General features: G+C 41.2%; 1 pseudogene; it reads left to right on the top strand.

The window, feature by feature from the left end:
• The first annotated feature begins 42,191 nt into the window (after positions 1 to 42,191).
• On the top strand, positions 42,192 to 42,303 carry LOC124523747 (uncharacterized; annotated as a pseudogene).
• The last annotated feature ends 29,786 nt before the right edge of the window (positions 42,304 to 72,089 follow it).

Raw genomic sequence — 72,089 nt, 5'->3', positions numbered from 1 at the left:
AGATTTGAACTTTACCCAAGGAGATATACAAATAGTAAATAAACATATGAAAAGATGTTCAACATCATTAGTCACTGAGGAAATATGAATTACAACTCCAGGGTGATAGAGAATCACACACCTGTTAGAATAACTAAAATTAAGATACTGAAGATATCAAGTGGTGAAAAGAGCAACTAGAACTGCCTCACTGCTTAAGGGAGTGAAAAGTAATCAGCCACTTTGGAAAACAGTTTGGCAGTTTTCTTGCATGTTAATTTGTGACCCCTCAATCCTACACCTGAGTATTTACCATAGAGAAATGACAAGTATGTTCACACAAAAACCTCCTCATGAATGTTTATGGCAGCTTTGCTCATAATTGCTCCAAATTGGAAGCGGTTCAACGCCCTTCAGTGAGTGAATGAGTAAACAAACTAGGATATCCATACAGTGGAATACAGTGCTGCAATAAACAAACTATTGATAAATGCAACAATTTGGATCAGTCTCAAAGGCACTGTGCTTAAGTGACAGGAACCAGTCTCAAAGGTTACATACTATATCATTTCACTTATACGTCATTCTTTTCTTAATTTTTTATTGCAGTTAACATCCAGCATTATATTAGTTTCAGGTGTACAGTACAATGATTCAACAATGATTTCCATTACTCAGCCCTCATCATGGTAAGTGCACTCTAAATCCCCTTCATCTACTTCATCCATCCCTCTACCCACCTCCCTTCCAGCAACCACCAGTTTGTTTTCCATACTTAAGAGTCTGGGTTTTTTAATCTCTTTTTTTTTTGTTTGCTCATTTGTTTTGTTTCTTGAATTCCACATCTTAGTGAAATCATATGATATTTGTCTTTGTCCGACTTATTTCACTTAGCATTTTCCTTCTAGGTCCATCCATGTTGTTGCAAATGGCAAGATCTCATTCTTTTTCATGTCTGAGTAATATTCCAGTGTGTATATGTGTGTGTGTGTGTGTGTGTGTGTGTGTGTGTGTGTGTGTATCTACTTTATCCATTCCTCTATTGATGGACACTTGCTTTGCCTCCTCACATGACATTCTTGAAGAGACCGAATGTGAAGGAAAACAGATCAATGGTTGTCATCGGTTAGGATCAGGAATAAGATGTGACAACACAGGGGTTGCTGAAAGGAGTTTTAGGGATGATGAAGTTGTTCTGTATTCATATTATTGTGATTGTAAGAATTAATATGTGTTTTAGAATTTCTAAAATTTTACAGCAAAAAGGCAATTTTATGGTAAATTAATTTTTAAGTAAAATACAGAAGTAAAACAACTTTCTTGATTCTCAAGAACTCTGGAGACAGACTTACCTGGAATTTGATCTAGCTTTGCTACCTAGTGCCTGGGATAATTTGGAGTTACTGTTTAAAGTCAGTTTTCTCATTTGTAAAATGGAGATAAGAACACAGGGCACCTGGGTGGCTCAGTCATTTGAGCGTCCAGCTCTTGATTTCGGCTCGGGTCATAATCCCAAAGTCATGGGATTGAGCCCCTGCTTGTGATTCTCTCTCTCTTTTCCTCTGACCCTCTCCCCCACATGTGCTCTCTCACTCTCTTTATCTACCTGTCTCTCTCTCTTAAAAATAAATGAAAAAAAGAAAAAAAAGCACAATATCTGTCACATGGTAGGAAAAATTCAATGAGAATACCCACATGGCACTTAGCACAGTTCTTACTACATGGTGAAACTAACATTCAACTGATGTTTCTGTTGCTATTTCTGTGCTCTCTACTACTATCTTATTGAAGAGAACAATGCCAATAAAAACAATATAAGTCTGGTATTTTAACCCTTAAAATGTTAATATCAGGACATTTTGAGAAGTAGCAACATGGAGGCAGCACTGTGATATTTTATCCTGAAATCATATCCCAGGGCTGGGCGGGGCACAGGTTGTTCATCAGTGCCCTCAACAAACAGAGGCCACTGTTCCACAGTACCCCAGTGTAACTGATCGAGCTCCATCTAGAATCTCTGATCCTGCCGTTCACGCATTGGTTAACCTTGGAAGCAGGTTCAAAATAATAGATTAAGAGAAAGCCTTTTGAGAGGTCCTGTGCATCTTCACTCTAAGGATGGTTTCCAAAAACTAATAAGAATTACCATTGCTCGTGTGTGTGTGTGTGTGTGTGTGCACGTGCACACAAGCATGGCAGTCTTCCAAATTTCTCTGCCAGTATCTCACAGCCACAGAAGGCTAGGTTTTAAGCATTTGGATTTCCAGTTCTTATCTTCCAGAGTTTAGCATTGAGAGCCCAGGACAGCCTCATATGTAAGTGCCTGATGTCACTGATCATCTATAACTGATAGAGCTGGGATTCCTGATTGAGTATGTCCAATCGCTTAAGTTAATAGAGAAGCTTTATCATGTGCCTCTAATCTTTGCCATCTGACTTGAAGTCCTGTTCCCTCCCTCACACTCTGAGCTGGCAAATTTCCCTCCACCTGCAATCTCCTGGACTAGAGTATCTCTCCAGGAGGCAGCAGAGGCTCAACTCCTGGGCCGTCTTGTTACCTTCTAATCAACTCTAATAGCCCTCCATGCTCGCCACTTGAGAATCATATTAAACAGGGCTTCCTGGTGTGTATGTTAGGGTTTGTTTAGAAACATCTGTGATGGGCAGGCCGGGAAGAGGCATTGCCAGCTATAGAGAAAGAAGTTGCTCAGCCTGGACGAGTCCTCCATCTTTCCCTCTGGTCTCAATTTTCACAACCGAGATGGTTGGATCAGATTGTTTCTAAGGTCTATCCATTTTAATATGCCAGGACTCTAGTTCACAAACAAGTTTTTGTTGTTTAAAAAAAACTCCTTGCCGTCTGAAATACACATTGATTCTGCACTCTTCATGTTTTTTCTCCCCAAATAATGTTCACATTTAAATTGAGTCAGGAGTACTATAATCTTTGTTGCATGATTCAGTCTGGCTCCAAAGAAATTAGCTCCTGAACTATCAACAAATAAACATTGATTCGTGGTTACTGTTCAATGCAGATTTGACACTAACCATAAACTGAGGAGTTTGGGGAATACATTTTTTTTTGTAGCAGAAGTGGTTGAAAATGGATTAGATTAGTTCAAGTGCTTGTATTCTCTAGTAGGAGGCAGGGGTGGAAAAATTGGTAGCAGCAGTGATTGAAGGGTTAGGAAAGAAGGAAGGGGATTTACTAACCTCATGTGGCAGCACAATCACAATTACGCAAACCTTCTTCCTTCATGCTTAGACCAGAACATGTTAGCCATTTACCTTCTAGATTCACTCCTGAGCCAGAGGAGCGTGCAGACTGAGACAGCATCCTCAAATTAGAAAGAAGCATCTGAGTGACCTTGACATTGTTTCATGTACAGCTCCTGGCACCCAGGCATCAAGGAGGAAGATAGGATGATAAGGACAAAGACTAGATTGGCCTACTGGGTCCAGTACATTTTCTTCAGAGCCAAGCTTCACAATTCTATATTCACGAGTGGACACGTTTCTCAGACTATGCTTGCACAATGGTGAGATAAATCCTTGCCATCACCTCATTGCTCAGTTAAGAAGGCTGGAGGACCAGGGGTGCCTGGGTGGCTCAGTCGGTTGAGCGTCCGACCTCAGCTCAGGTCATGATCTCTCAGTTCGTGAGTTCGAGCCCCATGTTGGGCTCTGTGCAGACAGCTCAGGGCCTGGAGCCTGCTTCGGATTCTGTGTCTCCCTCTCTCTCTGCTCCTCCCCTGCTCACACTCTGTCTCTCTCTCTCAAAAATAAATAAAGATTAAAACAAATTAAAAAAAAAAAGGCTGGAGGGCCAGTGTAGTATAAGGAACACCAGACCTGTTGTTGGAAGACAGGGGGTTGGGTCTTGCTCTGTTCTTTATCAATTATATGACCCTGGGAAGTCATTTAACCTCTATTATTCATTCCTGGATTATTTGAGGAGGTATATATTGAATTCCTGCTATGCCATTCATAAGCAACAAGACTACAATGAGACATTCTTTCTGTTTTTATCAATCTCAGAACCCTAATTATCACTTATACGAGTTGGCATTTGTTGAATTCAATCTGTGTGTCAGGCTATCTGCATTCTATATAAATTATGACACTTAAATCCTAAGAGAGTTATTTTTTTATATATATAATTTATTACCAAATTGGTTTCCACACAACACATAGTGCTCATCCCAACAGGTGCCCGCCTTAGTGCCCATCACCCACTTTCCCCTCTCTAAGAGAGTTATTTTTATCCCCATTTTGCAGAAGGAAACTGACGCTCAGGTAAGTTAGGTAATTTATTCAAGAACACGGAACAAGTGGTACAAGTAGGACATTCAGTCCAGAGCATTAGAATTTAACTATGGTACTACACAGTCTCTTTCATTTTGTATTATTTTATTTTATTTTATTTTATTTTATTTTATTTTATTTTATTTTATTTTATTTCACAGTATCTTTTAATTGGCTAATCTGCAAATGTAGATAATACTATTTAATTAAATATATTTCGTAAGGTTTTGTGAAAGTTTTTAGAAAACTCTGTGTGATTACAATGCATTCAATTGTATAAGAGGTCAATCAATGAAGTGGCTCAGGGGTGAATACTATCCTGCTCTATCTTTAGTAAATGGCATGGCTGTAGGCAGGTCACTTTAACTTTTTGAGTTTTAAATGTATCAACTGACAAAATGGAGGAAATTGTTGTCAGTCTTCCTTGAAGTTTGTGACGAGGATCAGAAAAAATTGAGAATGTGAAATGCTGTGGATAAAAAGAGCTGGGAGAATTTAAGCTCTATATCAACATACCGTGAACATTTTGTATTTTGATAAACCAGAGGGACACCAATGTGGAATCTCAGAATGTTCTATATTATAATCCCATGCTTAGTAACCACTGAGTATCTGACTCTTGTCTTCCAAGAGGTGACGTTAAACCGAAAAAGGCAATGACTTAATTGTCTCAGAATGTTAAGAGTTCCCACATGTCTTATGAACTTTGGAATGCATTCTGGGTCCTACCATCCAGGTACTCTGATTTGTAGACCCTAGCCTGGGCCACAGAAGTCTAACCCTTTAATAGACATGCTGCCCGGGTTAACTGATTCAGAGAAAACTCAAACTATCCTTTGAATCTCCCACCTTGTTCAAGACCTTCCCTTTACAGGTTGGACACAAAGATGCCTGGCTTCTAAGGAAACACTCTTCATAAAACACTCTCTTGGAAGTGAATTCGCTCATTCAACAAGTGTTCAGTGAGTGTATACTATGTGCCGGGAATTGTCCCTGGGGCTGGGGTATTGCACCCATGGAGCTGATGTTCTAATAGAGGAGGCAGGCAGTAACATGCTAAACACATCAACGAATGATATGGTGGGCTTGGTGCGCAGGAAAGGCCGATCTATGAAAGGAACTGAAGCAGGGTAAGAAGGTAGAGTGTTACAGGAGGGGCCCGTCTTTCTCATAACTTTACCATAGCTTTACCTGATGCCTGGTTGAGTTCTGGCCACACCTTAAATTGCCACTGAGGACACTCAGGAACTGATGATTTTTCTGGGGTGTCAGAACATAGCAGGGTGGCTCCAGTGGTGAAGTCACAGAGCTCACGTATGATGTTTGAAAACAGACATGACAAGGGTGCCTGGGTGGCTCAGTTGGTTGAGTGTCTGACTTCAACTCAGGTCATGATCTCAAGGTGCTTGAGTTTTAACCTGTCTTTGAGTTCTGTGCTGACAGCTCAGAGCCTGGAGCCTGCTTCAGATTCTGTGTCTTCCTCTCTCTCTGCCTCTCCCTGACTCATGCTCTGTCTCTCAAAAATAAATAAACATTAAAAATTAAAAAAAAAAAGGAATATACAGTGTGCCTGGGTGGCTCAGTTGGTTAAGCATCTGACTTCGGCTCAGGTCATGATCTTGCAGTCCAGAAGTTTGAGCCCCTCATCAGGATCTGTGCTGATAGCTCAGAGCCTGGAGCCTGCTTCGGATTCTGTGTCTCCCTTTCTGCCCCTCCCCAGTTCACACTCTGTCTCTCTCTTCCTTAAAAATAAATAAACATTTAAAAATTTTTAAAAAAGAAAAGAAAACAGACATGACAGAAGGGAGAGAGAGAGAGAGGCTCTACAGGAAGTGAGAGAACAGAACCCTGGGAAGAGGAAATAGCAGATGCAAAAGATCTGAGGCCAAAGTATGCTTGGCATATCCAGAGGACAGCACAGGGGCTGGGGGCTGATGTGTAGGAAGTAAGGGGTACATGCCCTCTTTATTCTCAAAAACACAACTCTGCACCTGCTTCCAGCTCCCCAATTTCTTAGCCTCACATTTAAAGCCTTTTACGATCCGGCTCCAAACTCCACTTTGATCTTTTCTCAACTTCTCTTTAACATGAACACTCAGGTCCAGCTGACCTCCCCTGGCTTTGCATGGCCTCCCTTCCTCGGGGTTCACCCTGACCTCTGGGATCCCCAACTTTCTCTAAGATAGTGGTTCTCAGCTGCGGGGAGTTTTGCCCCCCCCCCCCCCGCAGGCTTAGTTGGCAATGTCTCCAGACGTTTTTGGTTGTTGCAGTTGGGAAGTTCTACTGGCATTCAGTGGGTAGAGACCAGGGATGCTGCTGAACATCCCTACGTGGCACAGGACAGCTCCCACAAAGAATTATCTGGACCAACATGTCAGTAATGCTGAGGTGGGAAGACGCTGCTCTAAGGCATCATTCACTCTTCAAAGTCAGAGCCTCCAGTTTGCAGCTTCCCTAAACCTCACACCTCATTCTACACGATTCTCTGAATTCTGTGGCCCTTACAAACTGCCTTTCATCATTATATCTATTGTGACATGATTATGTGCACAGGGTTTTGGAATTATACAGCATGGATTTTGTTCTCAGTTCTATCTATATGATCTTAGGTATACTACTTAACTTTTCTGATATACTGTTACCTTACCTGTAAAACAGGACAAATCACACTTTGGAGAGGATTAAATGAGTTAATGTGTATAAATCTCTTACCACAGTGCCTGATGCAGGGCATAATAAATATTAGTTATTATCATGATAACAATTATTTGATTTCCTTAACTGGTTTGTATGACGCTTGGAGCCATTGATTATACCTTATAGTTATATACCTTATACTTCCTTGTATCCCCAGGGCCATGTGAATTAGAGTTGTTTACCAGAACTTTCTTGGTGATGGTGAGGTATGGAGTAAGTCTTCAGTATCTTTCCTAACGACGGCCTCTTAAAACTGGGAGTGGAAAGTAAGTGCATCTCCCTTTGAGAAAATAAACAGCTTACTAAAGTCGGTGAATAAAGTCTTTCAGCTTACCAAATACTGATTCTTGATCCAGGACAAATCCATCACCAGCGCTGCACCTGAGTTTTAGGGGACAGCTTTCCTCTTTTCTGTGTTAAGATAAAAAAGAAAAAGAAATGGTCAGAATGGAAAGTTAAGCACAGGCTGAACCTGATAAGAAACAGGACTGTGTGGGGCATTGATGGACGCAGGAGTAAAGAGAAGTGATAAATGAACTGAAGACAGACTGAGAGCTGTTCATTTAAAGGAATCCTGTGCCCCCACACCTTTTTTTTTTTTTAAAACAGTCCACTGGTATAATTTCAGTGGAGTCTTGGTTGTAAATACATCTCTTTCTCTCTCACCTCTACTCCTGAGTAACTAGCTGATTTTCCAACTTGCAATCCAGAGATCAGAGCAGTAAAACAAGACAAACGGAGGCTAACATATTGTGCAAGCAAATATTCACTACTTCGCTCCCCACCAGTTTATCTTTTATTTATCTATTTGAAATGTTTCTTTATTTTTGAGAGAGAGAGATAGAAACTGAGCTGGGTAGGGACAGAGAGAGAAGGAGACAGAATCCCAAGCCCCGAGCCCCATGTGGGGCTTAAACTCATGAGTGGGAGACCCGAGTCAAAAGCAAGAGTCAGATCCTTAACCAACTAAGCCACCCAGGTTCCCCCCCCTCCCCAATTTATCTTTTAGGTAAGTCAAGATGTTTAGCCATAAAGCTCTCTGACATTGGGAAATACAGAGCCCCAGATGGAAGTAGAGGGCTGTGACTTTCCCCTCCTACTCACCGCTAACAGGGGACCTCCAAGAGGCATCAGAAAGGGGCGGGCTTTTATTTTTTCTTATTTGGCAGAAACAAGGTTGAAGGGGGTGCTGGAGACAGGAAAAGGCCTCTGTGGGTCCCTGAACGTAGCCGCTCTTTTTCAGTTTTGAGGACATCTCTCTCTCTTCCCACCTTGGGACTTCCCACCCACCTCCTGGCTCTCTCTCTTCTATCCAAAGCCTGCTCACCCTTCAGTCACAGTTTAAATGTCTCTTCCTCAGGGAGGTCTTCCCTCACTGCCCTTGCCTGGCTCTTTTCCTCTCATTCAATATCCCAGCACCCTCTACTTCTCCTTTATGATGCTTATCACAGTTTAATAAATGTAAATCCTATTGTCCTCTACACTGTAAACTCCAATAAGAGCAGGAACCAAGACTGTCGCCTTCCTTACTCAATTTCCTGCATTCACAACAGTGCCTGGAACATGGTAGTCTCACAGTAAACGTTTATTGAATGGATCCTTGAAGTAGATATTAAAAGACTTGGGTTTTAGACCCAACTGTATCATTGACTTGCTATGCGACCTTGAGCAAATGTTTTCTTCTCTGAAGTAGTTTACAGCTACAAACGTTTTATGTGCCTGCTTCTATTTAGTCCTCACCACAGCCCGAGAGCAGATGAGTACTATTTGTTATCCACATCTCGTAGATGAGAAAACTAAGACTCAGAGGTTAAAGACTGGGTCCAAGTTCCCACGGTATTCAAATCACACGATAGCGATGCCTCAGTTTCCCTGCCTATAATGCTAAGGCGTTAAGCTAGGTAAATTCTGAGATCCCTTCAAAGTCCTATTTTGTAGAAGTTTGAAACTCTAATATTAAACTGGAACTAGTAAAATAGAATGGCTACAGTGGGGATGGATATAGAAAGATCAGCTTAAAAATTTGATTCTATTGATGTAGGTCTAGGAACACGAGGGCCGGGGGGACAGGGCCAGCAGAAAGAAGGTCCGCTCATAAGAAGTGATGTGTCTATTCTCATTCCAACTTATCCAAAAAGTTAAATGACTCCAGCAAGCTTTAGCAGTTGGCATAGCACTTGGCTTTATAAGATTTGACAAAGATCAGGCAGGAGTCAATAGTTTGCCAGAAGCTAAATGATACATTCCAAATACTGCATCTCATTTATAGTCACTCTTTCTCACTCTCTTGCCTCCCCACCCGTGTTTTTTTGTCTCCTTGTTCTGGAATTTCTTGCTATCTGACAGCAAAGCAAATGAGCTCTGCCCAGTGAAGAGTGAAAGCACAACTCCTGTACCGTGCTTTGCTCACTGCCTCTGTTTAATCGTGCATGACTTCCCGAGTAATTGGAGATGTTGGAGGTGAAGTGAGGAATGTGCAGATTCTCCAGCTCTCTTGATGGTCTCCATCTGGCTTTGAGGATCCAGAGATACTGTCGTAAGCAAGGACAGTAATGCTATTGAGGGGCAAGGTGAGAATGAGCCATGGGGAAAGTGGGTGGGCAGGGCTTCCCCTGGATTTCTAGGTCCGGCATCACTGGCAGTGCAGAATGTATGTGCTGACCAAGCTGCTGATGCAGTGGATTCCTTCAAAGCTCTGTCACCAACTCCGGTGACCTTGGCAAATTCACTCTTCTGGGCTCAGTGCTTCTCCATCTATAAAGAAAAGATAATGGAACATTACGGGGGTGCAGAGGCTTAATTATTGTTTGCAGAGGGCTTGGATATTCTTGGATGAATGGCGCAATCAAGGTGCTCTGCAAAATATTATCATTTTGCATGTCAGTTAGCAGGATGGCTTACACCTGTCACTGCATACGGGGTGAGTCTTAATAGAGGAAGTGCTGCAGATATAAAGAGGAAGAAATAAGGGGCTGGAGACTGGCTAATGCATGGAGATAACAGCTTTTCAGTCCAGTTGACCATCATTCCAAGTTCTTATTATTCCTAGTGTTAGCTACTATAGCACATTAAAGATGGCCACAAATTCGTTGATTGTCTTTTTATCAAGAAGCGTTCCCTCTTCTCTTGAACCTGGGCTGGACTTGGAGTATGTGGAAGTGACATCAAGGCAAGTGTAGTCTTGGCAGCCAGAGACCGGTAGCACTTGTCCTGGTCTCAGGGAGCCTGAGAGTTCCAACTTGCCTGCTGGAGAGTCCGAGTAAACGCATCCTGTGACTCTATGGAGAGTGGTCACCAAGGAGCAGGGTATGTGAGGAAAGCTTTCATGGAACTTCTTGGAGCTCTAGATCAGTTCATCTGCCTGCTGAACATCCCCAGGCAACCCAGTTGTTGCCGCATGGAACATAAGAATCATTCAGTTAAGCCCTACTCGAATGTCTGATCCACAAAATCATGAAATATAATAAAATGGGGATTTGGATATGAATCCATGTGTGAATGAGTCTGGAGCTTATGGTCTTTCCATGACAATACCCACTTTCCTTAGCCCATCTTTCCTGAGGGCCTGCCCTGGTACATGAGGTATTGATTTAATACTGTGTTTTTTGGGCTGAATACTGCCCAAATTCCATTCTTATGCAAGCACAGAAGGATATGTTATCATTCAGCAGTCAATAATTGGAAGTAGCTCTCAGATATTTATTGCCAGATTATTTTTAGCTGAGAGCAAGATGTGATCATCTCTAAGAATGATCACTAACATTTATTGAACAATTCTCTGTGCCAGGCTCCGTGCTTTACCTCTAAATCCTCACCATGATTTGTGAGATGTGTACTGTTATCTCTCTTCCTTTTACAGATTACATCCAAAATCACCTAGCTGGCTCACCAAGATTAGATTAGACCCATGCAGGTCCTATTCTGACCAGTTCCCAGGGTAGGTGGATCCATGAGTTCGCCGCATGATAAGCAGACCTACTGGTCTAAGCTGGTGCTATGTAGGGGGCTGATTCCAGTAGATCCTGGGCAGGCTGCTGCATGTGCTGCCCAGGTCAGTCATTTGCTTCCTGTAGGGTCAAACTGCCAACACCCTGAGAAGCATGGTGCTCGAGGATCAGAAACTCAGCTCTTGGCCCCCTCTACTGATTCCCAGATTGGTCATTGTGGAGGGGAGGAGGGTGGTTGGTGTGTGCTGAGCCTTGCTCACTGGGGACATCTGAGCCTACATACTTACTCTTGGTAGGTGACCTGCAGTATGTTAGTATGTTAGCCCCTTCAAACGGTCTCAGAGTTAACGGAACATTGAGTAATGCCTCTTCCAGACCCTTCATTTCAGATAAGTGAACTACTTTTAACATTCTCTTATGGATGTTTTGTAGACCTCATCAACCACTACTATCTGTGTCACTTACTGCTCTGTAATATACTAGCCTTCTTTCTCAAAAACCTAAGCTTGGGCCTTCCCTACAGCCTTGGCACTTGCTGTTTCTTATACCCAGAGTACTGTTCATCCACATCTTTCTGTTTTTCCTTCTTTTATTTAGCTGTCACTTACAGAACACTTGCTGTACCAGTCTTTGTATGTATTAACTCATTTCAATCTTCACAATCACCTGGGGAAACTGAGGCATGGATAGGTTAAGTCACTTGCCCAAGGTCACACAGCCAGTTAGTGATAAAGCCAGGATTTGGATCCAAATTGTCTGACTCTGGCCATCATCCATGCTCTCAACTCATACCATGCCGGCTCAACCTCCTGATGTTCAGTCCTGAACTTAAGGTCACATTACACTGTTCTTATTACACATTCCACAGCACTTAATCATGATCCGAATTTGCCATGTTTGTTTGTTTGTTGTCGGTTGGCTATCTGTCCCCTCTCCCCAGGACATGTGTACCCCATGAGTATGGGTACGTGGGTTTGTCCTGTTCACCACAAAATTTCTAGTGTCTTTAGTAAGTCAATGAGTGGAATAAAGGCCCACAAAATCGAGTAAGTTTGTAGGGGAAGAGGTGATTGGGCAGCATGGTCATCCTGACTTCAATCTGATTCCAACTTTGCTTCCCTTTTTTCTTTGTCATTCTTTACTGTTGCTCTTTCTTGGAGAAGTGGCCCTTTTAAGGGGGAAAACACACAAGTCTAGCAAAAACAGATCTGGCTTTGAGTCTGTTTGGTTCCTGCCAACTGCTGGGGGAAGGCACTGGGCAGGCCATTTAGCCTTTAGGAGTCTGTTTTCTTTCCTGAAAAAGGGGGGGGTCCCTTTTTTTCCCCCACAGTGCTGGTTTGTGGCTTAAATAGCAATAATAGTAGTAGCAGTCATAGCTAATGTGAATCAGTCCCACCTGTGTGCCAGGCCCCGCGCAAAGCCCATTACTTGGGTTGTCTCAGTGCTTCTCAAAACCTTATGAGTAAACCAGGGCATGGAGAAGTTTGATATCTTGTCTGAATAAGAATCAGATTGTGAGCCCATGCAATCTGAGTCCAAAATCCAAACTCTGAACCCCTAAGAATGCACGTCTAAAGTGCTATGAAAAATGTTGGTGATTATCATCAGTGCGATGTGGCGCATAATGTGGAATTGGTGGTTGCCTGTTGGGGTTAAATCTATAGCCAAGAGCAGCACTGTGTTTGGCCTGCTGTGGGTTGAAGTTAGCATCCTGTAACAGATGTGCTTCACCCTGGCAGGAGGCTGACAGGATGATAGAGTATTGCTCCCAAGTTGGCAGGGTGGGCAGAGACAAAGCAGGAGAGAGAGAGAGTGGGAAAAAAAGAAGGTTAAAACATCTCAACATTTCATAGAGCAAATGCCTCCCTTTCCTGCTGAACATTAGCTGGCATTTAAAGAAAATTATATAACTGTGCAACTTCCATATAATAAATTGGCTTACAGCTGGTGCAGTATGTTTCATATCTTTTTAAAAACTAGAGCAATATGTTGGTAGAATAAACACAGTTGTACTTCAGCACGTAAAAATTGAGATAGATATTAAAACGCCTGTTTCCTGTTGTGTGAACCAATAGGAGGTATTAGAATCATTTTTACTGATTATGGTAATACATGTTGCTATTGAAATGAACAGCTTACTTATAAAAAAAATCATGAGTATTATTAGCTTCTTTGCATGACAGTAGTTCCCCATCCATTTTTAATGTTTTAATCTGGAAAGCTCATTGACATTTCATGTTGGCAATACATGGAGTGCTGCGTCGCAGTGCGGCCACTTAGGGACAAGAGCACGTCAAGATGGGGGGCAAGGAGGATCAGAGGTGCGGAGGGAGAAAGCACTGATTCAGCTGAAGTCCAGGCTGAATCAAACATTTCATGAGTCCACTATTTACTTATCACTATGGCACCTGAGGAGGTAATAAAAACTAACATTTGCATAATGTGCTTTAGTTTACACAGACTATCACATACTTTCTTCCTTTGAACTCAGAGTTTATTATCCCCATTACAAATGTCGAAATCGACACGCAGGAAAGATGTGACATGCCTAATTTATCATTAGGTCCTGGAAGATCCAGGGTTTGAATCACTGTCTTCTGACGACAAGGTCTGTTGAATTACATTCCGCTCCCCCTGATACGATTACTATTACTATTTTGTCTGATCCCTTGACAGGGAATAGAAACAAAAGATCTGGCCTGTGAATCCAGTGATACTGCTGGTGTTTTTAATATCAGGTCAGCTGACAAAAACAATGTAGTTTATCTTTTCAGAATCGTATAAAACACTTTTGGTATTCATTCATTCATTCATTCGTTCATTTATACATATTTATTTAACATCTGTGAACATCTTTGATGTTCTAAGTTAAATGATCTATGTTAGAGTAAATACAAGTGGAGGAATATTATGCAAGAAATAAAAAAATGAGGTAAATCTGTATGCAGTGACACATCGAGATTTCCAAATCTTATTGTTATACAAAAAGAGAAAAATACTTACAGTAGATATGATTGATAGTTTAAAAAATCAGGGAAACAATAATTTGTGTGTTTGTGTATATATATCTATGGAGAGATACATATATACACTCAGAAAGTCAGACACACACACCTACACACACACTAAAACATGGTCAAAAAGATTATATTCTGTATAAATGGCTATCCCTGGTGGGGGAAGGGTTGGAGGGTTAACATAAATGTAACAGATAAAGATTCTGCTTTATTTGTACTTTCTCAATTTTTTACTCATAGAACTAAAATTAAAATAAAAATTCTTTCATCTCATGTCAGAGTGAAGAACACTTCTTTCTCAGAGTAACAAAGGAATCCAAGTGCTGTATCTCAGCTCGGGCTGCTATAACAAAGTACCATAGACGGGTGGCTTATACATAGCAGAAATTTATTTCTCACAGTTCTGGAGGCTGGAAGTCCAAGGTCAGGTGCCAGCTTGGTTGGGTTCTGGTGAGGACCCGCTTCTGGGTTGCAGACTGCTGACTCCTTGTTGCAGAAAGAGGACTAGAGAACTTTCTGGGGTCTCTTTATAAGGGTACTATCCCATTCATGAAGGCTCTACTGTCATGACCTAATCACCTCCCAAAGGTCCCACCTCCTTACACCATCACACTGTGGGAGTGGAAATTTGGTGGGGGACACAAATATTCATCCCACTGCACTCTGAAATATGGTTGCATATTCATAAAAACAAAGTTTTCCTCTAGACCCCAAACAGCCTCCTTTCTCTGTCTTCTCGCACTGAAAGGGCTAGGAAAAAAAATGGAAATTACCAATAATATATCAGTTTTCTGATCATTGAAAATCGTTCTTTTAAATAGTAAGCTGTTTCATGGGGTCTCTGCATATAATTCTGGAGAGCTAGTTGGACGGTATGTGACATTAGCTGGGCTATTGTAATTCTATTCTTGGAGCCATATTGTGATTTCAAGTGAGTTACCTATCACTTGCTAACTTCAGTGGCTTTTTTGAAAGTTGAGTGGCTTTCAGTGGAATACATTCAACACAGAGACTTTTCTCTGCTCTTTCCAAAAGTAAAATCACACAAAAATTGCTAAATAAGGCAAATAAATAAAAACACAACTGACTTTAGTGGCAGTGGAGGTACACCACTCTCATCTCCATCCAGAGGACCTGGTGTGAGCAGGGTCACTGGCTGACAGGTACCAGCTGTTGTACCTTCAGACCCACTACATTATGGGCACCGAGACCACATTCCTGCTGGGATGCTCCCTGGCAATGACTGAGGGTGGTGAAGGAAGTAGAGCCAGGCCGTTTATGCCCAGTGCAGGACTTCTATGGACTTCTCTGCCTGGAGGTTCCCCAACGGCTATTAGAACTTCACCAATGTCCGTGATCTTCTTACCTACCCCTGCTGCCCTCCCCCTCTCTTTTCAGAGATGTCAGTACATCAGCACAGTTCAAAGGCTCTCCCCACCTACTCTTCCTCTATTTCTCCCTCTCCCTTACCCTCTACAGGTGTCTCCTCTCATTGCTTGCAGGTCTGATTCTATCTTGTTCCCTGCTCCTCGGAGGACCTGAGCTGACACAGACCTAAACAAGATACAGATCCCTGCAACAATGACAATGGGAAAGGGGATTCTAGCAGTCTTTGATCATAGTTTGGAAGATGGAAAGTGGACAAATGAGTGGTAAGTGTCAGAGCAGAGTGGAGAAAGCTGTAACCTCTCTGCCATGTAGGCTGGGGGTGGGAAGTGTGTGATTCAAGCTGAAGAGTTCTAGAAAGTCTGGAATTAACAGCGTCTTGTATCCTTCAAGCTTGTGATTCAGAATAGGGCTAAAGTGAGGGGGTTGATGGAAAGTCTGAACAATTATGACAGATCAGAAGATCTTTCACTCCCTCCCAGCTTGGAAGGAAAGAAGTTTGAGCTTTTTAGTTCAGAAAGTCTCTCTCCCCCTGGGACATCAGGCACAGAAAAGACAGAGCAGGATGTCTGCATAGGTGACATCGTGAAAATTTCTACCACTTTCTTACCCATTAAGTTTCCAGAATGCTGGCACCAGCCTTATATAATGCACGCAGGTGAGTGGAGGCTTTCTCTTGGAAAAACTTATCTATGAAAAAAATAAAGTGGTACTGACATCAAGAGGTCCCCCAAGGAAATTCAAGGCCCTTGCTTATTCACCCTATAATGCTCTGCTCAGTCACATGTAGTTTTCTATCAGCTTTTTAATTCTTATCTCTTAAGTATGGCTGAACAACCAAGGTTAGCCAGACATGAAAACATGAAAAAAAAAAAAAACAGGAAAAAAAAAGAATGTAAGAGAAAACAGAGACATGGTAGAGAACAGACAAAAACCGAAATAAACCCAATCATCACTACAATTTTTAGATAAGGAATTGGAGCCATGAAACAAAAATCTAAAAAATAAAAGAGTATTCAAAGAAGAAAAAATAAGTAATGCAAATTTAAAATAGAACAGCTGAAATTATTATTTCAATAGAAGACTTTTTTTTGAGGTAAAGCTATGAGATTTTCCTATAAATTAAGACAAAAAGAGAAAATATGAGAAAAGATTTCTAAATTGGAGAGTTTAATAAGACTAACATCTGACATCACTGAACTCCAAATGGGAAGACAGATACATTGAGGAGAGGAAATAACAAAAGAAATATAGAAAGATTGTCCCCCCAAAAAAAGTGTGCCTGATATTCCAGATTAGAAGTTCCCCTGAGTGTCAAGCATAACAATTACCAGACACACACACACACACACACACACACACACACACAGGCTTTCAAGCACCGGGGATAAAGAGACATTTTCTCAGTTTCCAGGAAGAGACTGGGAACGATTTGTGTTAAAACTACTCACCAACATAATTGCAAATTAGATGGCAATAGAACAATACTTTTAAAATTGTCATCAGAAGTGGTTGACAAGCTAGAATTGTATACCCAGTGAGACTATAAGTCACTGTATAAACCAACAATATTTTTAGTGAAGCAAGTTGTCAAAAAATTTGTCTACCAATCACCTTTTGTCAGGAAGCTATTTGAGAGCATGCTCCCCAAAACGAGAGAGTAAATCAAGAAAAAGAAACAGAGGATTCAATACAGGTGTGCAGAATTCTCAGATGATGGGGAAGGAAAAAAAATAAAAAAACAGGGCACCATCTATACAGCAGGCTTCGAAAAGAACCAGCTGAGATTAGAACTTAGTTGGGAGGGGGGTGGTTTCAGAGCCATTATCTCCAAGAGAAAAAGAAAACAATGAATTGGATAGATTTACTGATGTTATTGACTCTATTGAGGATCAGAGATTTGGGGGCAGAGCTGGAAATACATATGTAAAAAGATAAGCAAACAAATGAAAGCACCCATTATTAACTCTTGGAAACACAAATTTTATATCAGCAAGGAGTTCTATGAAACACTGTGTAGTACATCTGTGAACAAACAACTGGAGTCATATTGATGTGAACACTACTATTGATTAGCCTAAAAAGTATTATGTGATTTCACTGGGAGGATGGGGAAAGGGGGTTGGGGTGGGAAGAAGAGTTTCAGGGCATATTGTACAGTAGGAGGTCAATATAGAAATGGGAAATAAATCAAGAATGGCAGTATAAGCATGTTATTTAGAATATGGAAGATAAATAACAGAAGAGACGCCTAAGAAATTTGGAAGGTGGGGGCGCCTGGGTGGCTCAGTCGGTCAAGCCTCCAACTCTTGATTTCAGCTCAGGTTATGATCACAGTTTGTGGGATCCAGCCCCACATTAGGCTCTGTGCTGACAGTGTGGAACCTGCTTGGGATTCTCTCTCTCTCCCTCTTTCTCTGCTCCTCCCCCACTCGTTCTCTCCCTCTCTTTCTCTCTCTCTCCCTCTCAAAATAAATTAATTAAAAAAAAATTTGGAAGTGGCCACCTGTAGGTAGCTGGAACTGGAGGGGAGCAAGGACAGAGCAGGAGACAGCTCCTTCCATGTCTAAACCTTGTGGTCTTCTTCACCTTCTAAGTCATATAGAAAAATCCTTTGATAAAATTAAGAAATAAATGTTATAAAAGGCATGGATTAGAAAACTGAGGGGAGAAGTATCCCTCCCTGCCACAAAGGATTTTTCGAGATAAAAATTTCCAAATTCCTTATTGTCTCATTCCTCTTCTGATGTGCTCTGGGGGAGACAGTAAAACAGACCCTTTCAAGATCAGACATTCTGAACTTAGCTTCTTCACTTTGTTTCTAAAACCCAGGAAGCTTTTTGTTGCACTGTTTGATTTTTTAACAACAATCTTTCAATTTTTGGTAAAAATCAATGATCACAACCATAAAAATAGAAGTGCTGATCTTAGTTGATGTCCTGTGTATGCAAATAGCCCTCTGGTAATAACAATAAAAAAGCTTCAATAAATTCAATATAATATGAATGCAGAAGAGGCAGACTATTAAGGCCTTTCTATGAGCCAGATATGGAGCAGAGCACTTACTGTGCACGGTGTCATTTAACCCTTACAACAACTCCAACAAGCACTTATGGCCCTCATCACCTTGAGTTTCCCAAGACTAGCAGGGTCTAATTGCACACATCTTGCTTCTCAAAATGCTGGGTAACCTCCCGGTTTCTCAGGCAGTAGTAGCCAAAAGAGGCATGCGATCTTAATCTAATTAGACCTCACCATCTAATTTCATCCTCACAGAAATTTTGGAATGAATGCAAGGCAGGCGTTAGTTTCTCCATTTTACCAACAATTAAAATAAAGCTTAAGTAAGTTGAATGATTTGTTAACATATACCCAGAGTAGGAAGTTATATTGCTGGAAAGAACCCCGGTCTTTCAACTCTGAGCCGAAGGAAGTTTATCAGTTAAAGAGAAATATTTTGGGGGCACCTGGGGGGCTCAGTCAATTGGGCGTCCGGCTTCAGCTCAGGTCCTGTTCTCACAGTTCGTGGTTCGAGCCCCGCGTCAGGCTCTGTGCTGACAGCTCAGAGCCTGGAGCTTGCTTCGGATTCTGTGTCTTCCTCTCTGTGGCCCTCTCCAGTCACGCTCTGTCTCTCTCTCTCTCCCAAAAATAAACATTAACAAAAAATTAAAGAGAAATATTTTTATCTTTGTTGTGGTGGACTTTCGTGCTTCTGCTCAAACTATGATAGCCCAGAGGAGTTGTCTATCCAGCTCACACTCTTTCATTCTTTGCAGACATCAGACCAGGGAGAGTCTGTAGCTATAGTTCTCTGGACCTGGTTTGAAATATATACACTTTTTTTTTCTTCACACAATGGTGTTCCTTCTTCATATAATTGAAAGTCAGAATTACTCTAATCAACTTGGACTCATTTCTGGTAATTTATACCCTTAAACATCCAAATGTCATATTTCTAGCAGAAGCCCGAGAATGACAATCACATGTAGGATCAGAATGCTCTCCAGGTCCATTGTGCAGGACTGGAGAGCAGGGAGCTTTGCAGGGGAGCTCTTAAATTCCAGAGCAAGACTATAATTAGCTGTAATAGGACCCAGAGTAACTTCACTGTCATAATTCTCAGCAGGAAAACAATTATATTGCAGCCGTATAACTAGACAGACATGCTGTAAATACAAAACATTCTCTGGAAATATATGCTCTATATTTCTAAATACATGGAAAATTAAATAAGACACTTCTTTGCTAATTATAATTCAATACAGTATTATTTTCTTTTCCTCAACATTTTTTTTTCTTTTTCTTTCCTTTCCTATTTGGTTTCCTGCCCAATTTTAGATTTTCTATGTTAAAATATAAGGAAGGCATATCTCACTTAGGAAACATATAATAAGGGAAACAATGATGAATTTAAAATATGGTATATTCCAGGAGAGCCTAGGTGCCTCAACTGGTTGAGCATCTGACTCTTGATTTCGGCTCAGGTCATGATCCTAGGGTCAGGGATAGAGCCCCATGTCAGGCTCTATGCTAAACCTGGACCTGCTTAAGATTCTCTCTCTCTCTCTCTCTCTCTCTCTCCACCCCCCCCCCGCAATGTGACCCTCTCCCCTTCTTGTGTATGCTCTCTCTCTGAAATAAACAAATAATAAAATAAAATAAAATAAAATAAAATAAAATAAAATAAAATAAAATAAAATAAAATAAAATCTGGTATGTTCCAGACAGGCAATCTGGGGCCAAGAGAGCCCTGATCTGGGATCTGGGAGACTGGATTTTTTTTTTTTAATTGAGATATAGTTGAGGGTGCTTGGGTGACTCAGTCAGTTAAGCATTCCACTTTGGCTCAGGTCGTGATCTCGCAGTCTGTCGGATTGAGCCCCACGTCAGGCTCTGAGCCTGCTTGAGATTCTGTGTCTCCCTCTCTCTCTCTGCCCCTCCTCTGCTTACATTCTCTTTCTCTGTCTGTCTCTCTCTCTCTAAAATAAATAAACATTAAAAGAAATTTGAATTGAGATATAATGGACATATAACATTGTATTTGTTTTAGGTGTACAAATATGATTCAGTCTATGTATATATTGCAAAGTGATCACCACGATAAGTTAACATTCATCACCACACACATAGTTACAAATGTTTTTTGTGTGATAAGTGCTTTAAGATCTACTCTCTAGCCAACTTTCAAACTTACAGTACAGCATTGTTAAGTACAGTCACCATGCTGTACATTACATCCCCAGGACTTATTTATCTTATAACTAGAAGTTTGTACTTTTTGAGCACCTTCACACATTTCACCCACCCCTACCTCTGGCAATCACCAACCAATCTGTTTTCTGTATCCAAGAGTCTGGTTAATTTTTTTGATTCCACATATAAGTGAGATCATACAGTAGACACCTTTTGTCTGACTTAGATCACTTAGCGTAAGTGAAATAAGTCAATAAGTAAATAAGGACCTTAGCCCTCAAGTTCCATCCATATGGTTGCCAATGGCAGGATTTTCTTCTTTTTTTTTTTTTTTGTGATTAAACAATATTCCACTACACACACACACACACACACACACACACACACACACCACATTTTCTTCATCCATTCATCCATCCACAGACACTTAGGTTGTTTCTATGTCTTAGCTATTGTATATAATACTGCAGTGAACATGGGGTGAAGGTCTTTTTAAGACAGTAATTTGGTTTCCTTTGGATAAATGCCCAGAAGTGGAAATGCTGGATCATATGGTAATTCTATTTTTAATGTTTTGAGGAACCTCCATGCTTACAGAGTGGCTGTACCAATTTACATCCCTACCAGTATTGCACAAGGGCTCCTCCTTCTCCACATCCAAAGCTTATTTTCTTGTCTTTTTTGTAATGGCCATTCTAACAGGTGTGAGGTGATGTATCACTGTGGTTTTGACTTGTGTTTCCCCAATAATTAGTTGCGTGGAGAACCTTTTCATGTACCTTTTGACCATTTTGTCTTCTTTGGAGAGACTGGATTTTTTATCTTGTACTGCACCTAACTGGACCAGTCATTTTGTCCTGAAGCCACAAAATGGCAGCTTACATACGAGTTCTGATGAATAAGTGACAGATGTCTTTGTTATAACCTGTGCAGTATTTGTGGGGGACAGTTTGAGCCAACCTTTAAAAGTCAAAGGATTCTATAAGAAAATCTTGATTTCTGGTTTATCATGAAAACCTCAGAAGATGTGGCCCCACAGGGTCCACAATTCCTTAATGCAACAGTCAGCAGTGGCTGGGTAAATACTGCTTCCTTTGGGTGAGACATATGCTCCCCAGTTCACCACCAAATTCACTTGTTCATTCTGCTCATTTAAACTATCCACTTTGTAATCCATTTCCTCACCTATTAAAAGCAGAGGTTAGATTGAATGTTGCAAGTTGGACCGCTTAAGTATTCATTCATCTTTTAAAATCTAGGATTTTGTACCATTACTAACTAAAAGACTGATTCAGAATTGACTAAATGATATAAGGATTTTTTAAAAGCCTAAATTATATATTTTTCCTCTTTTCAGTTTGTATGCTTATGTTGCTGATAGTCTGCTTTTACCCCTAGTAGAAGAATCATGATAATCACAGATGCCTGCAAAAAATGCAGTCTCTCTCTGCATGAGAATTTACACCAAGTTAAATGGATAGTTAGTTACACATAAAGCTGTTTAAGCACTTGGAAATCTTTGGGTTTCCTGGGGTTAAATCAGAACCTTGACATCATTTTAACACAGTTTTATCTTCCTATGACCTCCAAGGATCCTATATAATCCTAAAATCATAGCTATTCCAAGGGAATCATTTCCTCCTACATTCTGCTCTACAAAGACTGTGCAGCAAAGAGCTCCACAGGCACCAAAGAGGGAAAGAACAAATTCCTGAGTTCAAATGTAGGAGGTTCTGTCCACCCTACAAAAGCCTTGGTGCTCTTGGCCCCACCTTGGCCCCACTCATGTCTCCATGCAGAGAAAATGACCAATGAAGATGGAATTAGATTTCATTGTGATAAAAGTTACAGTTTCAGAGTTCTGAAACTATGACTTCCTAGCCTGCCATGACCTGCCGTCAGGATGGATAAAGGTACGGAGGATTTTACAAACCATCAATGCTATGAATATCTTTGGTTGAATTATCAAAGTGGAATTCTCAGAGTCCAAGCTTTTCTTTTCTAGTGGTTGACTGAAGAAATGGACATCCATTATAAGACTTGGGTGAAATATATTACTCTTTAATTAATCAAAATAATGTATCTGTGGATTATTGATGTTTTCCCTGGAGACAATAATGTTATCTTCAAATACTAAGTGTTTTGTTTGTTTGCTTTTCAATTTTCATGCTTCTGTATACCTTTTATGCTTTTTATCACCTCAGTACATAGGATAGGATCTTCAGCACCATATTGAATGAGTGTGGTGATGGCCAAAATTTGATCTTAAGTGGAATACTTTAACATTTTACCATTGTCTTAAATCTTTGCTTGTTTGTTGATATGTATTATCAGGCTAAGGAAGTTCTTTCCACTTCTCTATGCTGAGAGGGTTTAGTATGAGTGGATGTTGAGTTTAATTTATTTTAGTTTGTTCACTCTAGAAAGTTTCCCTGTGTCCTATTGCCTTAGGCAGTCACTGATTTCTGTTGTTGTACTTAGAATTTAACATGACTAGAGTTGTATAGGTTGTACTTTCTTATGTCTGGCTTCTTTTCATCAGTATAAATATTCATCCATGTGTTAGTTGTATCAGTAGTTCATTACTTCAAGACATATTTTAGATACAATCCGCATAAAGTTCACAATTCTAAAGTGCACAATTGGTGGTTTTTTACTATAGTCACTGTATTGTGCAACCACCACCACTGTTCTAGAACATTTCATCACTCCAGAAAGAAACCTTCCACCTGTTAACAGTCACTCCCTACCATCCCCACTTCCTATCCCCTGACAACCATTCATTTATTCTCTGTCTTTATGGAGTTGCCTCTTCTGGACACACAATAATGGAGCCTTTTGTTTCTTTTTTTCACTTAATAGAACGTTTCCAAGGTTCAGAGCAGATGGTGAATTTTATCTCATCTTTTTTTCCCCTGCATCTATTAAGATGACTCACATGATTTTTCTCTTTTAATGGGTCAATATAATCAACTACATCAATCAAAGTTTAATGTTAAGGTAAACTTGAATTCCTAAAAATATCCAAACTTAGTCCTGGTTTCTTAATTAAACTGGATGCCTGGTTCATTTACTTTTAGCCTTTATTTCTAAAATGTGTATTGGGGCACCTGGGTGGCTCAGTCAGTTGAGCGTCCAACTTTGGCTCAGGTCATGATCTCACAGTTCATGGGTTCGAGCCTCATGTCGGACTCTGTGCTGACAGTTCAGAGCCTGGGCTGCCTTTGGGTTCTGTGTCTCCCTCTCTCTCTGCCCTCCCCCACTTGTGCTCTGTCTCTCTGTCTCTCAAAAATGTTAAAAAATTTTTTAATAAAATAAAATGTGTATTTAGGGATGCCTTCCTGGCATACAGGCATGTGACTCTTGATCTCAGGGTTATGAGTTCAAGCCCCATGTTGACCATAGAGCTTATTTAAGAAAGAAAAAGAAAGAAAGAAAGAAAGAAAGAAAGAAAGAAAGAAAGAGAGAAAGAAAGAAAGAAAGAAAAGAAAAGAAAAGAAAAAAGAAAAAAAAAAGTGTATTTAAAGCTAGTTACGTATTTTCCTAATAAATGTTGCTCTCTGGGGCACCTGGATGGCTCAGTTGGTTGAACGTCTGACTCTTGATTTCAGCTCAGGTCATGATCCCAGGGTCATGGGATCGAGCCCCACATCAGGCTCAATGCTTAGCTTGGAACCTGCTTAGGATTCTCTCTCTCTCTCTCTCTCTCTCTCTCCCTCTCCCTCTCCCTCCCTCCCTCCCTCCCTCCCTCTGTCCTTCTCCCCTGTTTGCACTCTCTCTTTCTAAAATAAAAAAAAATCATTCTCACTGTATCCCATAAATTTGATGTGTAATATTTTAATTGATATTCAGTTTTAAATTTTAAAATTTTCTAACTTCTGTTATGATTTCACTGTGCCACTAACCCTTTTAATGTGCTTTTGAATTTTCAAATATATAAATGTTTTATATTTTTCTATTTTTAAAAAATATGTAGAATTTTAACTTTGTTCTCTTATGGTCAGAGAATTTTTTGGTAGCAAGCTAATCCTTTTAATTTGTTGACTTGTATGTTAATTGCGTTGTTTAGATTTTCTATATCCTAATTTTCTTTTTGGTACACTTGATCTACCAGTTACTGACAATGTCCTTCTTGATGGTGGATTTATGAAATTCTCTTGTAATTCTGATCATTTTGACTGTATACATTTTGAAGCTATTAATTAGCTCCATATCAGTTTAGAATTATGTCTTTCTGGTGACGAGAGCCATTTATTCATAGGGACCCTCTTTATCTTTATTAATGCTTTTGCCTAATGCCTAATTTATCTATTATTAATGTAGGCATCCTAGTTTTCTTTTATTATTTTCATAATATATACATTTTTCATACTTCTACTTTTTTAAGTTCTTTTGTATTATTAAATATAACTTTAAAAAGAGATCTGTTATGTAGTTGCAAAAAGATCATGCAGCTAGGATGATGCTTCAGAGATATCACAACTCGGGTAAGGTTTTCTGACTCCAAAATCTTGTATCTCCTAGGCTATCCCCAAGGAGAGGGTCAGAGACTTGAGCTGAGGGCAATTCTTGGGAAAGAATACAGCTCTGAGCCATCATCAGGCAACACTTCTAGATACTGATGGAATGGTCATTTCGATATTGAACAGTGAATCTGGGTAATACACCACAGCATCCATTAGTAAATCATATGTGCTTTTGAGAGCTGCTTGCTTCAGATAATGAACTCATTAAATGTGGCACCAATTCCTCCAGGATTCTTTGTTCTTCTCCCTGGAGAAACTTAAAAGAGCAGGATTAGTTGAGTGGACTCTAGTCTTGGATACTGTAGCTGGTCTCAGGTTCAACTGAAACGCGTTTCTTCCCCTCTTCCTTCTCCCTCAGGCAATACCTCTTTTAGTTAGTTGCTTACCCACTGAAATAACTCAGACCTTCTTTGATTAGTCTAAGCCTCTACTCACCATTTTCAGGTTGTGGCAGCTCTGCTTGTCTGTTTACCTTCAAAATTGGCAAGGGAGTACCAAGAGATGCTCTTGGAGATCACCCGGGTGCCCAATATACCTACTCCCAATGACCATTAGCAGAGTGGTGACACTTTTTTGCCTGCTGGTTTGGTGGTGTTAGAAGCCTACAGAGATAAGGGGCCCCTGGCTGGCTCAGTTGGTGGATTATACGACTTTTCATCTCGGGATTGTGAGTTTGAGCCCCAAATTGAGTGTAGAGATTACTTAAAAATAAAATCTTAAATAAAAAGAAGCCTAAAGAGAATGGGTGGCAATCATAATTTGAAGTCTACTTGAACATTTGCAGTGTCTTCTTATGGACATGCTACACTCATAGAACTAGAACCCTTAGGTCTGAGAAGCATAGACTTTTGAAAATGGGATGCACAGATTCCCCAAGTTGGTCTCTAGGAATGATAGTTAACAAAACCACTCCAATTCCAATTCTTAGTTCTGGGACCTATGTATTCTACCTGTTGTGGACATAGCACCATATAAGAATTAAGTTAGGCTGTATTTCCCATATTCAGTGTATCATCTCCAAGCTGGTGTCTAGGCATGACTTCAAAAGGTGATTTGATCATTCTATCAGACCATCAACCTCGAAGAGTGAGGTATGTGACAGGATCATGGTTATATGCCCATTGCCTTTCTCCCTCAGTCTGAGGCAGTGTTCGTGGAATCCCCTGCCATTGGATCAAACATTCTGAGTCCTCATATAGTGGTGCTGATTGAGACCGTATGGGAAGGAAGGGCAAATCTGTATTGAGAGAATTTTCCAATTTGCATCAAGATGAATTGCCACCCCTTCCAGGGTGGAAGGAATCCAATATAATCAACTTATATTGGCTAATCTCCTTGAATGGGAGCTAGTTCGGGGGTTCAGTATGGTGTCATCTGCTGGGAAGTTATATATTTGGCATTGGCAGTAGATGTATCTGCCTTCTTGAGTGGCTGCCCTTACTATTGGCTAATGCCTAACCTCCATCCCAACCACCATAGCTATTCCATTTGTGGTAACATTGTACCAGTACTGCAGTGGTGAGTGACAGAGGTTGGATGATGTCATCTTGCTAAGACATCTGGTCTATCTGCTTACTAGTATCTCTTCCACTGTTCATATGTCTTGTAGTTATTAACATTTAAATGAAAGATATTTACTATCTGTTCCCACTCTGGTAGTTCATCTACATATTTCTTCCTCAGACCTCCTTTTTCCTTATGTTTGAAAACTCTCTCTTTCCAAGCCACTTTCTTCTCATACAAAGTGGATGACTATTAGCATCACCTAAAACTCTTCCACTTCCACTTCCACTTCCAACTTCCACTTCCCATTGCCTTTCTGGGACATTCTCGAGTAAGGCAGTAACATAGCAGTTCATTTTTGGTTTGTGTTCACATACAAACACAATTTGAGCTATTTGGTCCATGAACCAAGCTCGGCCTTTTTCTCCTCTGCTCACTAGTAATAAGGGACACCCTGCAACATGGCTATACATGTGAGTAGAGGGAGAAGCACTGGTATAACACATGTGGACATTGTGGGAATCTGGGTTATCAGCTTGTACTTCTTACTTATGCCTTCCGGCATAGTACTTGTACTTATGCCTATGGCATAGACGTGTTTGATACCGCAACTACTGCTTCTATCTTTATTTATTTATTGAAAATATGTTACAGTTTACTTATATATTTCCCTATTGATGGGAATTGGGGTTTTTCCAATTTTTACAACTAAAATTTTGCTGAGATTCTATGTCTATATCTACTTGTTTACATCTGCAAAAATCTCTCTAATATGTATATACCTAAAAAAGAATTGCAATAAATATTTTATGTGCATTCTCAATATTATTATGTGTTGTATTTCCCTAAGTTCTAGTAGAGTTGAACATAAATGGCCATTTATTTTTCTTTTTTTCTATTCATCTCCTTGCCCTTTATTCTGTTGAATTTTTTCTTTAATATTTAATAACCCTTTCGTTCATTTCTCTCACCTCCCACCACCTGGAAATCCATCCACATTTTTTCAAATGGCAAGATTTCATTCTTTTTCTATAGCTGAATAATATTTTATATACTATATATATTTTTTATATATGTGTGTATATATGGCCCAATTATATATATATATAAAATTATGTATATACCATATATATAATTATATATATATATAATTATATATATATATACCATATATATATATATACCATATATATATATATATATATATATGTATATATGGTACAATGGTACATATGGTAATATGGCACAATTTCTTTAGCCGTTTATCCATCAATGGACATTTAGGTTGCTTCTGTATCTTGGCTATTATAAATAATGCTGCAATGAATTATGAATGAATATGGTATTGCATATAGCTTTTTGAGATGGTGTTTTCATTTTCTTTGGATAAACACCCAGAAGTGGAACTGCTAGATTGTATGGTAGTTTTATTTTTAACTTTTTAAGGAACGCTATACACTTTTCCATAGTGGCCACACTAGTTTACGTTACGGTCAATAGTGCACAAGTGTTCCTTTTTCTCCACATCCTTGCCCACACTTGTTATTTCTTGTCTTTTTGGTAACAGCCATTTTAACAGATGTGAAGTAATATCTCATTGTGGTTTTCATTAGCATTGGCCATCTGTATGTCATCTCTAGAAAAATGTCTATTCAGATCTTTTGCCCATTTTTTAGTTGGATTGTTTGGTTTTTTGATGTTGAGTTGTATGAGTTCCTTAAATAATTTAGATATTAACCTCTTATCAGATACATGATTTGCAATTATTTTCTGCCATTTAGTAGGTTGCCTTGGCATTTTGTTGATGGTTGCTTTTGCTTTGTGGAAGCCTGTTGATGTAGTTTCACTTGTTTATTTTTGCCTTTGCTTTGGGAGTCAGATTCCAAGAAATCATCACCAAGACCCGTCAAGGAGCTTACTATCTATGTTTTCTTTCAGGAGTTTTATGGATTCAGGTCTTACATTCAAGTCTTTAATCGATTTTGAATTAATTTTTGTGTATGGTGTGAGATAGTGGTCAAATTTCATTCTCATGTGGATTTCCAGTTTTCCAAACACCAGTTAGTGAAGAGACTGCCCTTTCCCCATTGTATATTTTTGGCTCCTTTGTTGTAAATTAATTAACCATATATGTATGGGTTTATTTTGGGCTCTCTATTCATTTCCATTGATGAATGTGTCTATGTGTTTTTATGCCAATACCACACTATTTTGGTTACTACTACAGCTTTGTTATAGAATTTGAAATCAGAATTTGAAATTATGCCTCCAGCTTTGTTTTTCTTTCTCAAGATTCCCTCGTGGTTCCATACAAATTTTAATATTGATTTTTCTGTATATATGAAGAATGCCATTGGCATTTTTTAGAGATGGCATTGAATCTGTAGATGGAGTAATATGGATATTTTAACAATGTTAATTCTTCCAATCCATGATAATGGAATATTTTTCCATTTATTTGTGTTGTCTTCTTTTTATTAATGTCTTACAGTTTTCAACATGTAGGTCTTTCACTTCCTTGGTAAATTTATTCCTAGGGGTGTTATTCTTTTGGCGAATTATAAATGGGACTTTTTTCTTAATTTCTCTTTATGATAGTTCATTAATAGTATATAGAAATGCAACAGATTTTTGTGTATTGATGTGTATTCTTCAACTTTGCTGAATTTATTTATTAATTCTAACAGTTTTTTTTGATGGAGTCTTTATGGTTTTCTCTTTATAATATCATGCCATCTGCAAATAGTGACAGTTCTACTTCCTTCAACTTTGGATGACTTTTACTTCTTTTTCTTGTTTAATTGCTCTGACTAGGAATTTCCAATATGAAATTAAATAAAAGTGGTGAGAAGGGGCATCCTTATCTTATTTCTGATCTTAAAGGTAAAGCGTTCAGCTTTTCATTATTTAATATGATGTTGCCTGTGAGCTCAACAAATATGGCCTTTATTACATTGAGGTAGGTTTCCTCTACATGTGCTCTTTTGAGAGTTTTTATTTAAACATTAAATGGATGTTGAAATTTTTCATGCTTTTTTCTGCATCTGTTGAGATAATCATATGATTTTTACCCTTCATTTTGTTAATATGGTATATCACATTGATTGATTTGTGGATATTGAACCATCCTTGCATCCCTAGAATAAATACCACTTGATCATGGTACATGATCTTTTTAATGTGTTGTTGAATTTGGTTTGCTAATATTTGCTGAGAATTTTTGCATTTGTGTTCATCAGGGATATTGGCCTGTAATATTATTTTCTTGTGGAATCCTTGTTTGGTTTGATACCAGGGTGAGGTTGGCCTTGTAAAATGAGTTGGGGAGAGAGTTCCCTCTTCTGTTTTTTGGAAGACTTTGAGGATTGGTATTAATCTTCTTTGAATGTGTGATAGAATTCACCAATGAAGACATCTGGTTCTGGACTTTTTGGGTTGGGAGATTTTGACTACTGATTCAATCTCCTTATTACTAATCACTCTGTTTAGATTTCTATTTCTTCATGATTCAGTGTTGGTAGGTTGCATGTTTTTAGGAATTTATTTCCTCTTGATTGTTCAGTTTGTTGCAACATAATTGTTCATAGTCATCTCCTATGATCTTCTGTATGTCTGTGGTACAAGTTGTAACATCTCTTTCATATATTATTTTATTTATTTGAGCCATCTCTCTATTTTTTTTTCTCTTGGTGAGTCTACCTAATGTGTTCAATTCTGGTTATTAAAAAAACAAAAACAAAAACAAAAAACCAAACAGCTCCGAGTTTTGTTGATCTTTTCTATTGTGTTTTTAGTCTCTCTTTCGTTTATTTCTTCTCTAATTTTTGTAAATTCCCTTCTTCTACCAACTTTGGGCTTTGTTTGCTATTCTTTTTCTAGTACCTGAGATGTAAGGTCAGGTTGTTTATCTGAGCCTTTTCCCATTTCTTGAGGTAGGCCTATGTCACTATGAATTTCCCTCTCAGAACTGTTTTTGCTACATTCCATAAATTTTTCTGTGTTATATCTTCATTTTTGTTTGTCTCAAGATATTCTTTATTTCTTTTTCAATTTTTCCTTTGATTCATTGGTTATTCAGTAGCATATTGTAAAATTTCCACATATTTGTGAATTTTGTAGTTTTCTTTGTATAATTGTTTCATATCATTGTAGTTGGAAATGATGCTTGATTAAGTTTCATTTTTGCTAAATATATTAAGATTCGTTTTGTGGCCTAACATATGATCTGTCCTGGAGAGTATTCCATATATACTTGAGGCAAATGTTAATCTATTGCTTTTGGATGGAATGTTTGATGTGAATTTTTAAAGTCCATCTGGTCTAATGTGTCATTTGAGGCTGATGTTTCCTTACTTATTTTCTGTCTGGATGATCTATCCATTGATGGGTGGATAAGTGGGATATTAGAGTTCCTGTACTGTTACTATATTGCTACCTATTTCTCCCATTAGGTTTGCTTATAAAAAGAGCTTTATATATTTAGATGTCCCTATGTTGTATGCATAGATATTTACAAATAGAGGCTTACACCCTCTTGTCTGATTAACCCCTTAATCATTATGTAATGCTCTTCTTTGTCTCTTATTACGATCTTTGTTTTAAAGACTATTTTGTCTGATATATGGATAGCTACTCCAACTTTCTTTGTTTTCAGGGTTTTTTTTTAGGTTTTTAAAATGTTTATTTATTTTTAGAGAGAGAGGGAGAGAGCGAGAAGAAGCAGGGGAGGGGTAGAGAGAGAGAGAGAGAGAGAGAGAGGGAGAGAGAGAATCCCAAGTAGTCTCCATGCTCTCAGCACAGGGCTCGATGCAGGGCTTAATTCCATGAACTGTGAGATCCTGTCCTGAGCTGAAATCAAGAGTTGATAACTTACCTGACTGGGCTACTCAGGCACCCCTGTTTTCACTTTGAATTGAATATCTTATTATCATCCCTTCATTTTCAGTGGTGTGTCCTTACATCTAAAATGTGTCTCTTACAGACAACACATAAATGGGTTATGTTTTTGTTTTGTTTTGTTTTCATCCATTCAGCCACTCTATGTCTTTTGTTTGGAGAATTTAGTTTCTTTACATTTAATGTAAGTATTGATAGGTATGCATTTATTACCATTTTATTGTTTCCTGAATTTTGTTGTAGGTTCCTCTCTTCTCTTTCTCTTTTTATTATTATTATTGTGTGTGTGTGATTTGAGTACTTTCTTAAGTGATATGCTTACTTTTTCTTTAAATTTTGCGTATTTATATTAAATTTTTACTCTTTAGTTACTATGTGGCTTACATATAACAACTTATATTTGTAAAAGTTTCAGTTGATAACATGTTTACATTCTAAAGCTCCACATTTTTACTCTCTCCCTCACTCTTTATGTTTTGATTTCACATCCCATGTCTTTTTATCTTGTGTATCCCTTACCTAATTATTGCAATCACAGTTGTTTTTATTACTAGTGTTTTAACTTTCATACTAGCTTTATAAGTGATTACTCTACCACCTTTACTATATATTTACCTTTCCAGTGAGATTTATTCTTTCATATGTTTTCTTGTTGTTAATATGTGCCCTTTACTTTCAGTTTAAAGAAGTCCCTTCAGCATTTCTCAAAAGGCCAGTTTAGTGGTGATGAACTCCTTTAACTTTTCCTTGTCTGAGAAACTCTTTATTTCTCCTTCAATCCTGAATGTTAACTTTTCCAGGTAGACTATTCCTGGAATACTTGGAAGCATTTTTCCTTCATCATTTTGAATATATCATTCCATTTCTACCTGGCCTGCAAGATTTCTGCTGAAAATTATGCTGATGGTCTTATAGTAGTTCCCTTGTATATAAAAAGTTGCTTTTCCTTTGATGCTTTTAAGATTCTTTCTTTCTCTCTAAATTTGACATTTTAATTATAATGTGTCTTCGTGTGGGTTTGGGTTCTTCTTATTTGGAACTCTTTGGGGTTCCTGAATCTAGTTACCTGTCTTCTTCCCCAGGTTTGGGGGAGGGGATGCCCAGAAGGACACCTGGAAGGAGAAGAGGAAGAGAAAGGGACAGAAAATGATTTGAAGAAATAATGGCTAAAAATTTCTACTTACAGTAGATTGTTTCAAGACCCTTCTAAACTTATGATGTTTCAAGACCTTTCTAAACTTATGACTTGGTGGGTCTGAAAGAACCCAGTTCATGATGGGCAGTTCTGTCCCCATAGTCACTTGATGTTCCATGATTAGATTCTCTGTTTTTACCAGCATCTAGTTGCCTGTCAAGAGAAGCTTTTTTAATGGTGTATAGTTTTCTGCTGCCAGTGCTATGGCCTTTCTTCACCATGCTATAGTGTTGATGATGTGATTCTTCTTTGAGGCGTGTCACAACATTATACATATATCTTTTCTGACTTAAATTTCTTTAAAACCTAGGGGCGCCTGGGTGGCGCAGTCGGTTAAGCGTCCGACTTCAGCCAGGTCACCATCTCGCGGTCCGTGAGTTCGAGCCCCGCGTCAGGCTCTGGGCTGATGGCTCAGAGCCTGGAGCCTGTTTCCGATTCTGTGTCTCCCTCTCTCTCTGCCCCTCCCCCGTTCATGCTCTGTCTCTCTCTGTCCCCCAAAAAATAAATAAACGTTGAAAAAAAAAAACCACAATAGTTCATAAAAAAAAAATTTCTTTAAAACCTAAAGACTGGTAGTATATATGACCTACAAGTCAGGGCTGTTTCCACTATGTCATGGACCTGCTATAGAGAACTTACTGCTCTGAGCACCCACTCAATGGAAGCCGTCTTTCATTTTAGTTGATAAATTGTTCAAAGCAACATTCTTAAGGTAAAAGCTATCATTTTATTGCCTAACAGCTCTAAATCTACTTTTTATCACCCTTCTTGTGATACTAGAGCTGTATTTTGTAAATGTTTTCCTTTTGTCAGCTTGCATGTAATAAAGCTTTGCCAGTAGAGGGTGCTGGAAAGTGTTTTTGTTTGTCTTTTCTTTTTTGTCTAGTTCTGGTGTCTTTTCCTTGCTTCTTGCCCCTCTGGTTCTTAGCTAGCATGTGTGACATCCAAGCTGTTCCTTGATTTCAATAAGTATGATAATATTACAGAGCAGCAGAGGCCAAGTGGCAGTACTTCTAAATACAAGGTGGCCACACTTTGCAACCATAAAGAGCAGCAGGGACATACTGGTAATTAGAATGCCTTGGCCTATGAAGCCCTTTGGAAGTGCTTAACTGATTGTGTTGTCCCAGTAACAAAATTTATGGACAAGTTGCTAGTATATTGCTTTATCTATATAACTAAAGAAACCTCTAGCTCTGATAGCAGAAAATCTGACTTGCATCACCACAGTAGTTAGTTACAGCCTCATTTCCAGGCCTAAACCAATTCACAGACGCTTAGGTACCTTGATTGAAGGGGAGTCTAGGTCCCTTTGAGGAAAGACCTTGTAACATCGCCACAAGTACATACCATAAATCTTCCTCCAAACCTTCTGCAAGAAATCTGTAGCCATACTAGAATGACTAAGCATTTGGGGAAAATGAACAGATCTTTCAGAGATTACTAGACAATGGCTTTGAATTGATGCTAATTTCTGGGACACAGAGTAAGAGCCTTATGGCAATCAAGTTATAGATAGACTCTTAGTTCAAGTCTTAATCATACTATGACTGGTTTACCACCTCCCACCACTAGACCTATTCCATGGTTATTTGCTCCAGTTCCTTAATGTATCTCTTTATATTTTTTAAGTAGGCTTCATGCCCAGTGCAGGGCCCAATGTGGGGCTTGAACTCACGGATCTAAAGTCAAGATCTGAGCCAAGATCTGAGCTCAGATCAAGAGTTGGATGCTGAGCCGACTAAGCCACCCAGGTACCCCTCCTTAATATAGAATTTGAAGAGACATACCAGTAAATAGGTGGAATATCCACATGCTTCTCTGAAACAGAATTATTATGGTAGGAATGGCCAACTGGAAGCCCCTGGAACTTCTCACTACCAAGATAGTTAACCAGAAGCAATACTCTATTCCTGACGGAATTGCAGAGATTGATGACACCACCAAAGATCTGAGAGATATGGGCATGTGATACATATCACATCTTCATTCAACCCATCTGGTTGACCTATACAGAAGTTGAGTGGGTCTTGAAGACTATGGACTATCATAAGTTAATCAGGTTTTGATTCCAATTGCAACTGCCACCTCGGATATAGTGATTTTACTAGGGCAAAGTGACATGGTCCTTGCATTTGGTATGTAACTATTCACCTGGGTTATGATGTTTTCACCATGCCAATGTTCAGGGACCACCAGAAGCAGTTTATTTCTCTCTGCAGAGCCAACAATATATCTTTACATCTTGCCTCAGCGTTACATCAATTCTGCTCTCTGGCATAAAATAGTCTGCAATGATCTTGATCATCTTGACCATCTACCAAATACCACACTGGTCTACTACACTGGTTATATTATGTTGTTTTAATCTGATAAATAAGAAGTAGCGAGTCATTTGATACGTTGGAAAAAAATATGAATGAGATGATGGGAAATAAAGCGCATACAATTTCAGGGTCCCACCACTTCCGTGAAGGTTTGGGGGGGTTCGCTTACTTGAGATATGCCAAGCTATATCCTCCAAGGTAAAATACAGGTTGTTCAATCTTGTGTCACACATTATGAAAAAGGAGACACAATGTTGGGTAGACATTTTTGGACTTAGGAGTCAATATATACCACATTTGAGTGTGCTACTTCAACCTATCTATGAAGTCACCTTGTACGGTTGCCAATTTCAACTGGGGAACAGAGAAAAAATAAAAGCCTCTGCAGCATTTCCAGGCTGCATTATGAGCTGCTCTATCACTTGGACCTTATGATCCTACAGATTGAATTATACCTGAATTATCTGTGGCCACTAGGAATGCTGTATGGAGTCTCTGACAAGCACCAATAGATCACAGCATACATATCTATGTTGTTGGAACAAATCCATGCCCTCTTTTGCTGATAACTATTATCATTTTGAGAAATGGCTTCTTTATTGCCGGTTCCTCTGGGGAGACTACTACATTCCTAATGATGGTACATTAGATGACCATGTGACCTACGCTTCTTGTCATCAATTGGGTGTGTCTCACACACCCCACCATAAGGTTGAGTGTGTGTACAATCTATCGAGTAGAATGGCAAACGAGAGATAGAGCTCAGATAGGGGCAGAAGGCATGAGTAAGTCATGACAAGATATCTCTTGCTCTGGCAGTAATGACATCTGTTGCATTGTCTCCTTTCCCCAAATCCATATCTCTGCCCTTTCGGGGAGTTATTAAGAGACTTCTCTGCAGTGGACGTAACTTTGGGGAGCACTCACATGAGACACAAATATCTTCAAAGTCCTTGCCCACTTAGGATTTGAACCCTTAGAAATAAAGGTTTGTTCACTCCACCAGGTGAAAACTGACCAGCTTAGGTTCTGGCTGAGGACCAGGAAAATATGGAATGAACAGCGGAAGAAGGAAGTCACAGATATCAATTCCAGCCTCTGTGACCACTTACAGAAACAAGGACTATTTTCTCTTTGCTTATTGTATTTGTATATGCTAACCAGTTTTTTTTTCTTGCTTTATTTCCCCATTACTATTGTTTATGTAAGTTTTTGGGGTAAATTTCTGATTAGCAGAATATTCATCAGGACTTCAGATTTGAGGAGTAATTAATATAGTCTGACACAGATACAAAAGTTGTGGGATGTTGTGTCTCTTTCTCTTGAGAAAAGAGTGAGAACTTCTTCACTTGTAAAAAGGATAGCTATATCCTGTAAGTTAGAACATATTTGGTTCATTGTACAGAAGTTCAAATGTCTATAGGGTGATGCATAGAGAAGCTGAATATTCAAAGGGGTGGACTGATACCAATTTATTGCCTGTCAGCTCCAAATCTACTCATCATTGCCCTGTTTGTAATACTAGGGTTGCATGTTGCAAACATTTCTCCTTTGCCAGTGAGCTTGATGTTAAACTTTGCCAGTAGAACCCCCGGAGTGTCACTGCAGGAAAACCAGGCTTATTATTATTATTATTATTATTATTATTATTTTGGTTCTGGTGTATGTTCCTTGTTACTAGTTTCTAGGTGGCTGAGCTAGTACCTCAGACCCCGGGTAGAGCTCACTCCCAGTGAGTTTCAGACAAATCTTACAGGAAACTTCTGGTGAATTCTACAGGCTTCAGCTGACTTCCCAGTGAATTCAGTAGTGTCCCCTATTGGCAGCTTCCCAGCAAGCTTTCTTGGTAGTCCTGGAGGCAGTTTCTCTTTATTCAGTCTGGGACTGCAACATCTTAGAGATGAATTTCTCTGCCGTCCAGTAGGTTATAGATATACTTTCTCCAGTGAGGTCAGAATCGCAACCTTGGGTGGTCCTTTTCCAAGACCTTAGGTACCTGCCTCAGTTCTGAGTAGTGACTGCTCATTTGTGGTTTGTGATTCTTGTATTATTCCAAGTTCTTGTTAGCTGTTAGTAGCCAAAACCCAGTCAATAGCTAATTCCTTATATTAAAATTTTCTGAGTAGATCCCAACTAATATACCAGGTTTAGAATCTATTGCCTCCAGAACCTGTGCTCCTTCTTTAGGAGTAGAAGGTGCAAGATGAAAAAAAAAAGTTTTTCCCTACTTTGGAGGGGGATCCTGGAAAGTCCCACTCCACTGGATCCCTAAAACCTTCACTGATATGGTGGGATACCATATATTTGTAGGGTTTAGTTTTCCACCCTCTATCTGGTATGTATCCTATCAAGTCCCTAAATATACATACTTACTTCTTGCTTATCTGGACCACTTAATATGATGTTATCCATATAATGAACCAGTGTAATTTTCTGCAGAATGTCAAAAGAGCTTAGATCTAATAGTGGGCAGAAGGGTTAATGTAACTCTGAGGCAAGACTATAAATTTATACTGTTTCATCTTACCCAAATGTGAACTTCTCCTGATCTTCCTTCCTGACAGGGATGGAAAAGTATGCGCTCACAAGACCACTGGCTACATAACATGTACCCGGAGCTGTCTTAATCTCTTCTATCAAGGTTTCAACTTTGGGCACAGTAGCTGCAATGGGACTGATGGTTGTTTGAGTCTCTGGTAGTCCACTCTCATTCTCTAGGACCCACATGCTTTTTATAGGGGCTGAACTTGAACTTATGAATTAAATGGGAAAAATAATTGGTGTACCATTTCTGTATATTTTAGATTTTTTGAATTTGGCATTAATCTTTGCCATGGGACTCCCCCACTCCCTTAATACAAGTTTTGACTTACTGTCTTAGCCAGTTTCAGAAGTTTTCACTTGGCTTTTCTCACTGTGAGAGGACAAGGAACCAATAAGGGGGCTCTCCCAGCTACCAAGAATGTCTATGCCAGTTATACAGTCAGAGACTTAAGAAATGTCCACTGGTTGGGTCCATGCACAAATTAGACTTATTGGTAACCAAATCTGGGCCAATATTTCATTTATTACCTGGTCCTCCCAATATTCCCCCATTTAAAAAGGGGGACATAATGACACTTCAGGTATCAGTGCCAACTCAGATCCTGTGTCCAACAATTCTTGAAATATATGGGTCTTCCTCTTTTCTTGGTTTACTGGATTAAATAACAGTAGATTGGGGGGGGGGAAGGACTGTATACTCTTGCTGAAGTGTTCTGCCCTTCCCTCTGGAGACCTGGCACTGTCCACCAATGAATTCCTTTCTCAAAACTGGTTTTGATCTGGAAACTAGGAAAGGAACCGTTTAGTTTTTATTGGGACAGTGGGCCAAAGTCTTTTTGATATTCTTTTGATTGTATAGTATAAGCCAGAAGTTGGCAAACTTATTCTGCAAAGGTCTAGATAGCAAACATTTTAGGCTTTGAGGGCAATAAGGTGACTATAATAACTAGTAAGTTCTTTCATTGTAGCACAAAAGTGGCCACAGATAACATGTGAATGAATCAACATGGCTGTGTTCCAATAAAACTTTGTTTATGGATACCAAATTTGAATCATATAATTTTCACCTATCATGAACTACTCTTTGTACTTTTTTAGCCATTAAAAGGTGTGAAAAACTTTCTTGGCTCATAAACTGTATCAAAACAGGTGGTAGGCTGGATTTGGCCTTAGTTTGCTGACCTATGGTTTAAGCACTGCCATTGTTGGCTGCCCACCTATCTTGTTCCTAGGGATGCGGTATTCTTTTAACTGTTTCTGTAGCTCTCTGCAAGTCAGACCTTCTTAGTTGCCACTATGACTCTAATCACAATAATATAATTGTGCCTTGATTCTAATAGTCAAGCACCACCACTTGGATTTACTGTCATCCTCAGTTCTATAAAGGAATCCAGTTTGTAAAATAATTTCCTGTTAAATCCGGTCTAGAAAAGGACAGTCACCACTGAGCTTCTCAATGGTTCTGGTGCCCAGCTCACCAGTATTCCCAAGTGCATTGTAAAACATGACATTCTCTGCATTCTCTACATCTTCACACAGAATATAATTGGCTGTTGGTTTTTAGCTTTGTATAGCAAGTATACTCTAGGCATGCACACACTTTTTTAGCCTTTTTGTCTCTCCTTTGATCATCTGCCATAATAGTTTTGGCATATCTAGTTCACTGAGTTTAGGCCACTGCTGCTTTCTCCATATTGCCAAGAGCCATCCTAACTCTGTGTTATCATTGTCTCCTTGGGTTTTTGCCAACACATTCAATCCTACATCTTGGGAAGGGATTTCTATGACAGAAACTCGTCTTTGTCCAATTTAATGATCTGTCCCCCCTAATAAGCAACCCCAGGTTTCATCTCCACAGTATATTCTCCCAACTCCTGCTGATATGTGTTGGCTATCATGTTGATTATGATTCTTTAATCTGTGCCTATTTTATCCTGTTATGTATCAAATTACTAGATGTTATAAACCATAATCTCTCCAAGTCTCAGCTTTCCATCTATAAAATAAAGTATATTCTTCATGATATTGATTTGAAAATAACAGAACTCCCATGCTAACTAATTTTGGTGGAAAAGGATTTGCTAAAAGACAGAGTCTTTATGGAGGGCAGAGACCCATGCTTGGAGATGATACATCTGAGAAAAATGCCTGAATCACTGTGCCTCCTAGTAGAGACTCCTGTGCTGCCACAGTGGCTAGAAACAGATACTAAATCTAGTATCACAGATGATGTGTATGATGCAACCCATGAACCACTGTCTCTGCCTTCAGCCCTCATTTATTCTTCAGGCTCACCAGAAAGTAGATTCCACATGCCTATCCCTACACATTGCTCCCTTCTGAACAGAGTACCAAGAGAGCGTGACTGATTGAAGAAGCTTAGATGAAATACCTGTGTCCTAGTTGCTAGAGAGTCTGGAAAAAGTGGTTCTGGCTTCTACCTTATAAAGGAAAGATTCAGAATGTGGGAAAGCCCACAAGCAAAGGAAGGCTTTAAATGACGCTAGGTGGCCACACATATGACAGAAGTGTACTAGAAAAGGAGATCTATAAACAGTAGAAACCTAATACTCAAATAGGGTAAGTAATCAAGATAATCTCTAAGCAGCCCCCAGCTCTTACATTCATTGCTTCTATGATCCTGATGAGAACATGTCTTTGCATTTAGAACATGTGGACGCATAAAATTATGATATTTGTAAAACTCTCTGATATGATTTTATAAATTTTGCTAATTCCATTTAGTACCAAATGCATGTCACACACACACACACACACACACACACACACACACAACTAACCTGGTTTATCTGATTTTAAAGCTAATGAAAAAAACTCACTCCCCACTTCCTAATGAGAAACTTTAGATCACCACAAGTAAGATTATTTAAATATGGTAATTTGTAAGGTGAAACAATTCTAGTCTCAATGATTTTTTTCAGACATATTCTTAAAACCTCTTTGGCCACCAAGTCAATTAAATGATTTGGAGATTGTTCAAGGAATTTAACCTTTAGGTTACCCTTTTTTTTTTTTTTTTTTACTTACAGTCATTCAAATTTCAGCTCAACGTATCTGATCAGTTATCTTGTCTCTGCACTAAAATACCTAAAGATTATGATTTCTTTCTATAAGCAACAAACATTCACTAAAAATACAGTTCTTAACTGGGGAGGGTCCATGCCCATTAGTTGAAAACCATATTTTCACCCATCCTACTTCTTCATCCTTTAGCAGCTTGGCAAATGGGCTTTGGCTTGGCATGGGCTTTGCATCTAGGGCAGACTACACAATATCCATTCTCCCTTTCTTCCTCCTGTTAGATTCTGGAAGCAAAGTGCCCAGCCCCCTTTGTAGCTGGAGGTAGACAAAGCAAGTGAAAGTTTGAAAGTGGAGCTTCTAAGAAGATATCTTAAAAGGAACTGACTTATCTGGGAGGTTTATCCTTTTATATCTTGGCCACCTTCTTTTCTTTTCTCTCTGGGATTTGGAGGTGAGAGCTGGAAGTCTTGCATCCGTCTGTGTCCTCGAAGATGAAGGCAGCGCCATGGATAGCTAAACAGAAAGGTAGAAAGATTCTGGGTCCATGACAACTTCCTGGAACTGCTGTAATAGTACCATGTAGCTTACCTCTGGACTTTTGTTTTTTTTCTATGAGAGTAAACCACTACTCTTTAAAACAAACAAACAAACAAACAAACAAAAAACCTTTTTTTAAAGGCTACTGTGAAATAAGTCATACAGAAAAAGACAGATACCCTATGTTTTCACTCTTACGTGGATCCTGAGAAACTTACCAGAAGACCATGGGGGAGGGGAAGGAAAAAAAATAGTTAGAGAGGGAGGGAGCCAAACCATACGAGACCCTTAAAAACTGAGAATAAACTGAGAGTTGATGGGGGGTGGGAGGGAGGGGAAAGTGGGTGATGGGCATTGAGGAGGGCACCTGTTGGGATGAGCACTGAGTGTTGTATGGAAATCAATTTGACAGTAAATTTCATATTTAAAAAAATAAAAATAAAAAAATAAAATCTACTGTCTGTATTACTGTAAGCCAAACACATTTTGTAAACAATAAAAATCAGATTCAACTTGGTTCAAATCTCTTGGTTCTATGCCTCTCTAGCTATAGAGTTCTGAGTCTGTCATTCACCTCTCTGAGATTCATTTTCATTATGCAGAAAATGAAGATGCCTGTTTTATTGTGATGCTCTGAGATTCCAATGAGCTAATATGTGGGAAGTACCCTACCTGGTTTCTTGTACAAAGTTGATTCCCAATGAATGTTAATTTCTTCTGACTTTCTCTTTGTAGTTTTTCTCTTAGTGGTAACTTTGGGAGCAATAAAATCTTCCTAAGGGGCTACTGAATCACAGGACAAAAAGAAATTGTATATTGTAAAGTTCTATGGGGAGTGTATTTTGTTTAATTTAAAATAGTTGAAAAATTAGTTGTTTTTATACAGGTTGTATTTAAACTTTCTATTAACTAGACTAACCAGACTACCTTTTTAGTTAAGAAACATGACATTGCTAAAAGAATAATAAGTTCTCTGAGACTGAAGGGCCTCAACGGAAGGCAGCTGACCAGGGACCTAATTTAAGCTTGTAGGAGGAATTAAAATTTCAGACCTGGGTTTTACTACACTACTTAGCTTTTCAAAATGTATGCATCCCATCGCTTCTCAGCCTTTTGGCTAAGATCAAGTGTAGTATCTGTTCTTATCAAAATGTATGCATCCTAATGTTTTTCCTCATTTTATCTTCTGTATGCCTGTTACCAACCACAAAAACTTTGCTGACTTTCACTGACCATCACCTGTACTAAACATTATAAGAATAATAAGTATATACACTTATATAGGAATTTATTTCCAGTTTAGTACAAGATTAAGAACACAGGTTTGGTGTTGATGAATCTGGATTAATTAGAGATTACTAGATATACACATCTTAAACCACACCTATAAATTCTTCTTAAGTTTTTTTAATGTCTATTTATTTTGGAGAGAGGCAGAGCATGAGCAGGGGAGGGGCAGAGAGAGAAGGAGACACAGAATCCGAAGCAGACTGTAGGCTCTGAGTTCTCAGCACAGAGCCCGACGCAGGGCTCGAACCCACAAACCATGAGAATGTGACCTGAACCGAAGTTGGACCCTTAACTGACTGAGCCACCCAGGTGCCCCCACACTGATAAATTACTAATGGGGAACTATTGGGCAAGGTGGTAAGACCAGTTAAGATACAGAGAAGACACCCCGCATTATATCTTTATATAGTAGAGGGCTAGGTTCTAGTACCTTTGTGGGGATTGAGGTTCTGGAGTCTGCTGGAGTCTCCAACTCCTTGTCCTTCACTGAGTAAAAGAACAAATTTAGTAATAGTAGCAGCAGAAACAGCATCAAGGGGAATGGTAACCATCATCATAATACGTTTCTTTAACATTTTCAAAATCCGTTCACTGTGGCCACTATGGAGGCATACCCCCCCCCCACATCCCCCTTCACGGGAGAACCTTCTGTTTGGAGTACAATAAACTGACAGCTTCCAGCCACATACCTTGTAGGATCTGCACACAGCGGTAGAGCCAGGCCATTCCTGCCCAATGGGGCACTTCTCTAACAGGCAGTCTATGCTCCCAGCTCTCCATGGGCCTGCCTGAGACTTTCTCGGAACTGCACTGCAGGACAAGGCTCTTTCTACCCAAGCAGCCTTTCTTCTGTCTTCCCATTTATGGATGTCAGGCTTGCACTGTGGCCTGAGGGCTCTCATTGACCACTCATGTTCTCTTTCTGCTTTATCCTTTTGTATTCGTTTGCAAAGTATCACAGACGGAGTGGCTTATACAACACAAGTTTGTTCTTCCACCAGCTTGGAGGCGAGAAGTCTGAGATCAAGGCGTTGACGGGATTGGTTTCTTCTCAAGTGTCTCTCCTTGGCTTGTAGATAGCAGCCTTGTCACTGTGTCCTCACGTGGTCTTCCTTCGGTGTGCGTGTCTGGGTCCTAATCTCCTCCTCTTCCTCTCAGGACAGCAGCCACCTTGGATTAGGGCCCACGCTAATGACCTTAATCAGCTCTTCAGAGAGCCTATCTCCAAATTCAGTCACATTCTGAACTCCTGGGATTCAGAGTTCAACAGATGAATTTGGGAGGACTCTAGTTCAGCCCATAGCACCGCCACCAGAATTTCTTTCAGTAACTCTCTTGTGCTTCTCATTCGGTCATGCATCTGTTTCCCAAGACCTCAAGTGACCAGTGCCCAAAGGTTATTTCCCCTAATCGCCTGAACAAGCCTGTTTTAGAAGTGAAAGGTGAAATAAGTTCACCAAGCCATCATTACCAGTACACGTGGTGGCCAGAATCTACATCTTCCCTCAGCTGTATGCAATTCTGTCTACGTCTTGCTGGAGTAAACTGTTTGTTTCACGTAGTTGAGCTAAGATGCAAAAATTTCCCTCCAGGCCTTCTTACACTGAATTAGCCATAACACTATATAGTTTGGTGCGTCTTTAACAAACTCACGTTTGTTTATCATTTTCTCTGCTTTAATTACTAGTAGCCTTTCCCTTTTTTTTTTTTTGTTGTTGCAAATGAATCCCATTTCCAGACTCCTGTTTTGAAGGCTGAGATTTTGTTCTTTCTCCTCTCTGTTCTCCTACAGCGCCCAGGGTAGACACTGACTCTGTTCCCCTACAGTGTCTAGTAGAATGACTTCACACAGTAGATGCTCAGTGAAGACAGCTTGCTTGAACAACCACTGCGTGTGCTCGGGTGCCTGTTCTGACCTGCATTCCTAACGCCTAACCCCACACCTAGTGTATGGTACTTCTCAATATAAATGTATTACGTGAAAAATGTGTTACTATTTCCTGAGCAATTACCGTGTGCTAGATGTAGCATTTTCTCACTTAAAACCCGTAACAGTCCCTTAACAGGTGGTACTGCTATTATCTCCATGATTCAGATGTGATCTGAGGAGGTTCTATTGCTTGTTAATGTCACAGAGTTAGTGACAGATCTAGAATGCAAACCAAGGCTATTCGATTTTCGATTTAACAACTGCTTCACACTGCAGAGTATCTTCAGTTGGTCGATGGCTTTCCCAACACAAAGCTGTAGAAGAAAACGAATTAGAGAGAACTCATTACCTTTCAAAACCTTGAAACAACTCCTTGGCCTCTATTTTCCAGTCATACAAAGTATCATGACTCATTAACAGCAGGAGTCCTGTTGTTGTGTTTGCAGGATTACAGTGTTGTAAGGTATCCTTGAGAGAAACTAAAAATAGTTCTTTAAGACTTTCAGTGGGGGAAAACTTTGGGGAAGGATTTTTAGGAGTCAAAGTTGACCTTTAATACTTACTTTGTTTTTGCTTTGTTTTGTTTTGTTTTGTTTGTCATGGATCATTTGATTTGACAACTGATAGACAATTAAAACTATGGTCAGATTTCAAGTTTTTCACTATAAAAGTTACCTTCTCGTGAGCATTGTGAAATAGGACTCTGCCACAGCCGAAAGTAGGAGACGTAATGTGTTTCATTCAAAATATTTTTTTTTTTTGAGGATCTAACTGAAAAGATACAGTGTGGGAGTTAGTGAGAGTCCAAAAAGGAATCACTTAAGAGTCACTATCTTCCAGGAGTTTGAGGTCTTGTGGGAAAGACTGACATGTAAATTAAACATCCAAGCTCTTTTCTGAGTGCCCTCTGTTTCAGACACTGTGCTAAGTAGGGCAAGGACTAGGGTGAGACAAGTTAAGCACTCATCTTGGGTGTATAATTTACAAGGACAATGCCCCAAACTCAGTATTCAAGATAAATAATATGTCATGTTTTAAATAATTTTAAATCAAAGAAAGTGCAAGCAAATCCATGATAGGAAAAAAAAAAACAATTTTAAATAAAGACGGGATCAGTATTACTGATTTTTCCTTTTGCCTCAGGCTCAGCATGGCGCTGGAACTAAGCACTTGACATATACATCAAATGCATATGTTTCTACCATCCAAACCACTTGCCTCCAATTAATTTCTCAGGCAGATGACTGGAAATTTGGAGAAAGAAGGTTTTCCTTTAATGTAATGGTTAAGAACACAGGTTTCTAGCTCAGGCCCACCTGAGTTCGAAGCTCGTCTCTGATGCTGATTCATTATGCCCTTGGGTGAGGCACTTCATCATCCTAAACCCTTGATTCCCTTTCTCTAATATGGAGCTAATAGTACTCAGCTCCTGGAGTTGTTGTTTTAAATGACCTAATACAGGGGCGCCTGGGTGGCTCAGTTGGTTGAGCATCCAACTTCAGATCAGGTCATGATCTCAGGGCTCGTGGGTTCGAACCCCACGTAGGACTTTGCGCTGACGATGCAGAACCTGCCTCAGATTCTCTTTCTCTCTCTGCTCTTCTCCCGCTTGTGTGCACACAGGCCCTCAAAAATAAATAAACATAAAAAAATTACAAAATAAATGAGCTAATACATGTAGAATGCCTAATGTGTTTGATAAATGTTATCTATGACTCTCATATAATAAATGACAGGATGTAGTAAGATATTAGCGATGCAAATATTATGCATCGCGATTGTAAAATTGAGAGTCATTTGTACCAGGGGGTGGGGGGTGGGGTATTATTAAAGGTTTAACAGAGGAAGTTATGTTGAGTCTTGAAGAAACTTGAAGTAAAAACGTAACAAGTGAGGGAATGCATTTGAGACCAAGTCTCTATTATAAGAGAAGCATAAAATTGTGAACGTAAATGACAAATTGTGAGTAGAGCATGTAGTCTACAGAGGATGGTAAGAGGGAATAGAGATTAGCCCTCGGAGTTCTGTCTACCATCTATTTAATGGGAAGTGCTGGAAGGTTTTTGAGGAGGGGAGCGCCATATACTGACCTGACTTTTAAAAAGATGACTGGCCCCAGGACGAAAGACTGATGGCTGAGTTGACGTTTTCAGGGGTAATAAAACTTCATATACATGGATATAGAGACTGTTTCATGGATTACGTGAAAGAAGAAACTGGTTTGCAGTTACATTTACAGCAAGTGATATTTTTGAATGTCCCACTGAGGAGAATAGTAGATCATATTTTCAAAATGTAATCCTAACTGGAGAATTCAGGAAGACTCAAAAGTCCTGTTGCAAAGAGCTCCGCTGTATCTTGAGGAAGATATGGTACCGGAGATGTCCTGTAATTAACCTGGACCCTACAACCCAGGGCTCAAGCAATGATTCTGCCTAAAGCAATCAGTTTGTGGGCACGTCGTAATTTGTTTTACTGAACTTGTATTTTTCAAGTCTTAGTTATTCTCAAAATAAGGTTGTAGCAAAATTAAGCAAAGTGTGAAGGAAATTAGCCATAGTCTCACCATTCTGATACAACTGTTTTATTCTCCGGGCTTCCTGCTGGTTCATTTGTATGTATGTGAATTTTCACTCAGTGTAATCAAAGCACATGTATAATTTTGCAGTCTTTTTTTGAAGCCTAATGTTAGAGTGCCATTTTCATTATTCTTTTGCCAAAATGTACACCATTCAATAATAATCCACTCCCTCCTCACTAAAAGATGGATAGTCTATCATAGGAAAGAGAAGAGGTTAAAACACCTGAGATTAGAGTCGTAGAAATTAGGGTTGGAAACCCAGCTCACTTCTTCTAGATGGCTGAATTTGGCAAAGTTATTTACGCCTCAGTTTCTTTGTCTGTAATGTGAGTAATGGCACATTTTGCATGTGCTGGGAGGTGGAAATGAGGCATAAGGTTCATAAAGTGTACATATGTAAGCATAAGTTAAATACTCAATAAAAGGTAGCAACACTTATTATTCCTGTCAGTCACTATACCAGCAGTCTGGTATATTTTTTTTATTAAAAAAAAAAAGTTTGTTAAAGACTTACTCTATACTAGATACTGTGCTGATCGCCGTGGTGCAAAACTCAGGGTCCCTGCTTTCTAGGGGCTCTCAGTTGAGTAGGGGTGATAGTTCCGTAAATGGATGACTGCAATGAAGCCTGTTAAGTCTATTTTTGGTATCTCTGTCCTGCTTCACAGGTACTAACATCCCGGTTTTTGTGTTGTCTTCACTATGAGCTGCTGGGTCTTTCTAAATCCCTTTGCAAATTTCTTGAGTCGGATTAGCATGGGTCCAGGGCCTACCGGCCTTACCCCGAACAGTTTCTGTGAGTGGGGCTACTCCAGAAGGTAGCTCTGTGACCAGAAGAGTAGGCACGACTGGCAGACAATCAGCTTGCGAACGCCAGCTTGGCCACGTGTGAGACTTTGAGAGAATTCCCTAACCTCTCTGAGTCTCAGTTTCCCCAAGTGCTCATTGAATGGGGGTAATGCCTGCCTCGAGGGGTAATTGTGAGTATTAAGTGAGATAATATTTGTGATGCTCTTAGCTCATGCCTGGCCCATAGTCAGCCCCGTGTAAATGGAAGCTCTTATAATCAGTGTTTATCTTGTAGCTCTGTGAACCATCATTGGCTTCACCTCATCTGTACTTTGCTCTGACTCATGAAATGCCAGTGCCTTGAGAGGTAATGAGAGAGGTCCAACCAAACCCCAAAAAAGACATCTGACACCCACTGTGTTTGGCAAATACTACCTTAACTACCTTAACTTGACTTCCTCCATGATTTCCTGTTTATAACCTGTATCCTTCTCAAATTTATGCTTCTTCACATGACTAGCTGTCCCTCCATCCTCTCCACCTGTCCACTGTCCCTCTGGTCAAAATCTGGTATCTGTGGGTCTGCTAAGCAACTCCATCTACAGTCTGGCCAAATCTGCCATTGGCTTCGCAGACCACACTGGATATTCTGGATGCACGTCTCAGATTCCACACATGGTCCATGCACCCACCACAGCCTCTTCTTGGCCTGACAGGCCCTCTCCATACCATCTGCTTCTCTGCCTGATGGGAGGTTGCTTTCTTATTTCTACTTTTGATGTTTTAGGTGGCAAAGAACAGCTGAGTGGCAGAGTATCAATAGGGAGTTGGTTCTCCTAGGAAAAAAAAAAAACAAAAACAGCTCTTTTTCTCAGTATTCTTTTGCCTGTACAGTGTCTACTCTTTCTGTGCGCTAATCCCCTCTACTCTCCACATGAACACTATTTGTTACAATTGGACAAGGCTGGTGGTTCAGTGTACAGGTGCTTTGTAACATGCGTCCTCGTGATATGCATGCACACGTATACATTTGTGTTGATATAAAATTCACGTAACATGCCATTCACCATTGTAACCATTTCCAAATCTATAATCCAATGACTTTTAGTTCATCCACAACGTTGGGCAACCATCACCACTATCAGGTTCTAGAACATTTCTACCTCCCACAGGAAGAAATCACTTCCCATTTCTCACTTGCTCCAGTCCCCCCAAACCACTATCTGCTTTACATCTCCATGAATTTGCCTATTCTGGACATTTTAAGTAAATGGAATTGTACAATATATGACCTTTTAAGTCTGACTTCTTTCTTTTTTCCTTTTTTATTTTTTTAATGTTTATTTACTTTTGAGAGAGAAAGAGCAAGAGAGAGAGAGAGAGAGAGCAAGTAGGGGAGGGGCAGAGAGAGAGAGGAAGATACAGAATCCGAAGCAGGCTCCAGGCTCTGAGCTGTCAGCACAGAGCCTGACGCGGGGCTCGAATTCACAAACTGTGAGATCATGACTTGAGCCAAAGTCAGACTCAACCAACTGAACTGGCCAGGCTCCCCCTGACTTCTTTCATTTAGCATTATGTTTTCAAGGCTCATTCACGCTGTAGCATGTATCACTCCTTTTATGGAAGAATAATATTCCATTTTATAGATATATCACATTTTGTTTATGCACTCATCAATTGGTGAACATCTGAGTTGATGTCACCTTTTGGCTACGGGGAACAGTGCTGCTGTGAACATTCCCGTATACATTTTTGTTTCAATACCAGTTTGGGGATGTATAGCTACAAATGGAATTTCTGGGTCATACTTTATGCAATTTCACTTCAATATTTTGTCACAATTAATTAGGTTTGCTAAAGTCACAAAATTCATATCTTATTACATATATAATTTAATCTCATGAGATTCCAGGGTACTAAAGTAAATATTTGGTTCTATTGGTATGCTGGGTCTCAAATTTTCATTCTGGAAAAATTTTCCGGGAGAGTCAATATCTTGCATTGAAGTAATATTTGTGTTACTCAAAACTACAACAACAACAAAAAGAACTCACATAAAACATGCTTTCCAAAGAAAATACTGTATGGAGAAAGCATTGGTGAAAAAAATTATACAGCTTTGGAAGCCCAAAAGAATAGTTCAGTTCTGCCTGGTTTGCCATAGAGGGTGAATAATGAAATACAGAATCCTTTCTTTTAGTAATTTGGAACTGGCTGGCAATCTTCATTTTGCTGTTCTCTCCTCCAAAAGCCAATGAATAGACGAGGAAAATGGATGGAAATGAGGATTTGAATCACCTCCTAATTGTTTTACTCCGTTCAAATGGCCACAGTTACCATCCACACATTTTTGTCTACTAAGGAATCACCAGATGATAGAAAACAGTCATCTTTTTAAAGGATTCCCTTTTTCCCTCTATTTTTGTCCCATATATAAACCGGCACACAGTCTTCTAAATGCACACTTGCACTTTGTTATTGGTATCTAAACCTAAATCAAACTCTCCTCATCAAGTTTGATTTTATCTGCTTCATTGAGATTGAATCTAATAGCCACCGAATACATGCTGTGGGCAAAATAACATTAATGTGCACCGAGGCAAATGCCTATGCAATGAAGGGACATTTTAATAGTGGCATGCTGAATAATCAATTCCACTTTAAGACACAGATCAATATTATCTTTGAGATGTCTAAATAGCCATCAAATATGAACAGAACAGGTCTAGAAAGCAGAAAAATGAGAAAGAAGATTGTTTTTGACAACAACATGAGGCTTCTAATGATTTTGAATAGGGCAATTGGCTTGTCTGGAAAATTAACTGTTATATTTTTCTCATTGACGAGTCTAAATTAGTTAAGTTTTGTTTTCATTTTTGTTTTCGTTTTGGATTTTTTTTTATGCTTTAAATATTTTATTATGTGAGAAAAGGATACTATGTATTTCCTGTAGCCTATCTCCTGGGGCTTTACATTTGTTTTTGGTTGTTGTTGTTATTTAATTTTTTGAAAAGCTTGTTTACTTTTCATTAGTTTTAGATTTATAGAATCTATACAATTTATACAATTACCAAACTAGTAAGAGAGTTCCCATATACTTGTATACATCATACCTACTTCCCCCTATTATTAGATCTTAAATTAGTATGGTAGCCTTGTCACAATTAATGAGTCAATAATACATTATGGTTAACTAAGGCCCATTTTGTTCATACATCTTAGTTTTTAAGTTAATGCCCTTTTTCTGTCTCAAGATTGCATTAGGGTATACATTGCATTTAGTTGTCATGTTTCCTTAGATGCATCTTGGCTGTGATAGCTACTCAAACTTTCTGTGTTTGATCATTTTTGACAGTGTTAGGTGCACTGCTCAGTATTTTGTAGAATATCCCTCAAATGGGATTTGTTCGCTGTTTTCCTCATGATTAGACTGTGGTTGTGGGTCCTTGGGAAGAAGATTATAGATGTAAAATGCTATTCTCATCACATCATATCAAAAGTACATATCCTCAACATGACATCACTGCTGATCTTAACCTTGATCACTTGGCTGAGGCAGGGTTTTTCAGCCTTCTCCATTGTAAAGTTCCTCTTTTATCCCACTTTGCATACTACGCTCTTGGAAGGAAGTGACAACACCCATCCCACACTTACAGGAGGAAGACTTAGGCTTCATCTCCTTGAGGGAGGTATGTACATAAAACATTTGGAATTCTTCCTTATGGGATATTTGTTCTTATTTATTTATTCAGCCAGTTGTTTACTTATATCAGTGTGGACGTCTTAATATTTATTTTAGACATATACCTATGTCTAAAGGAGTCTTGGCTCCTTTGTCCATTTGACATATTCCCCCAATACTCTGTGTGTGTGTGTGTGTGTGTGTGTGTGTGCGCGCGCGCGCACACACACACGTGCATGTGCGCATGTGGAGTACATCCTTGCTTTCTGGCACTACAAGATGATCCAGGCTCATTTTGTACATTTCCCACCCTAACTGTAGGATCAGCCATTTCTCTAAGATGCTGTGGGTTTTTTTAAATGGAAAATGGTATTAGAAACTAGGATCTGGGTGCTAGGTATACTCATTTTTACTGTGTCATTGCTTTTAGGCCCTCTAAGATGACAGAACAAGGAAATATACGTGTGTATACTAATCTGTATGTGTTCACATATCTGTAATGATTTCTGTATGTATCCATCTGATCTGTATGAGTTCAAACTGATCTCTCCAACTCTAATCCATTACCACATGGATTGTTCTAACCTTCGCTCATTGCTTATCTGAAATCTCCCACTCCAAGGGTGAGAAACCAGACTCCCACTATCATTCCTTTACATAATTGTTCAATTCCAGCAGACATGGATGGTGATTTCATAATTGTTAACGTGCACCTGCACAAGAAACAACCTGATCAGCCAGGAAACAGTGCATATGTACATTTCCTTTACCTTTGGTCTTACAGACTCCACTCATTTTTAGTTATTTAGGTCAACAACTTCTTCCTTCGCTTCTTCCAGTGACAGTGTTTCATATATTTGTAATGTGATTAAGAGTCTCTTGTCAGAGTCTGCATTCCTTCCTGAGATTGCCTAAATGATTCCTTACATTTGCATACATTAAGGTTTACTCTTTGTGCTGTAACGATCTATGGATTTTGACAAACGCACAGTGTCATATCCTACACAATAGTTTCGCCACCCTGAAAAATACTCTGTGCTTCACTCTTCAGTCCTCCTTCCACCAAAGCCCCTGGCAACTACTTATCTCTTTACTCCCTCTCTACTTTTGCGTTCTCTGGAGTGTCCCACAAATGGAATCATATAGGAAGTAGCCCTTTCAAGCTATCTTCTTTCACTTCTCAATACGCATTTAAGGTTCTTCCATGCCTTTGCATAAATGGGTAGCTCATTCTTTTTCATTGATGAATACCATTGTGTCATATATATCATATGCATATACTACAGTTTATCCATTTCCTTATTGAAAGACATTTTGGTTGCTTCAAGTTTGGGGCGATGAATAAAACTGTAATAAACATACGCCTGCAGGTTTTTGTGTGGACATTTCTTCAAATTAATTGGGTAAATACCTAAGGATGCAATTTCTCAGTCGCGTGGTAACACTATGTTTAGCTTTTAAGGAACTGCCAGACTATCTTCGTTTTTTAAAATTTTTTTTATGTTTATTTTTGACAGAGAGAGAGAGAGAGAGAGAGAGAGAGAGACAGAGCATGAGCAGGGGAGGGGCAGAGAGAGAGGGAGACACAGAATCTGAAACAGGCTCCAGGCTCTGAGCTGTCAGCACAGAGCCCGACGCGGGGCTCAAACTCACAGACCGCGAGATCATGACCTGAGCCGCAGTCGGTCGCTCAACTGACTGAGCCACCCAGGTGCCCCCAGACTATCTTCTAAGTGGCTGTACCATTCTGCATTTCCATTAGCAATAAATGGACATTCTTGTCACTTAGCATCTTCACCAATAATTGGTATTGTTATTTAAAAATCCATTTTAGGAGTGCCTGGGTGGCTCAGTCGGTTGAGCGTCCAACTTTGGCTCAGGTCATGATCTCACAGCTCATAGGTTTGAGCCCTGCGTCAGGCTCTGTGCTGACTTTTCAGAGCCTGGAGTCTGCTTTGGATTCTGTGTCTCCTTCTCTCTCTGCCTCTCCCCCACTCATGCTCTGTCTCTCTCTGTCTCTCAAAAATAAGTAAAATGTAATAAAATAAAATAAATCCATTTTAGGGCCACGTGGGTGGCTCAGACTCTTGATTTTGGCTCAAGTCATGACCCCAGAGTCGTGGGATTGAGCCCCTGCCTTGGACTCTGTCCTCAGCGTGGAGTCTGCTTGGGGTTCTCTATTTTTCTCTCCTTGCCCCTCTCCCCTGCTCATGTTCACTCTCTCTCTCTCTCTCTCTCTCTCAAAACAAACCAATAAAAAACAAAAATCTATTTTAATAGGTGTGTTGTCATCAAAGTACTTAAATTGTGTTTAGTGACCATATATTCATCAGAAAAATATACACATCAAAAATGTATGTGGATTTATGACTGGATAGTTTTGATTGTTAGAGGCTTCCTTTTTTTTTATTTTAAAGAGAGGATGCGAGTGGGAGAGAGGGATGGGGAGGGAGGGAGAGAGAGAGAGAGAGAAAGAGAGAGAGAGAGAGAGAGATAATCTTAAGCAGGCTGCATGCTCAGCACGGAGCCCAACAAGGGGCTTGATCCCACAACCTTGGAATCATGACCTGAGCCGAAATCAAGAGTCAGATATTCAACCAACTGAGCCACCCAGCTGCCCTGAGGCTTCCCTTTTTGTAATACGTTTTGCACCACTAAAACTTTACATTTATCTCACGTTTCTTCCTGAGGATATAAAATCCAGAATAGTGTAGTAGTTACTTACTTTAACTTTGGAATGAAGTAAATCAAATTTTAATCTGGACTCTCCGACTTAGCACTTCTGAGACTGTGGGTAACTATTAACTTGCTCTGCTTCAGTTTTCTCTTTCTAAACCAGAGACAAAAATGGAACTCAGCTAAGAAGGTTATATGAATTTAATGAGCAAATGCGTGGAAAGCATTTAGCACAAGGCCTAGAACATGGCAACCATATGGTTATCATGGTCATTGCTGTATTGCCGCTGTAACTATTCCTACTACTGCTACTGAAGGCTCAAGTTATTTCTTAAAAACTGTACACTTTCAATCCTTCACTTTTGAGCTGCACTGATCTTTTTCACCCAACCATGGCTCATAAAAATAGAATAAACACACTTCACATTCATTACATTTCTTGCAGCATGATTTTTTTTCTACTCCAAAGAGCATGGTGGAATAGATATTTGCAAAGGTAACCTAAGTGTTACAACTCATTGGCTTCCTGTTATTTCCTGTATTACTAATAATCTCTTACATTTTATCAGTGCTTGAGATTTTACATAGTGTTAGCTTCACAGATATTATCTCATTCGCTTCTTGAAGAGCTTTCTGAGGTAGGCAGGGCATGCTTGTTAACCCCCAGGGAGGTAACTTGTCTAACAGGTAGGCGCAGAGCCTGGGTTTGAATCAGGGTTCTCTGATTCCTGACTTAGTGTACTTCCCGGTAAACTAAAATGAATCCAAATGAACTGAAACCTTAATATCCAGATCAATGTGCCTGGGACAGTCATTGATTCCCATTAATTTTGGCTCATCTGTACAGGATCATGGGTGGCAAGGATCTTTAAAATAGTCTCCATTGCATTTTGGGCTTAAATCAGTGGTAACATCACTAGTCCTCATGTCCCCCTAGTGATCTCCTACATACAATCTAGTGTGTGCATACTGAGATCCCTCACACCATTTCTAAAGCACTCTGTTCATGTTAAGTGTAGTAGTCTGGGGCGCCTGGGTGGCTCTGTGGGTTAAGCTAAGCATTTGACTTCAGCTCAGGTCATGATCTCGAGTCATGAGATCAAGCCCTGCAATGGGCTCTCTACTGTCAGCACAGATCCTGCTTTGAATTCCCTGTCACCCCTCTCTCTTTGCTCCTCCCCACTCTCTCTCTTTCTCAAAAATAAACATTTAAAATTTTTTTTTTAAAAAAGGAGTGTCATAGCCACATTTCTGCATTCTGTCTGGGATTTATTCTAACCTACCTTCTCCACTTCATATCTGAATCACAGGGCTAAGCTCCTAGCATCTTTGTTACTGTTATGAGTACATCCTCCTGGTTCTGTCTGATGGACCACAGGTGAACATTTGACCAGTGAGATAACCCTCTCCTGAGGGAGACCCAGTGACAAGTCAAGAAATGCATGGGATGGATATTATCTTGTACAGGAGCAGAGAAGCAGTCAGGTCTTTTGCAGGAAGGGAAGAAAGTAGAAGCAGAGCAAGACAATGAGATGAAAAAGAGAGAGAGAGAGAGAGGGAGGGAGAGAGAGAGAGAAAGAATATATGCGTTCTAGCAGGATTCTATTCCCACTTTCCAGTCCCTTCCAGAGGTCTTGCTTCATTACTTTCCATGGATTTCTTGAGTCCCTCGATTCTTTAAAATCAGTTTCCTGCCCCACGCCTCAAACTAGCTTAGGTTGGTGTCTGTTACTCCAAACAACAGAAGAGTGCTAATTTACACTGGGAGTGAAATTCCCCTGATGCACAAACTTCCTTTTGAGCTTCAGCCAAAGCAGCTTTCAACAGCAGCATTAACTTTCAAGTGTAATGGACCACCACTGAGTCAGTTTGTGGATTCTGCACAGCGGGGAGTACTCAAAGTACTTAATACCTTTCCACCTTGGTGTGAACAACCCTTCAGAGCATCCCAGAATCTCAGCACAAGGGGCCCCTTTTCAAGTCAGCCATTCAATCCTTTGCCCCAATCAGAACTCTGTCCTTCCATCTTCCAGCCAGTTTTTGCTGGAAATCTTCCTTGGCGGGGCTGCAAAGCGCAAGAAAAGAGGGAGAAGGGATTTGGGAGTAACACAGGCTTTTGTTCAAAACCTGATCTGGAACTTTGTAACCTTAAAATCTTAGGCAAATTATTTACCCTTCTGGATGATCCTGCCTTTCCTCACTTTCAAAATGGAGATTAAAACCTCCTACTTCATGGATTTTTGTAAAAGGGGATTTTATGAAATTCAAGCATGAGAAATAGCAGCTCCAGTGCCTAGTCCATAGTAGATACTCAATAAATATATCCACTCCAGCCTTTTCAGTAACTCATTGATCATCTTCACCTTGAATTAGAGATTCCTCCTGTGTCATTTGTGGCATTCCTGTGTAAAATATATATGTCTGCGTTTGGAAGTCCGAGATTAAATACTTCAGCTATAGCTTTCTTAGATATCTCATGATAAGGAACTCTGTGATAACTTCCACAGATTCCTTTAAAAATTTTTTTAATGTTTTTAAATTTATTTTTGAGACAGGGAGAGACAGAGCATGAGCAGGGGAGGGGCAGAGAGAGGGAGACACAGAAGCCGAAGCAGGCTCCAGGCTGTCAGCACAGAGCCCGATGTGGGGCTCGAACTCACAGACTGTGAGATCATGACCTAAGCCAAAGTCAGAAGCGAACTGACTGAGCCACCCAGGCGCCCCATACAGATTCCTTTAAGATAGGGGGTTGAACTGGTGGGCACTTGAGATGTCTATACCACGAGATACTGTAACTCTACTGTGCACATTTTAGGTTATGGTTTTATTTATATGAAATAAATCATAATACTCTCCACTCTAAGAACAGTAAGCACTTCTTCATTCTCTGTGGTCTCTTTCCTGTGGCAGGGAAATCATTGCCTCCAAAAGAATCTATTTCATTTTGGAAAGATATCGTTGCCAAGCATCTCTGTGTATTCGAACAAAATCCACTCCCAGTTATTTTCTTCTCTTTGTCAGAGACCCTGGTCCCAGGACAAGACCATGTGAAGCTTCCCTCTTTTCATGTCAGGTTTGTACGGATATGTCTTCCTCATTTCCCCATTTCTTTTCCTTTTCTAAGATTCTGTGTTCGCTACTCAGCTTCTTTCCCTCCTACTCAAGTCCCCAACGTTTCGAATTTTGTGAAGCAACAAAGGTGAACACCATTGGCAAAGAAGACTCTGGCCAACAGTGGAGCATTTGGAATGCATGACTGTTTTAGAAATGACCTTCTGTGCTCATAGTCCATTGATAGTGCTTCAGGGAACTGGAGTTTTGGGTAAATATTTTCCTGGCTTAGGTTCTTCTACACTCCAAGCTTTGTTCTCTTCTTCCCTCGGCTTGCCCCCAGTCCCTGGCTTCCATCGGTTTATGCATTAATGGATTCACTCATTGAATAGTTATTGAGTTGCTACCTCATACAGAACCCTCCGTTAACTCTGATCTATAGTTCAATGATAAAAAAATCTGAACCTTGCCTCAAGGAATTCACTGTCTAATGGAGGAGATAAGATACACACACATGCAAACAAAACCCAAGATAAAATAATTGATAGCATGGCTCAATATTTCTCAAGCCCCAAATTACAGCTCTTTAGCAGGTCATGGAATCTATTAGTAGGGCACGGCCAGCGTTTTTTTTTTTTTTTAATGAAATAAATTGAATAGAAAATATTGAAGTGAACTGTACGTTAAAGATATGTGTTGTTTTATGAAACATTTATTTAAATTATAAGTGTGTGTGTGTGTGTGTGTGTGTCGCTGTGGCGTAATATATGGCTTTTGAAAAAACATGCATCACACTCAAAAGTTTGAAGAACACTAGCTTAGGAGAGGAACAGATAGAGAAAGGAATCTTAATGTATCAACTAGGAATCTTAAGACAAAGATTCTGATTGATTGGGAATCAGAGGGTGGGACCTCCGATTCTGTGCCTGGTAAGCCTGAGATGCTGTTGGTGCTGGTCCACATCGTGGGTTGCTACACAGAGAAACTATTTCCACTGGAAGAACCCGAGGAGGCCCTTGAAGTCATTCATTTGTGACTTCAAGAGCCTCCAAGGAATAAAAGAAAACACGATTTCCCCTTCCCTTTCTGGTTTTCTGTTTTGGTTGATTGATAGAAATCCTAACTTAGCCCATTCTTCTCTAAAGGCTGTTGCTGTCCAGCTCCCCAGTGTTGAATGTTAAAACCAAGGGACCAGATAAGCTTCAGATCAGTTACTGTGAAAAGCTCCATTTCAGTCTCTGAGGGTTGGCGCCCAGGTTTCCATTGTATCTCAAACACATGCCCCTTTCCATACAGTGTCCCCTGCAATTAACAGCAGAGTACTTCCTATAAAGGAGGCTTAAAAGAACAGAGTTAGGAAGTTTCATTGATTTCAGCTTTACCTGCCACCACATTTCATCAGGCTTCTACCACTTGCATCTGGACAGCTGCCTTGACCTCCTAATGGTTCTCTCTGCCTGCAATTCCTTCCCTTCCCACCTGCCCCCCCCCACTCTGTCTCCTTCCTCCTCCCTCATCTCTTCCCCCCCCCTTTTTTATCCATTCTGTACAGGACGTATAGATTATCATAAAATGAAGCTCTCATTTTCTTTTACTGCTTAAAACCCTTCAGTGGCTCCCATCACCCAGGCAAGCTCTCTGCTCCTGCCAAACTTGTTTGCTGCTCTTGTAACACGTCCTTCTTCATCTTTCACTGTGACCTCTCTCCCTCCCCTTGCATGGTCTGGCTTTTCCAGATATCTGAATCCTGCCTACTGTTTAGGGTTTAGCTTAAATCCCAACACTTACGAAGCCTTTTTTTTTTTTTTTTTGGAAACCCAGAGGAAACAAACGTCTCCCCCTTTTTGCTGATGTCTCCTCACAATACTGCTGAGTATAATCTGTGTCGTGGTGTGTGGCAGAGAAAGCACTGGTTTGCCAGTAGAAGACCAGACTAACCAATTGGATTATGTGTGACCTTGGACAAGCCATTTGTCTTTTCTGAGCTTCAATGTTTCTGCTTAAATAATGACAAGATTGGAGACAAAGATCTCTAAGTAACTGCACATGTGCCCAATAATAAGTGGATTTTGCTAGTTTTTGTTTCCCTAGAGATCTATTTTGTAACTTTATAAAAAAATAATCACGTTTCTTGTTAATATCAAATTATTTATTACACATCTTTTGAAGTGTCTTCTAATTTAAAATTTCTCACAGGTATTTGTTTTGTCTTTCTTACTCCAATGAGGAAGGAGCCTCATTTTCTGGTTGGAGCCAGGAGGCCCAGGGAGGGCCTGCTAAAGGGCTTGCAGAACAGAGAACACAACTTGAAACCGGGGAGGGCCCGAGGATTCAGGACACTGCCCGGGCATCACTCAAAGTGAGTGCTCAGTAATTATTTGTCACTTGATTGGAGGTTGTCAGGCCCATCTTGCAAGACAACTCCTTTCTCCCGGGAAGGAGGAGCCCCTTGGAGTCTGTTGGTTAACGGGAAAAGTGCTCACTCTGGGAGGAAGGCGGGGCCAGCCGGAACAAGCTCTCTCTGGGAACCCGCATATTCCCTCACTCGGTGTTTCCGAACCCTATTCTTCTCCCCGGAGAGGTGAGGGGGTTCAAGGATACTTGGAACCCGTCCCTTTGGTGGAGACACGTAGCCGCCTCCGGCCGCGGCTCCCGGCTGATCCTGCGGAGTGGAGCGCCCCCCCCCCCCCCCGCCCCGGGTTTAGCTCAGGCTCCCTCCGTTCTGCAAACGGAGGGGGGAGCTGGGGGAACCTTGCACACCAGTCTTCCCGGAGCTGCAGACCAGAAGCCCTGCGCCCCAGGGAGCCTCTCGGCGGCTTCCCCTCCGCTGTGAGGGTGTGCAGGCTCTCTCCGCCACCCCCACCCGCGGCTCGCCCCAGCTCCCTCCCTCCAGCCCGGCCGGCCGGAGCGCGCACACCGGGGCTCCGGCACGTGGGCGCGCGGGAGGCGGCGGCCGCTGCTGCCGCTGCCGGAGCCCAAGCCCGAGCCCGAGCCCGAGCCCTAGCCGGCGAGATCGCCCTCCATGCTGCGGGCTCTGCGGTCGCCTTCCGCTCAGCCTCTGGCCCAAGCCCAGCCCCGCGAGCCCTGCGAGCTGGTGAAACAGCGGAGGGGAGGAGGACTCGGGCAGGAGGAGGGGCGCGGCGGGCTGGGGCGAGCCGGGCTCTGAGCTAGGGGCGCCCGCAACCGGGAGGAGGCAGCCCTCCTCTCTCGCTCGCTCTGTGCTCCAGCCGCTGCTGGGGGTTCCAGGTGGTGCGATGCCGCTGTGCTCCTTCTAGGCGGCGGCCAGCGGAGGCTTCCTGCAGCCTCACGGCCCACGCCTGCCCCCATTCCACCGGCGAGTCCCTTGTCTATCCCAGAGGACGCGCCCGGCCGCTCGAGCCGAAGCGAGCGCGAAGTCCGAAGTCCACCCTCAGCGCCGCCAACTTCCCCGGGAGCCCCTCTCCCCACTGCAGCCTGCGCCAGCCCTGGGAGCGATGCGCCCCCAGCCGGGCGGCGCGCCCTCTGCCAACTCGCCACCCATGGGATCGACTGCCCTCGGCTGCCCCGCTTGGAGCGCGTAGCCTTCGCCGCGTGGCCCGGGAGACGAGCGAGACACCCAGGCGTTCCACGGATTCCACGCGCGTCAGTCTGTTAGGGTCCCCTGCGGGGGCAGCGTTCATACCCAGGGGTGAGTAGCCCGTTCGTGGCGCGAACCTTTCCCCCCAGCTAGTTGCTTGCAGGGAAGGCAGGGAAACACCAGAAAGTTGAGCCCCTTTGCACCTATCCTGGGATTTGGCTGCGAAACGCAACATTGTTTCCCCCAATCCGATTGCCTTCGGGGTTTCCCCGAATGCCTTCATTTCTGAACCGAGGAAGGAGACCCCTTCCGGTTCCCTAGGTGCAAGGGGGCTCCCTAGAGCAGGCCACGGGCTGTTCCCCCTCAATGTGCCATTTGGGGCTTTTCTGCCGCCCGCGCATTAAGCAGACACCCAGCTAAGCGCTTGGAGATCCGCTGCCGCCTGGGCGCGCTCGGAGATCACGGGCAGCCCGGGCCCCTAGGGGAGGCTAAGCGCGCTTCATTAAAGAGTAGTGACTGCTGGAATATTAAGGAAGTGTGTATGTGTGTGATTGGGAGCAGGAAAGATAGCCATAGGAGGAGGGCGCAAGTGAATTTTTCTGTTGCTGATGGATTGGGTACCTTGGAAGCCCTGCTTCTCAGTGCGAGTTTGAGGGCGCAAGATCTAGGGCGGCCGGACAGAGTCCAACAGGTGGCCTGCACGGGCTTCCTGTGGCCAGGCACGCGGGAAGGGAACCGCAACTGAACCGCATCCAGGGGCGCATCTGAACATGGGTAAGGAAATGCGCTCTGCTCTCAGGCCCGATTTGGGCTGAGTGTGTGAGGCATCCAAATGCCTCCTGTCGGAAAACAGCGGCCTCATTGTGTGCCTGACTGAGGTTTCAACTTGCAGGCAACTGAGGGGCCATTCAGCTGGGGCGACGCGGACTTGGCTGGTCCTCGGACGCGAGCCCCTGCCTTCTGCGGTCCCTGGTGGCGGGTATTCCCGCTCCCTTGGCTGGGCAGCGGGCCAAACCTCAGCATTTTGCCCCTCTATACTCCACCAAGGGGAGGGGGGAGTTGCGGGAGCATTAGGAGCCATGGCCTGAGTTTATTCTTCTTTACCGGCCTGGCCTCCTACACTTTCATCCTAAGACCCAGAGAGAGGGCTCAGGGTGGGGGAAAGCGCGTGTACAGGTGGTGGGCGCGGATTAGCGTGCGGACCCGTCGAGTTTGAGAGCTGCACCGGAAGAAACTAGGAACGAAGTTCTGCCCCTGCCGACGGAGATTCACATTGAGAGAGGCTGTGGTTCAGCCTTGAAAAAAGTTTCTTCTGAACTCACCATCCTCTGGTGTTTTCCAGTATGCAAAATACTCTGGGTCCTGATAGCAGCGGCACTCCAGAGGAACATCTTCTGGAGCCTGCTGTGCAACTTCTCTGCCCCTCAATTTGCCTAACTGCAGATCCGGAAAGTTACCCCTGCTCCTGGCAGGAGCTCTGGTATGTCTATAAAAGAGGTGCTTAGAGATGGGTTAGGGTTGGTAGATGGAGGGGCAGCTGGGGGGTTGTCGGGGGTTGTAGCGTGGTCTGGAGGCTACATACAAAGCAGACACACAATTTTTATTTAGAGTTTGTGTTTTGAGGAGGTTAGTGGGCTCTGAGAAGACTGATAGAAATTTTAAGAGGCTGAAGCTTTCCCAACCACCCCCTTGGCACCCCCACTGCACTGCCTGCCCTCGTGTGTATCTTGGAAATGGAGTGATAGACAAACCAAACTACAGAAGAACCCTCCACTGCTAGGCTTGGCCCCGTGACTTCCCGTGCGGGAGACACTCCAGGTACTAGAGCCGTTGGGCCCTCCTGTTTCTACTCCGTAGTTGCTGCTGCATCTTCCCGGCCCAGATTTCCTTTCTATTCCTTTGAAGGACCCTCCTCAGTGGGGGTCTCTGGCAGCAGATATCCAAGAACTTGTAAGTAGACCGAACCTCTTATAGAGGGCGCTGGCTGACTTAGCATGGGGCACAGGGTTGCCTGCCCAGAAGTGTGCCCCCTGGAGGCTCCTTGGTGAGAGGGGAGCCAAGAGCCAGGCATCAAGTGGAGGAAGGGGCAATGAGGTATTGTGTGTGATAGAAAGACAGGGAGAGACCCACAGACAGAGGCACAACAGGAGGGGAATCAGAGACAGACACACATATACCCCCCGGGGCAAAACGAGAGAGAGAGAGAGAGAGAGAGAGAGAGAGAGAGAGAGAGAGAGAAAGAGGCAAAAGAGAGAAGGAAAACTGCAGGGTAGAGGGGGCAAACATAGGAGAGAGGAGTGGAAGGAAGGGAGAAAGAAAATAAATTTGAACAAAAGAGCCTGAGCACAGAAAGCATAAAAGGAAAGCAGTGGAAACAGGGGCGAAGTCAGTGGGGGAGGAAAGACAGGGTGGGAGAGCAGAGCAGAGGAAGGGGAAGGCAGAGGAAGTGGAGAGGCACTCACTGCTTGTATTTAATTTTTACAAACCATGCTGCCATTCTAAGGAAGTTGACATAATCCACATCCGTAAGTAGCCAGCCCTTGGCTAGTGTTTGTTTCTCTGGGGAGTTGTGAATTATGCACAAATTGGACACTTGCTTGGAACCCAGCTGCACTGGAGATGACAAGAATGTAAGAAGTTTAGATTCTTGGTAAATGCACAGATGCACAAGTTCATTTGCCTTCACTGTGTTGTTCCCCCCTCCCCCTGCCCGGGTAAACACAGGACTGGAGAATTAGGGGGAGGATTTTTTCATCAACTATATTTGCCAGTGATCCTCCAACTCCTGTGTAGCTCGTGAGAAAAACAGATTGCTGGACCCACCCCCTTGGGAGTCTGATCCAGTAGGGACAGGAATAGGCTTTTTTAATGACCGCCCGGTTGGTTCTACAGCACATCATCCCTGAACCACACTTTGATAAACATGGTATAGATTGTATAATGCCTTTCTCAAATTTGTTCCCACGTTTCCTCTTAAGAGGCGTGACTTAATGCCCTCCCTCCAATATCCCACTCTTTCCCAAAAAGCTCATTTCCTTTGAATTTCTCTTGATAAAAGGACAAGACCAAGGATTGTGCAGCCAGGGTTACCTTTCCCTGAACCTCATTAATCACAGTAGCTCCAGGGGACAGCAGGAAGCTCTTCTGGCTGACCTTGGCAGGGGTATCCACAACTAACAGCTATTGAGCACTCAGCAGGGCACTGTCCTGGGCACTCTTCATGCACTGCCTATTTCACACAAAACTATTTAATCACAAAAAACTATGCCGTAAGTGCTGTTTTTTTTTTTTATCATCAGTATTTAAAAAAAAATCTTTTTTAATGTTTGTTTATTTTTGAGACAGAGACAGAGCATGAGCAGAGGAGGAGTAGAGAGAGAGGGAGACACAGAATCCGAAGCAGCCTCCAGGCTCTGAGCTGTCAGCATGGGGCTCGAACTCACAAGCTGTGAGATCATGACCTGAGCTGAAGTCGGGAGCTTAACCGACTGAGCCACCCAGGCGCCCCTATCATCGGCATTTTATACTTACAGCTGAGGAAACTGAGAGTTAGAAATTATATTACTTGTCCTGGAGAAATGATAGAAGTTGTCCGGCAACTGGAGAGCAGCAGTGCTGAAACGGGGACCAAGGTTCGGTGCCTTGAGGGTCTAAGGTCCTAATTATGCTCTGTGGTGGCCCTTAACCCCTACACTATGTTCGAGACTGATGGAGCGAGAGATCCTTGGAGATCTTTCCCACGGACTCTCTCTCCCCCGCCTTATCAATTGAGGGAAAGAAGTGGCTGAAAAAACAAAGAAGTGACTTCCCAGAGATCCCACACCCAGGAGGTAGCAGAACTGGGACTAGCACCCTGATAGCTTGAGTCTCAGTCCAGCCTTTTCCCCATCAGACCAGTGCTGATTGCACCTGGCTGATCATCAAGGTCACATGAGCATCTCAATCGGAACTCAAGCTCTTGGAACCCAACAGAGGCTTACTGAATCCAAACCTTGGGGCAAAGAGCCCATTTTATCGGTGCCCCAAGTCTGCATCTGCACATTACCATTTGCCCCAGTTATTCTGTAGCTCCTGGATTCTGACTTTCAAACGGCTTCAAGAGCTCTCCAAGTCCCTCCCCCTTCCAGCAAAGCAGACACACAAAAAGTAGTATCCTCTGTGTGTTCTGCAGCTCTTGCTAATGTTCCATGCGTAAGGAAACAAGCTGGTCAACCCAGAGGCAACTTTGAAAGCTCTTTGAGAGGTATAGCAATCACATTGATGTTTGTTACACTTGGTTTTTCTTGTGCCAAGTCGGAAACCATTTAAGGAAACATCAAATGCTCCTTCAATGCATCAGTGTCGGTATTTGTACTAATACTTGACACAAAATGACACCATGAGCCAGGCCAATGTGCTGCTGTGTCAAAAAGTGTCAAGCTTCGTCTCCCAATTTAGTGGATCTAGCTGTGGTGTAAGAAAAACCCCTTTCCTCCTCTTCATTATTACGCTTTTGACTGCCTCAGACTATGTCAGTGTCTCCTGCAGGTGAAAAGGAGCCATCACACACACTGTGTCTCTTTCTGGCCCACTTAAATTGTTTTCTCAGTGACCTCAACATCTTTTCCCTTCCATTTCATTGAAAAGTGGCCAAAGGGGCCAGACATCTTGTCCAGCAAACTGTTTTGTCATCTTTCCCTTTTCAGATCCAGATTTATCCTCTGAATCTGTTGCTTTTAACCCTGACCTCTTATTGAAGAATTATAATGGAGACTCAGGTGGCTTTGATAAGCAATTGTCTGATAACATGTGTTTTAAATAATGGCAGGTGTGTGACTAGAACACAAACCAAGGAATATACAGGTAGTTACTGCGTCTTTAATACACTGGGAATGTTTTGCCATTTCAGTGGTGAAAACCTACTTTTCTGGCATGGCTGGCAATGGAGAAGTAGAAGGTAGAAACACCGTTAGTGGTTAAGACTGGGGCTTAGAATGCAGACAACTAGGGATTAAGGCTTGCCTCCAACTTGCTGGCTGTCGTGACCTCCATCGGCTTATAGAATTTCCCTAAGCCTCTGTCTCTTCCCCTGGACATTGAAGACAGTAACGGGATGCTCCTTCTGTGCATGCTGCTAGGACTTATCTTCGTCAGGGACTGAAGTGTTGAGTGCAGCATCTGGCATGTGGTAAGGACTCATCTATTAGGTGGTACTTGTTAAACATTTGTCCTGTGCCAGGCTCCTTTAACTGTGGATGAAACTGACAACACAGAGGTTAAGCAACTTGCCCATGTCACCCAGATCCTGAGTGACAGACGGAGACTTGAAATCCAGATCTGTCCTTTTAAACTTCCCCAGAGTCTTACTGTTGCATTGGTTTGAGTCCCTGTTGTTTTCTTACACGTTAAGAAATGATGCTGCGTACGCAACATATTCTGGTTTGTATTTTAATTAAATCCATTACATAGAACATGATGTAGAACAGTTCTAGGTGGGGATCTTTTGAATTGGGGGGGGGATAACTTTTAGGTAGTTACTTTACCTCCCCAAATTTTCTTGTGCTTTTCCAGGAATTGGTACGAGTTTCATGGATTAGTAAGAGTTCCCTGACTCCTCAACGGCTGGGTACAGTCTTTATAATGTGTTCCTCTACTTAAACTGTAGTGTATGTACATTTCTCTTTACTTTTCTCTATATGCTACTTAGTCTATGTATAGGCTTCTTGAGTTCAGGAATCTTGTCTTAATTGAAGTTGTATCTACAGGGGCCAGGACAGTACATGACATACAGAAAACTCACACAATACTTTTTTTAAAATTTTTTTTTCAACGTTTTTATTTATTTTTGGGACAGAGAGAGACAGAGCATGAACGGGGGAGGGGCAGAGAGAGAGGGAGACACAGAATCGGAAACAGGCTCCAGGCTCCGAGCCATCAGCCCAGAGCCTGACGCGGGGCTCGAACTCACGGACCGCAAGATCGTGACCTGGCTGAAGTCGGACGCTTAACCGACTGCGCCACCCAGGCGCCCCAATACTTTTGAATGACCAATTGTAACTTCGAGCTAATTCTTGGTGGCCCAGAAAAAGTGACCATTGTCACTAACTCTAAAAGACAAACTCTAAAAGACAACTCTAAAAGACAAACTCTAAAAGACTGTGTGTTCTGCAGTCTAAACTCTAAAAGACAAACTCTAAAAGACAAACATCCAACCACTGGAACTGCAAACCATAAAGTATAATATGTTCCCAGAGACAGCAGTTCTTCAGATAGAAGGAGTGTAATGGTATCAGAGTTGTTGATTAACTATGTTGGTAGCTCTGGGCAAGTTCCATTGTGATGTTGCTGAAGATATAATTAGAAGGGACATTCTGATATATAAGTTAACGTGATTTTATCTGTACATTTAATTAGCTGCTCAGAAAAACACTTTTGTTTCTCAGCCCAAAAGTTTGAAAAATAGACTTCTGGGGTTAGAACCAAAGATAGAGATAATCTAGTTCTACCAGCTTGTAGGAGAGAAAACTGAGGCCCGGAGAAGGAAAGGGCTTTTCTGAGGTTATCCAGCAAATAGGTGCTAGAGCCATCGTGAGCTCCAGAGGCTTCTGGTTGCTAGCTCAGGACTCTTAATGCACAGCTGAGAGTCGTTAACACATCTGTGGTAAGCTACTTGTTTGCTTCGAAGGCATTCTTGCAACCCGTCTGCACGGACACAGCCTGGCCTCTGCAGAATTCCAAGATCAAGCCCATGCTGGAAAGGAGGAAAGCAAGATTGAGGTAGTGTGTAGCTAGGACAAACCCGAAGTTTCAGAGAAGTTTGCAGGAGAGCATGGTAGCAGGTCCTGTGTTGCCAAGGTCATATGGGCTTCTGGGATTCCCAGTCTGCTTTTCAAACAAGGAAATGAGGCTTGACAGGGATCTTCCTCTGATGTTCAAACATAATATTTCAGGGAGATTTAAGGATACATGGAAGTGCATTGCCAAACCCCTGGCTGAGGGTTGCTGGCAAAATAGTGGTTCAGATAAGGCTCCTCTTTCTTCTTGACTGTTTTTTTGTTTAATGTGGGATGTAGTCACCTTGGGACCTTTGTGTCTCCCTCCAGGATGCTTTGGTGTCTGACTGAATGGACCAGCCTAAATACATCCACAGGCACAGAAGTGTGGGCAGTTACTCTGACATTGTTAACACACAGATCTTTATCACATGGTGTCAATATCATGGAGACAGTAAGACACAGATCATTGGTGCGATGTATTGTGGATGATCTTTTGGAAACATTATAATCAGTGCTGACAAGGCAGCAGAAATCTCTCAACATAGCACCTTCCCCGCATCCCAAAGTGTTTGCCCAAACCAACCAAAAGTAACAAAATTGTGATTATTCAAGGAGAGAAGTCCCCGTTAAGAATTCTCTTTCCTCTCAACCACAATCAGTCTGAGATGGTTGGTGCTATTTATGATTTGGTCTTCAAGGACTGGGTGCAAGGGAGAGGCATCTTTCTTTGTATCCCTACCACCAGAATGAATTACTCTCTTCCCTACCTTGTCTGGGTTCCTAAAGTCCCTCCATGAAGGAGTAATTCCTATGGTATTTGTCTTTCTCTGACTGATTTCATTTAGCATAGTACACTCTAGTTCCATCCACGTCATTGCAAATGGTACGATTTCAATACCATATGATTTTACTCAGGTGGAATTTAGGAAACACAACAGGTGAATATAGGGGAAGGGAAGGGAAGGAAAAATAAAAATAACCTAGAGGGTGGTAAGCCATAAGAGACTATTCATTACAGAGGGCAAACTGAGTATTGCTGGAGGGAAGGTGGGTGGGAGATGTGCTAAATGGGTGATGGGCATTAAGGAGGGCACTTGTTGTGATGAGCACGGGGTGTTATATGAAAGTGTTGAATCACTAGATTCTACTCCTGAAATGAATGCTACACTCTATGTTAACCAACTTGGATTTAAATACAATCTTGGAAGGAAAAAAAAAAGTAATTACTTTGGGATTCAAATAATTTGGAATATTTTGTGGTCCTCTATTAAAATGTAAAACTTTCTGAGCAGGATATCATTTAGTTACTTCATCCGTTTAGACCTACTATCTCATCCATATGTCTGACCCTGCTGGAGGCATTTTGATAGCCATTAAGGATAAACTCGATCATCACTACCACCACCACCTGTTACTATGGCTTCTAATTCCACTATTACTCTTGGCATTTATTGAGGTCCTACTATGTACTGAGGTGGTCCTAAGTTCCTTCCATGTTTTTTTTTTTTTTTTTTTTTTTTTCTCATTTCATATGCCCAGTAGCCCAGTGTTGTAGTTACAGGTACGGGACTCGCGATGTTACCATAGATTGACAAATACACCCCAAAGTTGGGCAGGATCTGCCTAGAATTGTAAGAAAGAAAGTAGTAGTCTGAGCAGGAAAATATTGGGGAGCAGCAATGCAAAAGGGCAGGAGGGAACGTGATCTCTTCCTTTTCCCTATTCCCAGACACCCCCGTCTCCAAGTGGGATCTTCAGAGAAGGCTAAGGAAGCTGACACTTGAAAGGTTAATGTGCACCAAATTGTCACCACTGACAGTGTAGAGCAGGGCTTTGAACCCAGGCTTTTCTCAGGTTTGAAGTTCACTAGGTCATACTGTCTCCAGTTGACTTAGAAAATTCCTAGGTTGAAAGGAGCTTAGAGAATATCTGTCTTGTCCTGTGGCTTACAAATGACTATAATGTACATGAAGAAACGTTTTACATCCTTATCTAGTATATAGCCACACACAACGGACACAAAGGTTTTTTTTAAAAAAATAACACTTACCTTGACTGTGTTTATTTTGTGGTATTTCCTGTTCTATTACTGTGCACATATCCACATACAGATACAACATACTCACAAATATACACGAAACAAAAGTTTCAAAAAATGATACTTACCCTTAACATGGGTGATACACTCTGATGCTTTCCATTCTATTCTAGTTAATTTTTTAAAAAAATTTTGCTGTGACCCATAAAATTGATTTCACAACTAATGGTGTGAAACCCACAATCTGAAAACTGCTTACCTAATCAGCCACTATAGATTTTTAGAGGTGGAGAAAGTGAGGCCCAGGGAAGGATAACTATTTTCCCTGGTCCAAGGTACTATGACGAGCTAGTACAGAGCCAGTGTTAGACCTGGGCTCCCGGTGCCCGCTCACACCTATGAGTAAAGGCATCTTTGATTATGGATGCTGGACCATAATTTAGCATCAGTCTGATAGTGGATTGTTGTCATTGATTGCTCATGGTATCTGCCTTCTGACTTAGCCTTGACTCACTCCCTTTGTGTAGAGACTTTTTGTGAGATTTGAGTGACAGTTGATCTGTGATGCATGAGTTTGGTGGTGGGTGTTTGTGGCTTAAAGGGTCTTTGGAGAGGCAGAGATGGTGGTGGCTCCTCTGTGGACCTCCACAGATGTATTGATCATATGATTAAGGCTATGATACTGGAGGATGGAAGAAGCATTAATGCCACCTAGGAGGTCCTCTCTCCCTATACCCTTCTCTTTCTGGCCACTCCCCCTTCTCAACTCAGAGGCCATTACTCTTAGGTTTAAAGACATTAATACGAAGAGCTTATGAGAGCCTGGCTTTGCCGTTCTTGGTGTACAAAGAACTCTTTCTGGAAGCTCTGATGAGTCCTGGGATGGGGGCAGACCTTTTAAAAAATGGTAAATTTTAACTTAACACTGTGTGCAAATGGTAAAATGCTAACCGATACAAATTGGCAAAAAGGAAGCATTCTTCCATTTCTGATTCCAAGTCCTCAATTCCCTCTTTCTTGGTACAACCATGATTCTCGTGTGTTCTGCATTTTCCTACTACATCTGGGGACAATATGCACATGATTTTCCTCTTTCATGTGAATGACAGCCTAAAACAGACCTTGTTTTTTTAAAATTTAAATGGTACATCTTGGTGAATGTTGACATATGTTTGTATTGAGCTGCCTTTTTATTTTTATGAGCTGTATAATGGATGTGCTGGGATTTATTTAGCTGTGGTCAACTGTAGTGACTAAGAGCCTAAAGTCTGGAGTGAACCTGCTTGTGTGTGTGTGTATGTGTGTGTGTGTGTGTGTGTGTGAGAGAGAGGGGGGGGGTGGGAGTGAAGCCAGGGAAGGCCCCAGTGAATTGAGCTGAATTTGCACATGTTTTTAAGAAACGATGGGGCACCTGGGTGGCTCAGTTGGTTAAGCATCCAACTCTTCATCTGGGTTGAGGTTGTGATCTCATGAATTCTGAGATCAAGCCCTGCATTGGGCTCTGTGCTGACCGCATGGAGCCTGCTTGGGATTCTCTCTCTCTCTCTCTCTCTCTCTCTCTCTCTCTGACTCTCCCCTGCTCTCTCTCTCTTAAAACAAAAGAAAAAGTTTTCACTATTATATGAACTTTTTTCACATCATGAAACTATGGACAATTATTTGTTGAGGATCTTGGCATCCTCTTGTTGAGGATTTGTCTCTGGGATCCTGGGAAGATAGCAGATAAAGACAGACAGTGCTTCTAGTCCTTGATGAATCTGTAAATGGCATTTACTTACTCAAAACAGGTGGAGAATGATAAATAATTGTGTGTTATTGAGACATAAGCCAGATGTTATCTAGGAGTTATCTGCTAAAAGAACCTTCCAAGCAGAGGGAGAGTGAGTACACAGGCCCTGAGGAGGGATTGTGAGTTTCACAAAAGAGAACCTGCAAGGAAGGTAGTGGTACTTGAAGTAGAAACTATAGTAGTTCATCTCGGTTCCTAGGAAAGAGGTGCATTAGGCCAATGGATAGGTGTGCTGCACAAATAGAAATGTTCCAACTAGGGTTCTCTAGAAGGTTTGAAGAAGGCTCTACATGGCGATTTCTCAATTATAAGAAAATAGGTTTTCCTATCTATGAATATATTACAGCTCAGGAGTTTTCAGTGAAACTCTCTTGCCTATAGTTCTGGCGAGTTCAAAGGAAACAGCAAAGGACCCAGTAAATGTTCAGTGAAGGAACATACACTTGAATAAATGAATGAATCAGAAAACAAACTCACTAGGTTGGCTAGTGTGAAAATAACGGGGCAGCTCCCTCCTAATGGGCGCGCAGAGAACTCAGTGAAATTTGTAAAACAGCCAGTTTTAAGGGAATTTCCATACCAGCCAAAGGAGGGAGGAATTTTTACTTTGTATTCAAAGTTGTGAGGTTTTTGTCAGCTTTAAGATCTGTTGTTTTGAGTGAAATAGAATGAAAGGAAATAGCCCAGAGTTAATACCAGCCAGTTCTTCTGTCCCCACCCTGCCTTAATGTGTTCCTTCCATGCTACCCCCACCAGCTCAAAAGACAGAGATAAAAGCAGACTGTATCAAAATGCTTGAAATGTGTTAATATATTTTTATTGAAGGACACACATTTTTCACAGCAAAAATATCTCAAC

The sequence above is a fragment of the Lynx rufus genome, unplaced genomic scaffold (assembly GCF_022079265.1).
Source record: "Lynx rufus isolate CCGP_SWC_20201006 ecotype Redwood Valley unplaced genomic scaffold, mLynRuf1.p SCAF_1, whole genome shotgun sequence".
Taxonomy (NCBI): Eukaryota; Metazoa; Chordata; class Mammalia; order Carnivora; family Felidae; genus Lynx; species Lynx rufus.
Note: the sequence above shows the minus strand (reverse complement) of the source record. Positions and strands in the feature narration are given on the sequence as shown.